General features: G+C 43.3%; 4 protein-coding genes and 1 pseudogene across 15 annotated transcripts in view; all 5 read left to right on the forward strand.

Moving 5' to 3' along the window:
* Positions 1 to 10723: 10723 nt before the first annotated feature.
* On the forward strand, positions 10724 to 17213 carry LOC102436783 (annotated as a pseudogene).
* Positions 17214 to 21643: 4430 nt separating this feature from the next.
* On the forward strand, positions 21644 to 28133 carry LOC102437100 (uncharacterized protein C2orf78-like). The gene is made up of 3 exons (XM_014459618.1): positions 21644 to 21650; positions 24830 to 25567; positions 26248 to 28133. The coding sequence occupies exons 1-3, from the start codon at positions 21644 to 21646 to the stop codon at positions 28131 to 28133; spliced, it is 2631 nt and encodes an 876-aa protein (XP_014315104.1).
* A 4431-nt stretch (positions 28134 to 32564) lies between these two features.
* On the forward strand, positions 32565 to 39052 carry LOC102437408 (uncharacterized protein C2orf78-like). The gene is made up of 3 exons (XM_014459619.1): positions 32565 to 32571; positions 35749 to 36486; positions 37167 to 39052. Exons 1-3 carry the CDS (start codon positions 32565 to 32567, stop codon positions 39050 to 39052), a joined length of 2631 nt encoding a protein of 876 aa, XP_014315105.1.
* Positions 39053 to 43464: 4412 nt separating this feature from the next.
* Positions 43465 to 49961, forward strand: LOC102437718 (uncharacterized protein C2orf78). The gene is made up of 3 exons (XM_006093255.2): positions 43465 to 43471; positions 46658 to 47395; positions 48076 to 49961. The coding sequence occupies exons 1-3, from the start codon at positions 43465 to 43467 to the stop codon at positions 49959 to 49961; spliced, it is 2631 nt and encodes an 876-aa protein (XP_006093317.2).
* A 13703-nt stretch (positions 49962 to 63664) lies between these two features.
* Positions 63665 to 72089, forward strand: part of TMEM14A (transmembrane protein 14A) — a 10549-nt gene continuing 2124 nt past the window's right edge. Inside the window, exons 1-5 of one of the 12 annotated variants that reach the window (XM_023757697.1) lie at positions 63665 to 63763; positions 66799 to 66852; positions 68200 to 68311; positions 71283 to 71384; positions 71954 to 72041. In XM_023757697.1, coding sequence (XP_023613465.1) covers positions 63668 to 63763; positions 66799 to 66852; positions 68200 to 68311; positions 71283 to 71384; positions 71954 to 72041 — 452 coding nt within the window. In that variant the 5' untranslated portion in view covers positions 63665 to 63667. Of the gene's footprint in view, positions 63811 to 64716; positions 64814 to 66656; positions 66876 to 68199; positions 68312 to 71282; positions 71385 to 71953; positions 72042 to 72089 lie in introns of those variants that run through there. The other 11 variants (XM_006093234.3, XM_023757705.1, XM_023757702.1 and 8 more) reach the window with 11 other exon arrangements.

Consider the following 72089-nt stretch of genomic DNA (forward strand, 5'->3'; position numbering starts at 1 on the left):
GACCTCAGAGGCCATGTGTTGAAGGGCCATGCAACAGGATGGAAGGGACCTGGATCACTGAGCCATCACTTGGAGAGAATAGATCTTAGGGTGAGCAATGCCAAGGAAGAGCCTGAGGCCAAGGCAGATTAACAGACTGTATCAGTTTTGCAAACTGAATTTTGATTATGGCATTAGTCGGTTTTAAAACACCGGAGGACAGGGAATGATAAGCACAATGGAAATGTTGCAATATCAACTGGATCTTACAAACAGATTGTATAATTGGTTCCGTGAAATGAGTGTCCTGGCCACTGTGGAGCTCTGAGGGGATTGATTCTCTAAGTGGGGCAGATTGTTTCCAAGTATTTTACTTACTGCTGAAGCTGGGGCTCTCTAACATAGAAATGTTTCCACCCTGTGAGAAAACATACAAATCATTACTGACACATATTTGTATCCTGGAGAAGGAGGCAATGAATGAAGTCAATTTTCCAGACCTCAAGAGGATGAAAGGCAGAGGAAAAAGCCCCATTAAATGCCCCACAGAAGTATGAATGGGCCTTCCAGGATTGTGCTTTGGGCAGGTTTGGCATTTTGGATATATCTGAGAAGTTATCTTTGGAGATGGTTTCCAGTAGTATTATTTTCCCCATAAAACCACTTTGTCAGTGTTCCAGTGAGTTAAGTCATATACACATTGTGATATATGATGTTGCATGCAATCAGGGAGAAGTGGTCGAACATTTGGACCCACCTGTAAGTTTCTTCTAGGGTCAAACTTACAGCCTGGTTCCAACCATTTTTTGCTAAATGCTATGCTTCCATAATGTTATCTTTTATTATTTAGTTGTGGGTGCTTGTTTTTTGTTGTCACTTGGGACACTTTTTCTCTCATTTTATTTAAAATCTTGTTTTTAGCTTGATGTAAAACAAACTTTTCCTGTATAACACAGGCCAGAAAAAAATTATATTGAGAGATACACACATTTTATGAAATTTCGGCATTATCACCAAGAGTATTTGCAACCTGGGAAAAGAGATAGTCTGCAGAATATACCTGCATTTTTCTTGTTTTTTCTTTTTCTGTTAGGGTCAATTTGCATATTACCCTTTTATTACATAGGATTTATTTTAGAGAGGAAGGGAGAGGGAGATAGAGATAGAAACATCAATGATGAGAGAGAATCATTAATTGTCTGCCTCCTGCATGCCCCACACTGGGGATCGAGCTTGCAACCCGGGCAGGTGCCTTGACTGGGAATCGAACCGTGACCTCCTGGTTCATACCACTGAGCCACGCCAGTCGGGCTCTTTTTTCTTCAAATACTTTAATTTTTCATTTACAGTTGACATACAATATTATATTAGTTTCAGGTGTACAATAATGATTAGATGTCTGTATAACTTACAAAGTGATCACCCAACGTAATGTTATCTTCTAAATCCCCAGTTGCTTTAGCTTGTAGCACAGATACTTCCATCAGGGGCTCAGACTGTTTTAATGCTGCTAACTTAGCAGTAGTATCGACCAAATGGTTAATTCTAATTTCCTCCATGTTTGCTATTGAATGTCCAGGGATTTTTAGGATTTCTAAAGACTTATGTAGCTGACTAGCCTTTAAGAGTTCTAAAGCATAAGAACTGTTTTTTATCTTTTGTCTGAAAGAAGTCAAGTATCCTCTGTTTCCAGAGTACACCAATATCATGGGCCACATCAAAGGTGTACCCACTGTCAGTAAAATGTAAGCTGTTTTACCTTTCGCCAAATTGCAAGTTTGAAGTAATACACAGAGCTCTGCATGTTGCCCAGGGCATTGGACTGGCCTCAATGGTTTCATTTAGAGAGGCAACTGCATAGCTTGTTTGATAGTGACCTGTTTCATATTTTAGGGAAAAAAACATCAGTAAACCAAACTAATTTAGCATTTTGAAGAGATGTTTCCTGTAAATCAATCTGAGGAGTTAGTAGTGTGCTCATGCCAGGCAGCTGTAAGGGGTTTCATGGGAAGGGCACAGGAAGGAGAGTAGTAGAGTCTAACAGTGAGCAATAGTCCCTTTAGATAACGATAATAAAACAACTTCATAGGAGGTCAGTCTGCTAACAGAGAGGTGCTGAGTGTGATGAGAGTTAAGAAAGGCTTCCATTTATGAGGCACAGAAAGAGTCAGTGGGAAGCCCATTATTAGCTCTTCTACTTGCTGTAGTAGATTGGCAGGGGCCACAATGGGAGGGGGACCTTTAGGCACCAGATCTAATTGTTGACTATAGTATCCAATGGGTCTGTGTTGGCTTTCATGTCTTTGCGTTGAGGCAGCTAAGGCATTTCCCTCTCTTTCATGTACACAAAGGAAAAACAGCAATTGATAATTAGGACGTTCTAAAGCAGGCAGATGATAAACACTGCCTTTTATTTCATTGAAGAGGAAGGACATGGGATTCCTCTGTCCATGTGAGGGGCTCTGTCTGGTCAGCCTTGAGAAGAAAATATAAATGTTGAGCCATAACAGAAAAAATAGAAAGACAGTTTCTACAATCTCTGACCAAATCTAAGCACCCCCTGAGTTGTCTTTTGGTCTTGGGAATAGGAGAGATCAAAATGCCCTGGATCCTATAAGAATTCAAGAAGAGACCTTTATCAGTAACTAAATGCCCCATATAGTTAACTTGAGTTTTACTGACTGAAGTTTCTCTAAATATTTTATGCCCCACCCTCCTTTTTTTGCTAGTTCTCAAAGGAGGTGGTGTTGTGACAGAATGCACGGGAGAACAATCAGCCAGCACGCTGAGGAAGGAAAGTTTAACCTTAATTTGAAGATCTGCTGGTCCAGCAGAATTCCAGATCCAAAGCCTGAATTGATCTCTTGGGGAGGCTCTGACCTATATATCTCCTCCTGTGGCGGGCTCCTGAGGGTCCCTGCAGCTCCGCCCAAGTCAGTTGTGGTAGGGCTCTGGGGTTAGGCTCTGCAGCTCCGCCCAAGTCAGTCAGTGGAGAAGTAAGACTACAGTTTTAACCAGATACTGAACTAGGTTGCAAGCTCCCCCACCACTACCCCCCCCCGTCCCCCCATTTTCCTTTTTTAGTGGAGGCTATCTCCTAGGGATGCTTACTCAGAAGATGAATGGAGGAGGAAATCGTCCACAAATTCTAAAAGAGTGGATAGGTATAGACTTCTCTGTTGGCAATATGTGCCTTCAAATTTTGGGAAAAGTAAGTTAGACTTCCAGTGTAGCTCTGAGGCATTACTGTCCAAGTATATTATTGTCCTTTCTGTGTGAAAGTGCATGATAATTGGCTTTCAGAATCAACAGGAACACTAAAGAATGTACTATAAAGATCTGTAACCGGAAAAAACTTACTTTTTAATGGTATGGCTAAGAATAAGGTTGAGGATTAGGTAGAACTGGGTGTTGAGGTATGACTATGTTATTTCTGGCTCTTGGATCTTGAACAAATCCCCATGCCCTCCCATAAGATTTTTTAACAGGAAGGTTAGGAGTGTTACAAGGGCTCATTCAAGGAATGATGAGGCCTGGTTTGAGATATTCCTTAATGATATGTCTGACTCCTTCAATGGCCTCTGCATTTAAAGGGTATTGACAAATGTTGGACAGAGATTTATTTCTGTCAATTTGAATTTTCATCCCTGGTACAAAATAAATGTGACTGATGTCAGTGGCATTTTTTGACCAATGTTTATTTGGAATGGAATCTAAAAGAGAACTTGGGTCAGTTAAGGTGACTAAAAAAACCCCCTAGAATAGCTATGACTGAGTCCATGAACAAGTCCTCTTGAGGGTCATAAGTTTAAATGTGGTAAAGGCCTTGGGGCAGCCAGGGTAGGGTGGAGGGAGTGAAGGGGCTGGGGGAAGGAGGACATCTGTAATGCATTTAACAATAAAGATAAATTTTTTTTAAAGTTCAAGATGTAAGAATATTTCTACCTTCTGAGAGAAGGAAATATAGGCTGTGTGAGCTTTCAAGAAAGTCTCATCCTAGGAGATGAGTAGGGGCAGAGGGAACCAAAAGAAACTGGTGGGTTCATTGAATAGGTCCAAGATGAAAGGGAACTGGAAGGGATTTGGAGACATTATGGGTTGCTTGAAAACCTCCACTGTTTGTATGGTTTCAGTACTCTGAGGAAGGGAAATGGTGAGGCTGATGGGGATAAGAACTGATAAGTGGCTCTGGTGTCTACCAGGGCCTTGATTACCTCGTTTCCAATAGTTAGAAATTTGAAATAATTTGTTAGAAACCTTGGGAAAATCTTTTGAACCTTGGAGCAACCTTACTGCTGAGAAAACATAGATTGGAATCCGTGAGGAGGATTCACACATTTTATTGGCCTTGTAAATAATCTTTTTTCCCCCAAAGTCCAGGCTTTCTGAAATAATTACAAACCCCTTTGAATGGTTGTTTGTGTTTGGAACCTAGATAGACAAATTTAGCCATCAATTGCAGTAATTTTAGACTCATTAATTGGGTTGCCTGAATTTGGGCATTTAGGGCTTATAAAGCTTTCTTTTTCGGATCTTTTGGACAGCTTGGGTGAGCTGCTCAGATAGTTGACTAAATCATGGGTTTTCATGGTGGCCCAATTAATTTATAGTTTTTTACCCATTGTTCAAGTTCATCTTGTAGACCCTCAGCAAAGGCTGAATTAAGAAACACTGAGGGCTCAGCCGGTGTGACTCAGTGGTTGAGCGTTGATCCATGAACCAGAAGGTCACAGTTTGAATGCCGGTCAGGGCTCATGCCTGGGTTGCCAGTTGGATCCCCAGTAGGGGGTGTACAGAAGGCAGCCAATTGATGCTACTCTCTCTCCCTCTCCCTTCCTCTCTCTGAATCAATAAAAACATATTTTTAAAAAAGGAAGCAGTAATGTATCATCATTGACTTCATTTATGCTGAAATACTGTTTAAAAATATTTTCAAATCTGTCATGCTAATCAAAAACAGTTTCATTTATTTTGTTTGTTTTTTTAACACATTTTTTAATTCTCTTCCAATCAATAACTTGAGGAAAAGCCTCAGATATCTTTTCATTAAGCTTTTTGGCCAGCTTTGAGGCTTTCTCCATGGCTTCTCAGCCTTGACAGAAAAAATCTCTCATAGGGTTGTTATATCCGGCAGTTTAATTTTAAGTGGAGCAGTATGAGAAGCCCAATTTAAAAATGGGAGTTCAGCAAGTGAAGAGTAAAGAGGAGTAGAAGGTGTAGATAAGGAGACATCAGAACTTTTAGAAGTCTCCTCAAGTTTAGTCAGTATCTGAGACAACTCTGAATTTGCTTTGGTTAATTTAGGATTTGTAATTTGGGAGGAAGCAATTTTTGATGTTTGAAGACCTCAAAATGCCAATTAATATATGCTTTCCATTCAGATTGCTTAGTTTTGTAGTCTTTTTCTAATTGACTGTGCAGATAGACTAACTCGGGGAGTTCTAAAGAGCCTGAGTTGAACAGTTTAACTATAAATTGTCACAGATAATGATGGACCAGTGAGATAGAAATTTGCAGGAGGAGGGCCTATAATTTTTATATATAAATTCATCAACAGTTCCAGGAAGTGGCTGTCTAGGAATTACAAAGTGAACTTACCATTTTTAAAAGAGTAACTACTCCCCATATAGGCATTTTAAGTCCCATAAGCAAAAATCTAGTAACAGAGAACACACAAATAGAGCCTAAAATTCAACTAAAATGGGAGATTAGGGTCCAGGAAGACTTACCCCAACAATTCAGGACCATTCAGGAGATGACAGAGTGCAATGGACTCTTGGAGGTACCTTACTCAAATCCATGAAGGCATTGGAGAAGGATGGAAATCACTCTGGATCCCACTTCTAACACCATATTATGTCAATCCATTTGGACCTAGAGCTGCAAAATAAATAGAAGCTTTATTTGGGGATCTTAGGGATTGCAATTCAGAACATACAGATATTGATGGAAATCAAAATTGTGTTCTAAAGACAAAAAGAAAAGAACTGAGTTTATAATGACAAAAAAAGGGGGGCTCCCAAGGGACTTATACAAGTTGTTTTGAAAGAGCTGTCATTGCTGCTCTCAAGCAGACTTACACTGTGCTGTACATGTTGATTGCTTTATGTCTATTGCGAGGTGAAAAGTTTATTTCTCTTTTTTATCTGAGACAATCATATTCTAATCAAGTTTATAGCCACATACATTTTCAATTCTGAAAGCTTCCACACAATTAAAAATGGGTTAATATTCGTATATGGATGTTTAAAAATTTTGTAAGTTAGCACAGCACAATTTGCAAATTTATAATTAGGCACATTCAAATTGGGTGCTAAAGCATAAAGCATTCCCATAGAATTTATGAAAAATATATAATAGACATGTAGTAGCTAAAATATTGGTACATATATCTATAGACTTGACAATATATAAACTATGGCATTAACCTATCAAAAACTACAAAAACAATACTGGCCTAGTACTTCCTATTTGCTAAATGACACAAGCTTGAGATGGCAACAAACTCAGTTATAGTTGACACAAGAAAATCTAGATCTAGGCACAACAGGATTTCCAGAAAGTATGGGAACTAGCAAAGATTAGGTCTTTGAATGGGAGTGGATCCAACATGAGGTAAAAGAATGTCTTACTAGGTATGTAGTACACTGGAATGGAAAATATAAGAGCAAAGGATATTTGGAGCACCAAGCAGTGTAGTAGTTGACTCTATAAAATCTAGCAGTATCTGGTAGGGCTCCAAGTACCATCCAAGGGTTTGAGGGAATTCAGTCTTTAGTTAAGTCAAAAGTGAGAGTAATAAGAGCTCAGTGGTAGGTGGACTAGGTATGTTTGATTAAGACAAGCTCTAATTATCCTAATGGGTACAAAATGCAAGAAGTGTGTTTATGGGACAAGACAATAGCCTAAGTATTTAAAAAAAGACTTTGGGTCAGGGTAGAGCTAGATGCTAAGTTTTAGAGTGTTGAACTAAACTTCCTTAGGTTCCTCCTCCTATATTTAAGATTTTTTAGAGGATAAGATGAAGCTGAGCTCACCAGCTAAAGTTAAATGGCTATAACTGTAGAGAGAAAATAGTTACAGAGGATGGGAACCAGGAATGGCATAATTTAGGCTTAGTTTAGGTAGAATTTTGAAAGTTAGAGCTCATTTAACATGCAAACATTTTACTGCTACCAGGATTTATCTTACAAAACTTCCCTCAATCTTATGCCACCCATCCTAACCTGTAATAGCTATGGATTCCCTTGATATCCAAGGGAACATACAAAAAGGAGAGACTGACCTGGTTTGCAGATTTTTAGCACATATTGTTAGTCTCATATCACATACTAGTATCAAAGAAGTTGGCAATGTGAGGTATGAAGCTTAGAGAAAAACACTGAAAAACATCCATCAGTTTAAGCCATATCTTTACGGTGTAATTTGTTCTTGGAAAACCTATATCTCACAAAAGGAAAAGTTGGCCTATAAATGAAATATGTCTCTTTGTAGATCCCATCCGTATGAGCTATCATATTGTGGGCTCTTGTATTACACACTTCCTACTCATTGACACTAAAAAAGCCCCAGATAGATTGGTTTAGGCATCCTAAAAGCTTACTATCAAGAAAAAATGACTAGATCCATAGACTTCCTTACCAAAACCAGCTTACTCCATAGACAGCATGGGGCAAAGTAGGTTTACAGTTGTGAGAATTGGAAACACAGACTTTATAGTTGTATGATGATTTATTCATTATTGTATTATTTTCCATACAAATAACTGTAAACCTACTTTTGTCCCACCCTGTAGAAGACTAGGTTAGCAACTCAGCCCTGTCTTCTCACAGTCACAATAGGGTTAGTGAGAAAAGCACTAACCAGGGGAAGAAACACAGAGGCAATCCAGGTCAAGTCGGGGTGAATATACCCATCTGTTCCTTATGCTTGTGTGCACAGCATAACTCACCACATTGTCCTTTTTCACAGACCCCTTTTTAAGTTTCTCCACAAAATCCATCCGATCAAGCCAGTTTATGATGCTTCAAAATAAATTCATCAAGAGAAAAACATGCAATATGTCTTATAATGGTAGAATCTTTAAAAATATGAGTAGGGTGCTCGTGGGAATGCACTGGTGCAGCCACTGTGGAAAACAGTATGGAATTTCCCCCAAAATTTAAAAATGAAAATCCCATATGACCTAGTGATCCCACTTCTAGGAATATATCCTAAGAAACCAGAAACACCAATAAGAAAGGATATATACACCCATATGCTCGCAGCAGTGTAATTTATAATAGCTAAGATTTGGGAACAGCCCAAGTGCCCATCAGCAGATGAGTAGATAAAAATGCTGTGGTACATTTACACAATGAAATACTACGTGGCTGAAAAAATGAAAGCACTTTTACCATTTGTAACAGCATGGATGGACCTGGAGCATATTATGCTAAGTGAAAGAATTCAGTCAGAGAAAGATAAGTACCACATGATCTCACTCATGTGGGATCTAATCAACAAAATAAACTGATGAACAAAATACATCCAGAGATATAGAAGCATGGAATAGACTGTGTAATTTCAGTAAAAAGCAGGACTAGGTGGGTTGTTGGGGGTTGATAAATGGGGGAACTTATATACATACTTAGATACCCTAGGCCTGGCCTGCAGGGATCAGGCTGACACCGGCTCTCCAACATCCCCCAAGGGGTCTTGGATTGCAAGAGGGCAGTTTTCCAGTGATACACTCCTGGAATCTGGCTCCTTCCTCTCTGGTTCCAGGTGTGACACCTGACACCTGAGAACCTCAGCTACCAAGTCACTGCAGATCAGAAGCTCCTGCGTTGAGCATCTGCCCTCTGGTGGTCAGTGCACGTCATAGCTACCAATGGGAGAATCTTGCCCCTGGTGGTCATTGCGCATCATAGCTACCAGTTAAATGGTCAGTCAGTCGCGTAAGCTTTTATATATAGATATAGATATACATAGCCATGGACACAGACAATGGATTGGTGAAGGCCTGGGACGGTTGGGCATGGGTGGAGGGTGTAGTTGAAAAAATAAAAACAAAAAAACAAAGGGGACATCTACAATACTTTCACAAGTAAAGATAAATTTAAAATGAAATATTTAAAAAATAGGACCAGGAAAAGGCATGTGGACAAAACCAGAGCATAAAAACAATCTGTGTTCTGCAAACACACCAATGATTTATGTAATTTAGCTAATATGATATGAAAGAAAATGAAAATGTATTTAAGATTATAATCTGTAGTGAGCAAAATTCCTTGCATCTGCTGCACTAGATAAGTTGTGTATACATGTAAATTGTCTGTTCTCTTAATACAAAATGAGACCAAAATGTGTCAACGTATTTTTCACAGAACCGAAAATATCCACATGAATGTCTTCTGTCCTGTACAATTACACTTTGGCTGTCCCCTAGTCTCCAAGAATGTCCTTGTCTTTCTCTAACAAGTCTCCTCGTCACTTTTGCCTGGCTTTGCACCCAAGCATGGCAGACAGAGAATCCTAGAGGCCCAAAGTTCTACAGCGGCTGTTTGCAAAGGGGGAGGAGACTGCAGTAACTGCCACAGTGGATAGGCTTTATGAGAGAAGGAAAAGGGAAAATATCGGGAAGGCCTCTCACATATGATAGGGCAGGATGGCAGGATGCCTACATGGCCCAAGGAACCTGAGGGAGCAAATTATGGGCAGAAGAAGTGCAACCAAAGGCTGGAAGAGGAAAGGTTTGCAGTCAGCTGACTCCTAGCTCTTTGGTCATTGCTTGTAATGGACAGAGTCCATTGGGGCAGCATCAGACACCACAAAGAAGACCCTGCTGCTGGAAGTGGACAGGAAGTAACATCCATGAGTGTCAGAATGCAAGATCAAAGCTTGTCTACAATCAACGCCTACAATGAAGAAGGAGAAAAAATGGGAGTCGTAGGAGATGCAAGTCAACCTAGCCTGGCCCAGCCCAACCCAGAGAAGGTAGGATTCAAAGAGAAGAAACTACAAGGGAAGAGCATTGGACCACATCCTTCTGCACAAAATACACTCAAGAAACCTCATTTTACTGTTCAACCAACTGACAGAAAGAGCTCCTTAATCCCTTCCTTTTCTCCTCAAAAGCCACATGAAATTCACTAATGAGATGGACTGGTATGATTTCAGAACAACTGTAAGTGTACAACCTAGATGCCCCTTTCCATTCTCTCTAAGGATATAAGCAAAATATATAATGATAAATATACGTTATACAATACAATATGGAGAATATAAGTAACTAGTAGTTAATTATATTCATGAATGTCTGTAACAAACTGAGATTACTTCCCTAACATAAGAGCCCGGGGAAAGTGAGACTATCACAGCTGTATTGTCATCTAGCCCATCTGTCCTGAGAGCTCAGCCATTTAGGTTGGTTCAGCTCCCCTACAGCTCCCGCTATCCAATCCTGTCTTCTTGGGAATCTGACCTTCTGATTGGCTCTCTCATCCCTTTAAACTGCCTACTTATGACATCATTCTCCCACCAAACCTACCACCACCTGGTAGAATCTTGGGGTGCCCATGGAGTTGTCTGTAAATAAATTTGGATCATCGCAACTGACCAGTGACCAGTAACTGGTGACCAGTGACCAGTGGCCAGTATGACCAGTGACTTTCGTACTGGACACATGTGCTCTTTGGCTTCAGCCACTGAGATATCTTCATTCCTTGCATCTACAGTTGTTATCTGCTCTTCTTCTCTGACCATGTCAGGTAAGGAAAGAACCTTTTTGAAGTTTTTCATTGGATTGTTATTTGTACCTAAATTGAGTTAGAGTGTCAAAAGAGCATAGAATAATTTGGGGGAAATATGATATAGAAGTCTGCAGACCTAATTTCAGATTTAGACACTTAATAGCTTTGTGACTTTGGACAAGTCATTGGATCTCTCACAAAAAAATGTTTTTTCCTCATCTGCTACATTCAGATGTTAGATTGGTTGTGGACTCTAATCCCTTCCTTTTCTAATATGGAGTTTTAAAGAACACTCCTGTTGACGATGAAATCAAGACTTCTTGACAGTGTTTCAACAGTAATAGAAAGAAAAGCTAAGTCATGTAGAAAACTAGCCATAGGTAAAGCATATATATATGATGTCTTGTGTGTAACGATCTCCAACCTCCAAGGTTTCAACTTTAGTATTTTAAATTGAGTGCTGTTCCAAAAGTAATATTTATGTGGTTTTGGAGTTTTCTATCCAAAGTAGGATAACAGAGGAAATAGGGAGAGAGGATGGAGAGTACTGGGCTATAGGAAGGCAAGTATCTCAATGTAAAAAATTAGAACTGTTTTCATCAGCACAGGCCAAGAGGAACCAAGAGGGAGGGAAATACACAAGCAGGAAGGAGGGGAAAGTATAAAAATGAACAAGGAGAACATGAAAGAGCTCATGAGGACAAAAAGAGTAGTTTGGACTGAATTATTGGAGGGAACCAAAGATTTTAAAGGAAAGCAGGAAGAGCATAGGGTGAAATCAGCTTGGACTAGAGCAAAATAATGTGGATCTCAGCAAATGCTTACATGGATAGAATAGGAAAGTAAGGCTGGTGTAGGGTACCACTAGCCAAAGGAGTGTATCAAAACAATCCTATTCAGTTGCCTGTGTTTTTTTTTATTGCCCCTCTGGACACAGATGGCATATGACAGTTTGCAATATAAACATTTAAAAATGTATTTCAGAAATGATGTTTCTTATATACAAGAAACTAAGAAAGGTGATTATCTAGGGCATTGGAAATAACAGAATTTTCAGTGTTTCAATTCATTCTGATTTTTAAACTATGACAATGTTTTGTCTAGTAAAAAAAAATTAAGACTTTAAAAGAAAGAGATGTCCTAAATGGAATCAGAAAGAATACACCCTTTGTGTGATTAGTGTGTTCAAAATCAAAGATGCTCTTCATCTTTAAAGTTATATTCTTCCCAACACAGAGAGCACACTGATACACAGCCATTGCTTCATTTCAGGTCATAGCAACTTAAGGAAAAAAAGAGAGCATCAAAACCCACATTTCTAATTTCACATTTTTCAAAAGAAATTTTTTTAGATTCTCTTGGGGATTCCATCATTAATGTTTTTTTTAATTGAAACCTATTGTTGATGGTTTTAAGACTTTGGGTACACCCCTTTCCTGGATGTTGAAGATGATGATAATCGAGGTTTTAAGATAAATATAAAAACCTTCATGATACATTTCAACTGTTCTTTTCTCTTTGTTATAAGGTTATATTAATTCAAATATATACATCTAATACACTAAGTATTTATTACTTACTGGGAAATAGTCAGAGAAACATGAATGAATACAATAATGGAATTCCTTTACATTTACTTTGTTCTCCGCTTTAAACTAGTATTTACTGAAATATTGGTCTGCATATATAGGAGGCACATATACATCAACAGTGATTGCAGTGTGCTGCTTGTTATGCAATTTTCACTGATATATCTCCTCTGTCCATACATACTCGCTAAGAACTTATGCAAAATAACCTATTGTGGGTTGTTTCTGGTTAACAGTATCCACTAAAATAGAATGGGCAATATTTACTTTTATGATATGGCATGTATGAAACAAAACTTCATTTTGTAGTAAATTTATTAGGGTCTGATGTTTGCTACGTGCCTCACTTCTTGAGAAACTCACTCTCAGATAGTCATTTTGTGGTAGGATCAGAAATCAGGCATAAAGACAGTAAGAAAGACCCTTTAAGTTTACCAACTGTTTTGAGCTTCTATGAGAACTATAGGAAGAGCATGTGTAGGGCACAGGCAAAATGAGACGCTGAAGATTGTCATGACAACAGATGTACTGTCTTCTCCTGGACAAACAAACATCTGCATCAGAAGCTCTATTGCTCTTACATGTTGGCAGTGTAATGCGCAGAGCTCTGGCAAGGAAGTCGGGATGCTTAGGTTATGGAAGCAGGTACTAAAACTAACATCGGGAGAGAACTGAGCCATAGTTTCTTCACTCATGAAATGAGAATGTTAGAACAGGGATTCTTGAAGGACTCCTGGCTCTAAAATGCTTTAATTCTAGGAAAGAGCATACAAATCAATACTTGCGCAGGTTCAAGGGCGAGATAGGTCAGGGAGTGGTTGCTTCTAGCCTAGAGAACAATGTATGAAGCACACCACTTGGGTCTTGTGTACATTTTTACTCAAGATTTTATATTCTATATAAAAGCCTAAGCGACTGAATGACCAAATGACAGAATGACCAGTTGAACCGGAGCTATGACACACACTGACACCAGGGACAAACACTCAACGCAGGAGCTACCACCCTGATGGTCAGTGTGCTCCCACAGTGGGAGCATCGCTCAGCTGACCGATGGTCACCAGACACCTGGGCTCATGACTGGAGATAGCAGCTGCAGCGGAAGGAGCCTCTCCCACCTCTGCGGCAGTGCTACCACTACCAAGCTGGAGCTGCTCAGCGCCTGGCCCTGGCTCAGGCTCCTCCCCCCGTCCACCTGCTGCTTCCCGCAATACTACATCCCTCAGGCCAAAACCAGCAGTCCCATATCCCCCCAGGAGTCCCGGATTGGGAGAGGGCACAGGCAGGCTGAGGGACCACACCAGTACATGATATATATTTTTTATTGATTTCAGAGAGGAAGGGGGAGGGAGAGAGAGAGATGGACACATTAACGATGAGAGACAATCATTGATTGGCTGCCTTCTGCAGGCCCCTTACTGGGGAATTGAGACCCCAACGTAGGTTTGTGCCCTTGACTGGAATTGAACCCACACTCGCAAGCCAATGCTCTATCCACTGAACCTAAACAGCTAGGGCTGAAAGCAACAATCTTAAAATAATGATGATTTTCACACACGTTGCTTATCAATCGCTTTGACTTTTTTCATCACCCTCTTGTTCCCTACAGAGAATTCCAAAAATCCACCTTTCCTTGGAATTTCAACCTCCCTGCAATGCTCTCTTCCTGTGGAGAGCAATGCAGGAAGTGTCTGCAACCTCTACAGTGTCTCTGCTCCAGCCAACAGTTCACCATGGCTCCTGCCATCACCTCTGGCACCTCTTTCCAACCTCTCATGGGTGGTGCCTACTTTTACCAACATTCTAGCACAACCATGTTGTCTGGAGTTCCTGGCCAGAGCCCAATCTCCATTCCAGCTGCTTCCAATCCTAAAGTTTTTGAGTGGGCTCTTACAGGAGACACTGAAAAGAAGTCATCACCACTCAGAAAATTCACTGGGACTGTCACTGACCAGGACACAACTGTCTCCTCTATGTCTCTGGCGTCCCAGTGTGATAAAACCTCAGATGCCTATAATATGGCCCCTCAGTATCCATCACTTTCTGTCAACCTTGTTCAGGGGGCACCAATTCAGGGACAGGGCCTGTCACATCCCTACCAGGTGGGAAATCATGTGTGTGACTACAATCAAGGCACAATGGACCCTCTGCTCTGTGGAGAGGGTGGACCCTACCTGCAGTCCTATGGCTCTGTGTCTTACACAGAGAGCAGGGCCTCTGCCCCTGACCCAGGGATGGTCATGGTGCTAAAGGAGACTCAGTCCACAAACATGATACCACCAGCCTCCACTTCTGGAATCTGCTACTCTGTGCCTCCTCAACCCATCACAAAGACAGGTTTTCAAGGTGAGTACAAACAGAAACAAGGAAGGGGAATAAGGTCAGCATTCAAAACTGGGGTCAGTCTGCAGCTGGGAAGTGGTGAGTCCTCAGACCGGTAGAATGTAAGTCCTGTGACTTTAACCACTACCACCCTCAGTCAATGCCCTCCATTGTCAGACTCCTTATGAGGACACCTGACAGAGGTGGGAAGGTGGGAAACTAACAGCCATGGATACTACATGTAGGAGAACTCCAAGAGCATACCAAGGGACACCACACTTTCCACTGTCCTACCTGATGAGTCCTCCTCTACTACAATACTGCAATAAACTCCCTTGATTTATTGTTTTAGTCTCCTTCTAAGGCCTTTCAGGACATTATTGTGATAGTGCCCATTTAACTTTCCATCACTTCCTTAGTTGACACCTGGATTTAGGATCATGTGTTCCAACATCTTGTCCAAAGCAAACAGGCTATTATCTCCCCTTGCTTATAGGCTTCATCAGGAAGAGCTCCATTCCCTGTCTTAGTCCTTGGTGTGAAGTGTTTTTATTCACTCAGGAAAGTAGAGAGAATTACAAGGGTTCCATATGAGAATGGGAAACATTTTTAAAAAATCACTTTTTTTTATGTGACCTATAACAACCCTGTGAAATGCAAAGAAAATCCAGGGACTGACCGACTTCCCCTTGATTCCATTGTAGTGATGGAGACTTTCCTGGGGATGGAGACTTCCTTGGCATTGCAACTTCCAGGCCAAATATTTTATTTACCACCTACTCCAGAATTCCCCGAGGCCTGCAGTAACAGACATACCCAGGTACTTGAGAGTTATCCACCACCTCAGAGTGGGGACATTTCAATGGCACCCATAGTCCAGAATCCCATTGACCTCCTGGCACTGCCTCCAGCTCCAAGCCAGGAACAGAAAGAGAATAAGAATGTGGAGAATATTAAAACCAAGCTTTCCAAGCACGGGAATGGGTACCAGATCCCAACAGAAAACGAAGCTTCTCCACTGCTCCCTTTAGAAGTGCCTGACATTCCACAGGTGCTGGCCTGCATTGGTCCCCTCGGCCAAGAGGAGCAGCCTGGTTGTGACAACTCTGGTTTGGGAAAGAATAGCCTGAGTCTTAAGGACCAAGGGACACTTGAAAATGGGACTGAATCTAATGACAGTTTTGCAGACATCGACACACTGGTGAAGGGTATTCACCTTCCACGGGTCTTAAGTTCCTTGGATGACCTTGATCAGGCCCAAGGACCCAAGGTGATCAAAACCAAAGACACCAGGGGCCTCAAGTTGCACGAAGTGCAGAAAAAGTCAAGTGTCAGAAAGACTCGCTCTGATCAAGGCAGCAAGATCAAACATAAAGCCTCTGAGCCTATCAGTGATGCTCCCAAGACCAAGATCAAGCCCGAGAGCCCAGATTGTGTGTTTGTGGAAGAAGTGGTTCCTTGCAATGCTGCAGCTGGTGGCAGGGCTCCTTCGAACATGGCCAAGCATTCTAACAGCAAACCTCAGAAAGCTGCAGCCAGCAGGACCAGCAATACTAAGAGCCATGGGCAGGAAAACACCAAAAGAAACCAAGAAAATTACTCCAAGAGAGCTGAGGAGAGGAAGCAGTCAGGGAACAGAGTCAAGGCAGAGGAGAAGCCAGCCATTCCCAAGATGAAGAGGAAGAAAAGTCATCCTGAGCTGCCACAAGAGGCTATCAAAAAGGCTCGCAGCGGCCTCGGTGTGCACCTGCTGGAGTCTGTGCAGGTTTTCCATGCGCTGGGCAAGAAGAGGGATGAGAAAGCTGACCTGTTTTCCTCGCGGGCCCTGGGAAACTCAAGCAACCCTAAAGGCCCCCAGCCACGCCCAGCTACCAAACCATGGCTGGTTATGCCCCGTGAGGGCAAAGGTCCTGTGAAAACTCAAGTCAAACCACCAAAACCACACGGAAGTGCTGACAAAGGGTCTCCACCTCCATCCCAGGACAAGCTGCCTTCTCCCGGGAAGGTCAAGTTGGTGCCATTGGTTTTTCCAACCATGGACAAGCCTCAAGTTCGACCTGTTCCTCGCAGGCCACAGTCTCTGGCATCACGTCGGCCTGCTGTGACCAACCCTGCCAAGCCTGCTGCAGTCACTGCATCCCTGCCAACTCCTGTATCTCTGACAGGGCATGTCAAATCAGCTCAGCCAATACCGTCCAACTCAGCTGGACCAGGTTTGACCAACCGCGACTGCCCTAGTGTCCCGCAGCCTCCTGCTTCTAGGCCTGGGCCCTACAAAACATCATCTTGTGCTTCTTTCCAGCGGGAGCCTGTTCACTCGGCTGTGAGCCAGCCCCGGACCCCGCTCAAGCCTCACAACCACTATCTACTCCAGGATTTCGCCCTCCAACCAATTCCATGGAGGAAATCTGAGGTTCTGGGGCCAGTAATGTCAACACCCATCACAAAGGAGCAGAGGCCAGATCGAGAGGCCATGAAGAGGAAGGCTCAACTAGAGCGTGAGAATGCTGCCAAATTGGGGACAAGGCAGCATTTCCTTGAGAGGGAAAAGGAAATGGACATTTCTCTGTACTATGGCTATGTGATGTAGGAGATGCTGGGAGTGCTGGTGCCATTTGGATACCTGCTGTTTTTCGATAGATAGATAGATCATAAATAGATAGATAGATCATAGGTAGGTAGGTAGATAGATAGATAGATAGATAGGAATGTCTCAATCTTGGTATATTCTGTAACTTAAAAAAACTGAATAAATATTGTAAATTAGCATTTAATAATAAAGAAGTATTTTGAGTTTTGAGATGCTGTTCACTGTGCTCTTTCTTTGGTGGGTATGAGGATCAAAAGCTGCATGATAAGGAAAGAATTGGAAGTTGGATCGGTGAATGAGGGTCAAGGGGTAAGCACTGTGGGAAGAAAGGAACTTGGGCCATGGCCAGAAAGGCCAAAAACGGGGAGAGGTTATGGATTTATAAAGAGAAGCAGGAGCTGGGTGTATGGCAGAAGTGAGAAGCAGGATCTGAGATTAGTGTTAAAAGAGGAAAATTTGAATAGACTTGAGAGGGCAGAAGCTGAGTCTAGGTTGACCAGGAGAAATGTAAAAAGTTTCTTGGGAAGTGGGCCTTATGTCTCATGACCACTAGATAAGTATTTCAGAAAACAGATTCAGGACACATTTCCTATGGGATTGGGTTGCCTTACGCATATATGAATGTAGTTGGGGAAAGTGAGAACAAATGAGGGGAATCTACCAGATGAGTGGCAAGGGCTTACAGTTATCCTGGGGCAGATGATAACAGGGGCCTACAGAAGTGATTGTGTGCAGTAGGAGGCCCCCCTAGGACAGGACGTGGGAAATAAATGATCATTGACTCCACACCTATCCCCAGGCCCATGAATACACTACTTCAGTTAACCTTCACAACATGCAAGGCCAGTATACCTGTGTCACTTTACCCGAGAGGTTCAGTAATGGGATGAGTTCACACTGCATGCAGTAGAGGAAAGCCTCTATTTGAGGCCTATCTCTGAAGGCTTCAGTGGCCATAGGTCGCCAACCTGGCTTTCAGAACACAGCATCCAGAGGTTACTGGTGCATGAGATCAAACATCAGGTGAAGCCTAAATATTAACTTGAAGGGCAAGCTAGGGCCCCTGCATGATCCCAGGCTGCACATGCCGCCTTGTCTAAACACCACCATCAACTGAGCAAAGCCCAAGAGAAAAATCCTGGGAAGCATCCACGCCCACTGGCAAGAGCAATAGGCACACTGGGTCGCAGGTGACGAGCCCCCTACCTGCAGTAGCTAAGGATTCCCATGGGGACACAGAAAAAGGAGAGACTGGTCTGGATTGCAGATATTTAGCTCATAGTGTTCGTCTCATATTACATAATAGTATCAGGAATTTGGCAATGCAATGCAGGATTCCAAGAGGGAAAGACTTGAAAAAATTTATAACTTTAGCCATATCTCTACACTGCAACACTTCTCACAATTTCTTCTCAGGTAAGAATGCACCATCTTTGAAAAAACTCATCTCATAAGAGGAAATGTTGGCCTATACATGAAACACGTGTCTTTGGAGATTGCAACTATAGGAGCGATCTTCTTGTGGCCTCTCGGCCTCTTGGATCACATACTTCATACACAATGGAAGTCAAAAGCCCAAGGTAGATTGATACAGGCGCCCCTAAAAGCTTACCATCAAGAGAAACTACTAGATACACAGACTTCCTCCCCCAAGCCAGCTTAAGCCATTGATAGCATGGGGTAAAGTAGGTTTACAGTTGTGAGTATGGGAAACACAGACTTTATGGTTGTATGGTTATTTATACATGATTGTACTATTTTCCACACACACAACTGTAAACCTACTTTTGCCCCACCCTGTAGAAGACTGGGTTAGCAACTCAGCACTGTCTTCTCACAGTAACAAGAGGCTTAGTGAGAAAGCACTAACCCGGGGAAGAACAACAGAGGCAACCCAGGCCACATTGGGCTGACTGTACACATCTGTTCCTTCAGCTTGTGTGCACAGCATAACTCACCACAACGTCCTTTTTCACAGACCCCTTTTTAAGTTTCTCCACAAAATCCATCAGATCAAGCTAGTTCATGATGCTTCAAGAGAAACTCGTCAAGGGCAAAATATGCAATATGTCTTACCATGGTGGAATCTTTGAAAATAAGACTAGGGTGCTGCTGGGAATGCAGACTGGTACAGCCACTCTGAAAAACTTTCAAGAGTTTCCGCAAAAAATAAAAAGATAGAACTTTCATTTGACCTAGTGATCCCAATCTAGGAATATATCCGAAGAAATCAGAAACACCAATCAGAAAGAATATATGCGCCCCTATGTTCAAAGCAGCACAAATTAAAGTAGCTAAGATTTGGAAAACAGCCCAAGTCCCCATGAGCAGATGAGTGGATAAAACAGCAGTGGTACATTTACACAATGAAATAGTATGCGGCTGTAAAAAAAGAAAGAACTCTTACCATTTGCAAAGTATGGATAGACCTGGAGAGTATTATGCTAAGCGAAATAAGCCAGAGAAAGACAAGTATTACATAATCTCACTCATATGTGGAATCTAATGAACAAAATAAACTGATGAGCAAAGTACACTTAAAGATATAGAAGCATGGAAGAGACTGACAAATTTCAGAGGGAAGGTGTGGGTGTGGCTGTGGGTGTGGGTGTGATGAACTTGTATGCATGTTTGCATAACCCATGGACCCAGAAAATGGAGTGGTGAAGGTAGAAGGGGGGATGGCAGGGGTGGGGTGGGTGGAGGGGTTCAATGGGTGGGGAAACAAAATAGAAAATAAAGGAGACATCTCTAATAAAATAATACATATGAATAAATAAATAAAAAGTACAACTAGGAAAAAAACAAATGAACAAAACCAGAGCATTGACACAAAGCTAAAGACAATCTCTGTTCTGCAAACACACTAATGATTTATATAATTGAGCTAATATGACAAGAAAGAAAATGAAAATGTATTTAAGATTATAATCTGTAGTGAGCAAAATTCCTGGCATCTGCTGCACTAGATAAGTTGTGTATACATGTAAATTGTCTGTTCTCTTAATACAAAATGAGACCAAAATGTGTCAACATATTATTCACAGAACCTAAAATATCCACATGAATGTCTTCTGTCCTGTACAATTACACTTTGCCTGTCCCCTAGTCTCCAATAATGTCCTTGTCTTTCTCTAACAAGTCTCCTCGTCACTTTTGCCTGGCTTTGCACCCAAGCATGGCAGACAGAGAATCCTAGAGGCCCAAAGTGCTACAGTGGCTGTTTGCAAAGGGGGAGGAGACTGCAGTAACTGCCACAGTGGATAGGCTTTATGAGAGAAGGAAAAGGGAAAATATCGGGAAGGCCTCTCACATATGATAGGGCAGGATGGCAGGATGCCTACATGGCCCAAGGAACCTGAGGGAGCAAATTATGGGCAGAAGAAGTGCAACCAAAGGCTGGAAGAGGAAAGGTTTGCAGTCAGCTGACTCCTAGCTCTTTGGTCATTGCTTGTAATGGACAGAGTCCATTGGGGCAGCATCAGACACCACAAAGAAGACCCTGCTGCTGGAAGTGGACAGGAAGTAACATCCATGAGTATCAGCATGCATCATCAAAGCTCATCTACAAACAATGCCTACAATGAAGATGAAGAGAAAATGAGAGTGGTAGGAGATGCAAGTACAAAATGGCCTGGCCCAGCCCAACCCAGACAAGGTAGGATTCAAGGAGAAGAAACTACAAGGGAAGAGCCTTGGACTACATCATTCAGCACAAATTGCCTTCAAGAAACTTCATTTTACTGTTCAACCAACTGACAAAAAGGTCTGCTTAATCCCTCTGTTTGCACCTCAAAAGCCACAGTGAATTTACTAATGAGATGGACTGGTATGATTTCAGAACAACTGTAATTGTGCAACCTGGATGTCCCTTTCCATTCTCTCTAAGGATATTAACAATATATACAATGATAAATATGTTATACAATATAACATGGGGAATATAAGTTAACGACTAGCTAATTATATTCATGAATATCTATAACAAACTCTGAGATTATTTTCCTAACATCATAATCTAGGAAAGTGAGTCTAGAACAACTAACTGTCTTGTCCACTGGCACATCTGTCCTGAGAGCTCAGCCATTTAGGTGTTGGTTTAGCTCCCCTACCGCTCCCTCTATCCAATCCTGTCTTCTTGGGAATCTGACCTTCTGATTGGCTCTCTCATCCCTTTAAACTGCCTACTTATGACATCATTCTCCCACCAAACCTACCACCACCTGGTAGAATCTTGGGGTGCCCATGGAGTTGTCTGTAAATAAATTTGGATCATCGCAACTGACCAGTGACCAGTAACTGGTGACCAGTGACCAGTGGCCAGTATGACCAGTGACTTTCGTACTGGACACATGTGCTCTTTGGCTTCAGCCACTGAGATATCTTCATTCCTTGCATCTACAGTTGTTATCTGCTCTTCTTCTCTGACCATGTCAGGTAAGGAAAGAACCTTTTTGAAGTTTTTCATTGGATTGTTATTTGTACCTAAATTGAGTTAGAGTGTCAAAAGAGCATAGAATAATTTGGGGGAAATATGATATAGAAGTCTGCAGACCTAATTTCAGATTTTGACACTTAATAGCTTTGTGACTTTGGACAAGTCATTGGATCTCTCACAAAAAAATGTTTTTTCCTCATCTGCTACATTCAGATGTTAGATTGGTTGTGGACTCTAATCCCTTCCTTTTCTAATATGGAGTTTTAAAGAACACTCCTGTTGACAATGAAATCAAGACTTCTTGACAGTGTTTCAACAGTAATAGAAAGAAAAGCTAAGTCATGTAGAAAACTAGCCATATGTAAAGCATATATATATGATGTCTTGTGTGTAACGATCTCCAACCTCCAAGGTTTCAACTTTAGTATTTTAAATTGAGTGCTGTTCCAAAAGTAATATTTATGTGGTTTTGGAGTTTTCTATCCAAAGTAGGATAACAGAGGAAATAGGGAGAGAGGATGGAGAGTACTGGGCTATAGGAAGGCAAGTATCTCAATGTAAAAAATTAGAACTGTTTTCATCAGCACAGGCCAAGAGGAACCAAGAGGGAGGGAAATACACAAGCAGGAAGGAGGGGAAAGTATAAAAATGAACAAGGAGAACATGAAAGAGCTCATGAGAACAAAAAGAGTAGTTTGGACTGGATTATTGGAGGGAACCAAAGATTTTAAATGAAAGCAGGAAGAGCATAGGGTGAAATCAGCTTGGACTAGGGCAAAATAATGTGGATCTCAGCAAATGCTTACATGGATAGAATAGGAAAGTAAGGCTGGTGTAGGGTACCACTAGCCAAAGGAGTGTATCAAAACAATCCTATTCAGTTGCCTGTGTTTTTTTTTTATTGGCCCTCTGAACACAGATGGCATATGACAGTTTGCAATATAAACATTTAAAAATGTATTTCAGAAATGATGTTTCTTATATACAAGAAACTAAGAAAGGTGATTATCTAGGGCATTGGAAATAACAGAATTTTCAGTGTTTCAATTCATTCTGATTTTTAAACTATGACAATGTTTTGTCTAGTAAAAAAAAAATTAAGACTTTAAAAGAAAGATATGTCCTAAATGGAATCAGAAAGAATACACCCTTTGTGTGATTAGTGTGTTCAAAATCAAAGATGCTCTTCATCTTTAAAGTTATATTCTTCCCAACACAGAGAGCACACTGATACACAGCCATTGCTTCATTTCAGGTCATAGCTACTTAAGAAAAAAAAGAGAGCATCAAAACCCACATTTCTAATTTCACATTTTTCAAAAAAAATTTTTTTAGATTCTCTTGGGGATTCCATCATTAATGTTTTTTTAAATTGAAACCTATTGTTGATGGTTTTAAGACTTTGGGTACGACCCCTTCCTGGATGTTGAAGATGATGATAATCGAGGTTTTAAGATAAATATAAAAACCTTCATGATACATTTCAACTGTTCTTTTCTCTTTGTTATAAGGTTATATTAATTGAAATATATACATCTAATACACTAAGTATTTATTACTTACTGGGAAATAGTCAGAGAAACATGAATGAATACAATAATGGAATTCCTTTACATTTACTTTGTTCTCCGCTTTAAACTAGTATTTACTGAAATATTGGTCTGCATATATAGGAGGCACATATACATCAACAGTGATTGCAGTGTGCTGCTTGTTATGCAATTTTCACTGATATATCTCCTCTGTCCATACATACTCGCTAAGAACTTACGCAAAATAACCTATTGTGGGTTGTTTCTGGTTAACAGTATCCACTAAAATAGAATGGGCAATATTTACTTTTATGATACGGCATGTATGAAACAAAACTTCATTTTGTAGTAAATTTATTAGGGTCTGATGTTTGCTACGTGCCTCACTTCTTGAGAAACTCACTCTCAGATAGTCATTTTGTGGTAGGATCAGAAATCAGGCATAAAGACAGTAAGAAAGACCCTTTAAGTTTACCAACTGCTTTGAGCTTCTATGAGAACTATAGGAAGAGCATGTGTAGGGCACAGGCAAAATGAGACGCTGAAGATTGTCATGACAACAGATGTACTGTCTTCTCCTGGACAAACAAACATCTGCATCAGAAGCTCTTGCTCTTACATGTTGGCAGTGTAATGCGCAGAGCTCTGGCAAGGAAGTCGGGATGCTTAGGTTATGGAAGCAGGTACTAAAACTAACATCGGGAGAGAACTGAGCCATAGTTTCTTCACTCATGAAATGAGAATTTAGAACAGGGATTCTTGAAGGACTCCTGGCTCTAAAATGCTTTAATTCTAGGAAAGAGCATACAAATCAATACTTCTGCAGGTTCAAGGGCGAGATAGGTCAGGGAGTGGTTGCTTCTAGCCTAGAGAACAATGTATGAAGCACACCACTTGGGTCTTGTGTACATTTTTACTCAAGATTTTATATTCTATATAAAAGCCTAAGCGACTGAATGACCAAATGACTGAATGACCAGTTGAACCGGAGCTATGACACACACTGACACCAGGGACAAACGCTCAACGCAGGAGCTACCACCCTGATGGTCAGTGTGCTCCCACAGTGGGAGCATCGCTCAGCTGACCGATGGTCACCAGACACCTGGGCTCATGACTGGAGATAGCAGCTGCAGCGGAAGGAGCCTCTCCCACCTCTGCGGCAGTGCTACCACTACCAAGCTGGAGCTGCTCAGCGCCTGGCCCTGGCTCAGGCTCCTCCCCCCGTCCACCTGCTGCTTCCCGCAATACTACATCCCTCAGGCCAAAACCAGCAGTCCCATATCCCCCCAGGAGTCCCGGATTGGGAGAGGGCACAGGCAGGCTGAGGGACCACACCAGTACATGATATATATTTTTTATTGATTTCAGAGAGGAAGGGGGAGGGAGAGAGAGAGATGGACACATTAACGATGAGAGACAATCATTGATTGGCTGCCTTCTGCAGGCCCCTTACTGGGGAATTGAGACCCCAACGTAGGTTTGTGCCCTTGACTGGAATTGAACCCACACTCGCAAGCCAATGCTCTATCCACTGAACCTAAACAGCTAGGGCTGAAAGCAACAATCTTAAAATAATGATGATTTTCACACACGTTGCTTATCAATCGCTTTGACTTTTTTCATCACCCTCTTGTTCCCTACAGAGAATTCCAAAAATCCACCTTTCCTTGGAATTTCAACCTCCCTGCAACACTCTCTTCCTGTGGAGAGCAATGCAGCAAGTGTCTGCAACTTCTACAGTGTCTCTGCTCCAGCCACCAGTTCACCATGGCTCCTGCCATCAGCCTCTGGCACCTCTTTCCAACCTCTCATGGGTGGTGCCTACTTTTACCAACATTCTAGCACAACCATGTTGTCTGGAGTTCCTGGCCAGAGCCCAATCTCCATTCCAGCTGCTTCCAATCCTAAAGTTTTTGAGTGGGCTCTTACAGGAGACACTGAAAAGAAGTCATCACCACTCAGAAAATTCACTGTGACTGTCATTGACCAGGACACAACTGTCTCCTCTATGTCTCTGGTGTCCCAGTGTGATGAAACCTCAGATGCCTATAATATGGCCCCTCAGTATCCATCACTTTCTGTCAACCTTGTTCAGGGGGCACCAATTCAGGGACAGGGCCTGTCACATCCCTACCAGGTGGGAAATCATGTGTGTGACTACAATCAAGGCACAATGGACCCTCTGCTCTGTGGAGAGGGTGGTCCCTACCTGCAGTCCTATGGCTCTGTGTCTTACACAGAGAGCAGGGCCTCTGCCCCTGACCCAGGGATGGTCATGGTGCTAAAGGAGACTCAGTCCACAAACATGATACCACCAGCCTCCACTTCTGGAATCTGCTACTCTGTGCCTCCTCAACCCATCACAAAGACAGGTTTTCAAGGTGAGTACAAACAGAAACAAGGAAGGGGAATAAGGTCAGCATTCAAAACTGGGGTCAGTCTGCAGCTGGGAAGTGGTGAGTCCTCAGACAGGTAGAATGTAAGTCCTGTGACTTTAACCACTACCACCCTCAGTCAATGCCCTCCATTGTCAGACTCCTTATGAGGACACCTGACAGAGGTGGGAAGGTGGGAAACTAACAGCCATGGATGCTACATGTAGGAGAACTCCAAGAGCATACCAAGGGACACCACACTTTCCACTGTCCTACCTGATGAGTCCTCCTCTACTACAATACTGCAATAAACTCCCTTGATTTACTGTTTTAGTCTCCTTCTAAGGCCTTTCAGGACATTATTGTGATAGTGCCCATTTAACTTTCCATCACTTCCTCAGTTGACACCTGGATTTAGGATCATGTGTTCCAACATCTTGTCCAAAGCAAACAGGTTATTATCTCCCCTTGCTTATAGGCTTCACCAGGAAGAGCTCCATTCCCTGTCTTAGTCCTTGGTGTGAAGTGTTTTTATTCACTCAGGAAAGTAGAGAGAATTACAAGGGTTCCAGATGAGAATGGGAAACATTTTTTAAAACTCACTTTTTTTTATGTGACCTATAACAACCTTGTGAAATGCAAAGAAAATCCAGGGACTGACCAACTTCCCCTTGATTCCATTGTAGTGATGGAGACTTCCCTGGGGATGGAGACTTCCTTGGCATTGCAACTTCCAGGCCAAATACTTTATTTACCACCTACTCCAGAATTCCCCGAGGCCTGCAGTAACAGACATTCACAGGTACTTGAGAGTTATCCACCACCTCAGAGTGGGGACATTTCAATGGCACCCATAGTCCAGAATCCCATTGACCTCCTGGCACTGCCTCCAGCTCCAAGCCAGGAACAGAAAGAGAATAAGAATGTGGAGAATATTAAAACCAAGCTTTCCAAGCACGGGAATGGGTACCAGATCCCAACAGAAAACGAAGCTTCTCCACTGCTCCCTTTAGAAGTGCCTGACATTCCACAGGTGCTGGCCTGCATTGGTCCCCTCGGCCAAGAGGAGCAGCCTGGTTGTGACAACTCTGGTTTGGGAAAGAATAGCCTGAGTCTTAAGGACCAAGGGACACTTGAAAATGGGACTGAATCTAATGACAGTTTTGCAGACATCGACACACTGGTGAAGGGTATTCACCTTCCACGGGTCTTAAGTTCCTTGGATGACCTTGATCAGGCCCAAGGACCCAAGGTGATCAAAACCAAAGACACCAGGGGCCTCAAGTTGCACGAAGTGCAGAAAAAGTCAAGTGTCAGAAAGACTCGCTCTGATCAAGGCAGCAAGATCAAACATAAAGCCTCTGAGCCTATCAGTGATGCTCCCAAGACCAAGATCAAGCCCGAGAGCCCAGATTGTGGGTTTGTGGAAGAAGTGGTTCCTTGCAATGCTGCAGCTGGTGGCAGGGCTCCTTCGAACATGGCCAAGCATTCTAACAGCAAACCTCAGAAAGCTGCAGCCAGCAGGACCAGCAATACTAAGAGCCATGGGCAGGAAAACACCAAAAGAAACCAAGAAAATTACTCCAAGAGAGCTGAGGAGAGGAAGCAGTCAGGGAACAGAGTCAAGGCAGAGGAGAAGCCAGCCATTCCCAAGATGAAGAGGAAGAAAAGTCATCCTGAGCTGCCACAAGAGGCCATCAAAAAGCCTCGCAGCGGCCTCGCTGTGCACCTGCTGGAGTCTGTGCAGGTTTTCCATGCGCTGGGCAAGAAGAGGGATGAGAAAGCTGACCTGTTTTCCTCGCGGGCCCTGGAAAACTCAAGCAACCCTAAAGGCCCCCAGCCACGCCCAGCTACCAAACCATGGCTGGTTATGCCCCGTGAGGGCAAAGGTCCTGTGAAAACTCAAGTCAAACCACCAAAACCACACGGAAGTGCTGACAAAGGGTCTCCACCTCCATCCCAGGACAAGCTGCCTTCTCCCGGGAAGGTCAAGTTGGTGCCATTGGTTTTTCCAACCATGGACAAGCCTCAAGTTCGACCTGTTCCTCGCAGGCCACAGTCTCTGGCATCAGGTCGGCCTGCTGTGACCAACCCTGCCAAGCCTGCTGCAGTCGCTGCATCCCTGCCAACTCCTGTATCTCTGACAGGGCATGTCAAATCAGCTCAGCCAATACCGTCCAACTCAGCTGGACCAGGTTTGACCAACCGCGACTGCCCTAGTGTCCCGCAGCCTCCTGCTTCTAGGCCTGGGCCCTACAAAACATCATCTTGTGCTTCTTTCCAGCGGGAGCCTGTTCACTCGGCTGTGAGCCAGCCCCAGACCCCGCTCAAGCCTCACAACCACTATCAACTCCAGGATTTCGCCCTCCAACCAATTCCATGGAGGAAACCTGAGGTTCTGGGGCCAGTAATGTCAACACCCATCACAAAGGAGCAGAGGCCAGATCGAGAGGCCATGAAGAGGAAGGCTCAACTAGAGCGTGAGAATGCTGCCAAATTGGGGACAAGGCAGCATTTCCTTGAGAGGGAAAAGGAAATGGACATTTCTCTGTACTATGGCTATGTGATGTAGGAGATGCTGGGAGTGCTGGTGCCATTTGGATACCTGCTGTTTTTCGATAGATAGATCATAAATAGATAGATAGATCATAGGTAGGTAGGTAGATAGATAGATAGATAGATAGGAATGTCTCAATCTTGGTATATTCTGTAACTTAAAAAAACTGAATAAATATTGTAAATTAGCATTTAATAATAAAGAAGTATTTTGAGTTTTGAGATGCTGTTCACTGTGCTCTTTCTTTGGTGGGTATGAGGATCAAAAGCTGCATGATAAGGAAAGAATTGGAAGTTGGATCGGTGAATGAGGGTCAAGGGGTAAGCACTGTGGGAAGAAAGGAACTTGGGCCATGGCCAGAAAGGCCAAAAACGGGGAGAGGTTATGGATTTATAAAGAGAAGCAGGAGCTGGGTGTATGGCAGAAGTGAGAAGCAGGATCTGAGATTAGTGTTAAAAGAGGAAAATTTGAATAGACTTGAGAGGGCAGAAGCTGAGTCTAGGTTGACCAGGAGAAATGTAAAAAGTTTCTTGGGAAGTGGGCCTTATGTCTCATGACCACTAGATAAGTATTTCAGAAAACAGATTCAGGACACATTTCCTATGGGATTGGGTTGCCTTACGCATATATGAATGTAGTTGGGGAAAGTGAGAACAAATGAGGGGAATCTACCAGATGAGTGGCAAGGGCTTACAGTTATCCTGGGGCAGATGATAACAGGGGCCTACAGAAGTGATTGTGTGCAGTAGGAGGCACCCCTAGGACAGGACGTGGGAAATAAATGATCATTGACTCCACACCTATCCCCAGGCCCATGAATACACTACTTCAGTTAACCTTCAAAACATGCAAGGCCAGTATACCTGTGTCACTTTACCCGAGAGGTTCAGTAATGGGATGAGTTCACACTGCATGCAGTAGAGGAAAGCCTCTATTTGAGGCCTATCTCTGAAGGCTTCAGTGGCCATAGGTCGCCAACCTGGCTTTCAGAACACAGCATCCAGAGGTTACTGGTGCATGAGATCAAACATCAGGTGAAGCCTAAACATTAACTTGAAGGGCAAGCTAGGGCCCCTGCATGATCCCAGGCTGCACATGCCGCCTTGTCTAAACATCACCATCAACTGAGCAAAGCCCAAGAGAAAAATCCTGGGAAGCATCCACGCCCACTGGCAAGAGCAATAGGCACACTGGGTCGCAGGTGACGAGCCCCCTACCTGCAGTAGCTAAGGATTCCCATGGGGACACAGAAAAAGGAGAGACTGGTCTGGATTGCAGATATTTAGCTCATAGTGTTCGTCTCATATTACATAATAGTATCAGGAATTTGGCAATGCAATGCAGGATTCCAAGAGGGAAAGACTTGAAAAAATTTATAATTTTAAGCCATATCTCTACACTGAAACACTTCTCACAATTTCTTCTCAGGTAAGAATGCACCATCTTTGAAAAAACTCATCTCATAAGAGGAAATGTTGGCCTATACATGAAACACGTGTCTTTGGAGATTCCAACTATAGGAGCGATCTTCTTGTGGCCTCTCGGCCTCTTGGATCACATACTTCATACACAATGGAAGTCAAAGCCCAAGGTAGATTGATACAGGCACCCCTAAAAGCTTACCATCAAGAGAAACTACTAGATCCATAGACTTCCTCCCCCAAGCCAGCTTAAGCCATTGATAGCATGGGGTAAAGTAGGTTTACAGTTGTGAGTATGGGGAACACAGACTTTATGGTTGTATGGTTATTTATACATGATTGTACTATTTTCCACACACACAACTGTAAACCTACTTTTGCCCCACCCTGTGGAAGACTGGGTTAGCAACTCAGCACTGTCTTCTCACAGTAACAAGAGGCTTAGTGAGAAAGCACTAACCCGGGGAAGAACAACAGAGGCAACCCAGGCCACATTGGGCTGACTGTACACATCTGTTCCTTAAGCTTGTGTGCACAGCATAACTCACCACAACGTCCTTTTTCACAGACCCCTTTTTAAGTTTCTCCACAAAATCCATCAGATCAAGCTAGTTCATGATGCTTCAAGAGAAACTCGTCAAGGGCAAAATATGCAATATGTCTTACCATGGTGGAATCTTTGAAAATAAGACTAGGGTGCTGCTGGGAATGCAGACTGGTACAGCCATTCTGAAAAACTCTCAAGAGTTTCCGCAAAAAATAAAAAGAACTTTCATTAGACCAAGTGATCCCAATCTAGGAATATATCCGAAGAAATCAGAAACACCAATCAGAAAGAATATATGCGCCCCTATGTTCAAAGCAGCACAAATTAAAGTAGCTAAGATTTGGAAAACAGCCTAAGTCCCCACGAGCAGATGAGTGGATAAAACAGCAGTGGTACATTTACACAATGCAATGCTATGCAGCTGTAAAAAAAGAAAGAACTCCTACCATTAGCAAAGTATGGATAGACCTGGAGAGTATTATGCTAAGCGAAATAAGCCAGAGAAAGAAAAGTATTACATAATCTCACTCATATGTGGAATCTAAGGAACAAAATAAACTGATGAGCAAAGTACACTTAAAGACACTTAAAGATATAGAAGCATGGAACAGATTGACAAATTTCAGAGGGAAGGTGGGGGTGTGGGTGTGATGAACTGGGGACTTGTATGCATGCTTGCATAGCCCATGGACCCAGAAAATGGAGTGGTGAAGGTAGAAGGGGGGATGGCAGGGGTGGGGTGTGTGGAGGGGTTCAATGGGGGTGGGGGGAACAAAATGGAAAATAAAGGGGACATCTCTAATACAATAATACATATGAATAAATAAATAAAAGGTACGACTAGGAAAAAAACAAATGAACAAAACCAGGGGATTGACACACAGCACAAAGACAATCTCTGTTCGGCAAACACACCAATGATTTATGTAATTGAGCTAATATGACATGAAAGAAAATGAAAATGTATTTAAGATTATAATCTGTAGTGAGCAAAATTCCTTGCATCTGCTGCACTAGATAAGTTGTGTATACATGTAAATTGTCTGTTCTCTTAATACAAAATGAGACCAAAATGTGTCAACGTATTTTTCACAGAACCGAAAATATCCACATGAATGTCTTCTGTCCTGTACAATTACACTTTGGCTGTCCCCTAGTCTCCAAGAATGTCCTTGTCTTTCTCTAACAAGTCTCCTCGTCACTTTTGCCTGGCTTTGCACCCAAGCATGGCAGACAGAGAATCCTAGAGGCCCAAAGTTCTACAGCGGCTGTTTGCAAAGGGGGAGGAGACTGCAGTAACTGCCACAGTGGATACGCTTTATGAGAGAAGGAAAAGGGAAAATATCGGGAAGGCCTCTCACATATGATACGGCAGGATGGCAGGACGCCTACATGGCCCAAGGAACCTGAGGGAGCAAATTATGGGCAGAAGAAGTGCAACCAAAGGCTGGAAGAGGAAAGGTTTGCAGTCAGCTGACTCCTAGCTCTTTGGTCATTGCTTGTAATGGACAGAGTCCATTGGGGCAGCATCAGACACCACAAAGAAGACCCTGCTGCTGGAAGTGGACAGGAAGTAACATCCATGAGTATCAGCATGCAACATCAAAGCTCATCTACAAACAATGCCTACAATGAAGATGAAGAGAAAATGAGAGTGGTAGGAGATGCAAGTACAAAATGGCCTGGCCCAGCCCAACCCAGACAAGGTAGGACTCAAGGAGAAGAAACTACAAGGGAAGAGCCTTGGACTACATCATTCAGCACAAATTGCCCTCAAGAAACTTCATTTTACTGTTCAACCAACTGACAAAAAGGTCTGCTTAATCCCTCTGTTTGCACCTCAAAAGCCACAGTGAATTTACTAATGAGATGGACTGGTATGATTTCAGAACAACTGTAATTGTGCAACCTGGATGTCCCTTTCCATTCTCTCTAAGGATATTAACAATATATACCATGATAAATATGTTATACAATATAATATGGGGAATATAAGTTAACGACTAGCTAATTATATTCATGAATATCTATAACAAACTTTGAGATTATTTTCCTAACATCATAATCTAGGAAAGTGAGTCTAGAACAACTAACTGTCTTGTCCACTGGCACATCTGTCCTGAGAGCTCAGCCATTTAGGTGTTGGTTTAGCTCCCCTACCGCTCCCTCTATCCAATCCTGTCTTCTTGGGAATCTGACCTTCTGATTGGCTCTCTCATCCCTTTAAACTGCCTACTTATGACATCATTCTCCCACCAAACCTACCACCACCTGGTAGAATCTTGGGGTGCCCATGGAGTTGTCTGTAAATAAATTTGGATCATCGCAACTGACCAGTGACCAGTAACTGGTGACCAGTGACCAGTGGCCAGTATGACCAGTGACTTTCGTACTGGACACATGTGCTCTTTGGCTTCAGCCACTGAGATATCTTCATTCCTTGCATCTACAGTTGTTATCTGCTCTTCTTCTCTGACCATGTCAGGTAAGGAAAGAACCTTTTTGAAGTTTTTCATTGGATTGTTATTTGTACCTAAATTGAGTTAGAGTGTCAAAAGAGCATAGAATAATTTGGGGGAAATATGATATAGAAGTCTGCAGACCTAATTTCAGATTTAGACACTTAATAGCTTTGTGACTTTGGACAAGTCATTGGATCTCTCACAAAAAAATGTTTTTTCCTCATCTGCTACATTCAGATGTTAGATTGGTTGTGGACTCTAATCCCTTCCTTTTCTAATATGGAGTTTTAAAGAACACTCCTGTTGACGATGAAATCAAGACTTCTTGACAGTGTTTCAACAGTAATAGAAAGAAAAGCTAAGTCATGTAGAAAACTAGCCATAGGTAAAGCATATATATATGATGTCTTGTGTGTAACGATCTCCAACCACCAAGGTTTCAACTTTAGTATTTTAAATTGAGTGCTGTTCCAAAAGTAATATTTATGTGGTTTTGGAGTTTTCTATCCAAAGTAGGATAACAGAGGAAATAGGGAGAGAGGATGGAGAGTACTGGGCTATAGGAAGGCAAGTATCTCAATGTAAAAAATTAGAACTGTTTTCATCAGCACAGGCCAAGAGGAACCAAGAGGGAGGGAAATACACAAGCAGGAAGGAGGGGAAAGTATAAAAATGAACAAGGAGAACATGAAAGAGCTCATGAGAACAAAAAGAGTAGTTTGGACTGGATTATTGGAGGAAACCAAAGATTTTAAAGGAAAGCAGCAAGAGCATAGGGTGAAATCAGCTTGGACTAGAGCAAAATAATGTGGATCTCAGCAAATGCTTACATGGATAGAATAGGAAAGTAAGGCTGGTGTAGGGTACCACTAGCCAAAGGAGTGTATCAAAACAATCCTATTCAGTTGCCTGTGTTTTTTTTTATTGGCCCTCTGAACACAGATGGCATATGACAGTTTGCAATATAAACATTTAAAAATGTATTTCAGAAATGATGTTACTTATATACAAGAAACTAAGAAAGGTGATTATCTAGGGCATTGGAAATAACAGAATTTTCAGTGTTTCAATTCATTCTGATTTTTAAACTATGACAATGTTTTGTCTAGTAAAAAAAAATTAAGACTTTAAAAGAAAGAGATGTCCTAAATGGAATCAGAAAGAATACACCCTTTGTGTGATTAGTGTGTTCAAAATCAAAGATGCTCTTCATCTTTAAAGTTATATTCTTCCCAACACAGAGAGCACACTGATACACAGCCATTGCTTCATTTCAGGTCATAGCTACTTAAGGAAAAAAAGAGAGCATCAAAACCCACATTTCTAATTTCACATTTTTCAAAAAAAAATTTTTTAGATTCTCTTGGGGATTCCATCATTAATGTTTTTTTAAATTGAAACCTATTGTTGATGGTTTTAAGACTTTGGGTACGACCCCTTCCTGGATGTTGAAGATGATGATAATCGAGGTTTTAAGATAAATATAAAAACCTTCATGATACATTTCAACTGTTCTTTTCTCTTTGTTATAAGGTTATATTAATTGAAATATATACATCTAATACACTAAGTATTTATTACTTACTGGGGAGTAGTCAGAGAAACATGAATGAATACAATAATGGAATTCCTTTACATTTACTTTGTTCTCCGCTTTAAACTAGTATTTACTGAAATATTGGTCTGCATATATAGGAGGCACATATACATCAACAGTGATTGCAGTGTGCTGCTTGTTATGCAATTTTCACTGATATATCTCCTCTGTCCATACATACTCGCTAAGAACTTACGCAAAATAACCTATTGTGGGTTGTTTCTGGTTAACAGTATCCACTAAAATAGAATGGGCAATATTTACTTTTATGATACTGCATGTATGAAACAAAACTTCATTTTGTAGTAAATTTATTAGGGTCTGATGTTTGCTACGTGCCTCACTTCTTGAGAAACTCACTCTCAGATAGTCATTTTGTGGTAGGATCAGAAATCAGGCATAAAGACAGTAAGAAAGACCCTTTAAGTTTACCAACTGCTTTGAGCTTCTATGAGAACTATAGGAAGAGCATGTGTAGGGCACAGGCAAAATGAGACGCTGAAGATTGTCATGACAACAGATGTACTGTCTTCTCCTGGACAAACAAACATCTGCATCAGAAGCTCTTGCTCTTACATGTTGGCAGTGTAATGCGCAGAGCTCTGGCAAGGAAGTTGGGATGCTTAGGTTATGGAAGCAGGTACTGAAACTAACATCGGGAGAGAACTGAGCCATAGTTTCTTCACTCATGAAATGAGAATGTTAGAACAGGGATTCTTGAAGGACTCCTGGCTCTAAAATGCTTTAATTCTAGGAAAGAGCATACAAATCAATACTACCGCAGGTTCAAGGGCGAGATAGGTCAGGGAGTGGTTGCTTCTAGCCTAGAGAACAATGTATGAAGCACACCACTTGGGTCTTGTGTACATTTTTACTCAAGATTTTATATTCTATATAAAAGCCTAAGCGACTGAATGACCAAATGACTGAATGACCAGTTGAACCGGAGCTATGACACACACTGACACCAGGGACAAACACTCAACGCAGGAGCTACCACCCTGATGGTCAGTGTGCTCCCACAGTGGGAGCATCGCTCAGCTGACCGATGGTCACCAGACACCTGGGCTCATGACTGGAGATAGCAGCTGCAGCGGAAGGAGCCTCTCCCACCTCTGCGGCAGTGCTACCACTACCAAGCTGGAGCTGCTCAGCGCCTGGCCCTGGCTCAGGCTCCTCCCCCCGTCCACCTGCTGCTTCCTGCAATACTACATCCCTCAGGCCAAAACCAGCAGTCCCATATCCCCCCAGGAGTCCCGGATTGGGAGAGGGCACAGGCAGGCTGAGGGACCACACCAGTACATGATATATATTTTTTATTGATTTCAGAGAGGAAGGGGGAGGGAGAGAGAGAGATGGACACATTAACGATGAGAGACACCATTGATTGGCTGCCTTCTGCAGGCCCCTTACTGGGGAATTGAGACCCCAACGTAGGGTTGTGCCCTTGACTGGAATTGAACCCACACTCGCAAGCCAATGCTCTATCCACTGAACCTAAACAGCTAGGGCTGAAAGCAACAATCTTAAAATAATGATGATTTTCACACACGTTGCTTATCAATCTCTTTGACTTTTTTCATCACCCTCTTGTTCCCTACAGAGAATTCCAAAAATCCACCTTTCCTTGGAATTTCAACCTCCCTGCAACACTCTCTTCCTGTGGAGAGCAATGCAGCAAGTGTCTGCAACTTCTACAGTGTCTCTGCTCCAGCCAACAGTTCACCATGGCTCCTGCCATCAGCCTCTGGCACCTCTTTCCAACCTCTCATGGGTGGTGCCTACTTTTACCAACATTCTAGCACAACCATGTTGTCTGGAGTTCCTGGCCAGAGCCCAATCTCCATTCCAGCTGCTTCCAATCCTAAAGATTTTGAGTGGGCTCTTACAGGAGACACTGAAAAGAAGTCATCACCACTCAGAAAATTCACTGGGACTGTCACTGACCAGGACACAACTGTCTCCTCTATGTCTCTGGCGTCCCAGTGTGATAAAACCTCAGATGCCTATAATATGGCCCCTCAGTATCCATCACTTTCTGTCAACCTTGTTCAGGGGGCACCAATTCAGGGACAGGGCCTGTCACATCCCTACCAGGTGGGAAATCATGTGTGTGACTACAATCAAGGCACAATGGACCCTCTGCTCTGTGGAGAGGGTGGTCCCTACCTGCAGTCCTATGGCTCTGTGTCTTACACAGAGAGCAGGGCCTCTGCCCCTGACCCAGGGATGGTCATGGTGCTAAAGGAGACTCAGTCCACAAACATGATACCACCAGCCTCCACTTCTGGAATCTGCTACTCTGTGCCTCCTCAACCCATCACAAAGACAGGTTTTCAAGGTGAGTACAAACAGAAACAAGGAAGGGGAATAAGGTCAGCATTCAAAACTGGGGTCAGTCTGCAGCTGGGAAGTGGTGAGTCCTCAGACAGGTAGAATGTAAGTCCTGTGACTTTAACCACTACCACGCTCAGTCAATGCCCTCCATTGTCAGACTCCTTATGAGGACACCTGACAGAGGTGGGAAGGTGGGAAACTAACAGCCATGGATGCTACATGTAGGAGAACTCCAAGAGCATACCAAGGGACACCACACTTTCCACTGTCCTACCTGATGAGTCCTCCTCTACTACAATACTGCAATAAACTCCCTTGATTTATTGTTTTAGTCTCCTTCTAAGGCCTTTCAGGACATTATTGTGATAGTGCCCATTTAACTTTCCATCACTTCCTCAGTTGACACCTGGATTTAGGATCATGTGTTCCAACATCTTGTCCAAAGCAAACAGGCTATTATCTCCCCTTGCTTATAGGCTTCATCAGGAAGAGCTCCATTCCCTGTCTTAGTCCTTGGTGTGAAGTGTTTTTATTCACTCAGGAAAGTAGAGAGAATTACAAGGGTTCCATATGAGAATGGGAAACATTTTTAAAAAATCACTTTTTTTTATGTGACCTATAACAACCCTGTGAAATGCAAAGAAAATCCAGGGACTGACCGACTTCCCCTTGATTCCATTGTAGTGATGGAGACTTCCCTGGGGATGGAGACTTCCTTGGCATTGCAACTTCCAGGCCAAATATTTTATTTACCACCTACTCCAGAATTCCCCGAGGCCTGCAGTAACAGACATACCCAGGTACTTGAGAGTTATCCACCACCTCAGAGTGGGGACATTTCAATGGCACCCATAGTCCAGAATCCCATTGACCTCCTGGCACTGCCTCCAGCTCCAAGCCAGGAACAGAAAGAGAATAAGAATGTGGAGAATATTAAAACCAAGCTTTCCAAGCACGGGAATGGGTACCAGATCCCAACAGAAAACGAAGATTCTCCACTGCTCCCTTTAGAAGTGCCTGACATTCCACAGGTGCTGGCCTGCATTGGTCCCCTCGGCCAAGAGGAGCAGCCTGGTTGTGACAACTCTGGTTTGGGAAAGAATAGCCTGAGTCTTAAGGACCAAGGGACACTTGAAAATGGGACTGAATCTAATGACAGTTTTGCAGACATCGACACACTGGTGAAGGGTATTCACCTTCCACGGGTCTTAAGTTCCTTGGATGACCTTGATCAGGCCCAAGGACCCAAGGTGATCAAAACCAAAGACACCAGGGGCCTCAAGTTGCACGAAGTGCAGAAAAAGTCAAGTGTCAGAAAGACTCGCTCTGATCAAGGCAGCAAGATCAAACATAAAGCCTCTGAGCCTATCAGTGATGCTCCCAAGACCAAGATCAAGCCCGAGAGCCCAGATTGTGTGTTTGTGGAAGAAGTGGTTCCTTGCAATGCTGCAGCTGGTGGCAGGGCTCCTTCGAACATGGCCAAGCATTCTAACAGCAAACCTCAGAAAGCTGCAGCCAGCAGGACCAGCAATACTAAGAGCCATGGGCAGGAAAACACCAAAAGAAACCAAGAAAATTACTCCAAGAGAGCTGAGGAGAGGAAGCAGTCAGGGAACAGAGTCAAGGCAGAGGAGAAGCCAGCCATTCCCAAGATGAAGAGGAAGAAAAATCATCCTGAGCTGCCACAAGAGGCCATCAAAAAGCCTCGCAGCGGCCTCGCTGTGCACCTGCTGGAGTCTGTGCAGGTTTTCCATGCGCTGGGCAAGAAGAGGGATGAGAAAGCTGACCTGTTTTCCTCGCGGGCCCTGGGAAACTCAAGCAACCCTAAAGGCCCCCAGCCACGCCCAGCTACCAAACCATGGCTGGTTATGCCCCGTGAGGGCAAAGGTCCTGTGAAAACTCAAGTCAAACCACCAAAACCACACGGAAGTGCTGACAAAGGGTCTCCACCTCCATCCCAGGACAAGCTGCCTTCTCCCGGGAAGGTCAAGTTGGTGCCATTGGTTTTTCCAACCATGGACAAGCCTCAAGTTCGACCTGTTCCTCGCAGGCCACAGTCTCTGGCATCAGGTCGGCCTGCTGTGACCAACCCTGCCAAGCCTGCTGCAGTCGCTGCATCCCTGCCAACTCCTGTATCTCTGACAGGGCCTGTCAAATCAGCTCAGCCAATACCGTCCAACTCAGCTGGACCAGGTTTGACCAACCGCGACTGCCCTAGTGTCCCGCAGCCTCCTGCTTCTAGGCCTGGGCCCTACAAAACATCATCTTGTGCTTCTTTCCAGCGGGAGCCTGTTCACTCGGCTGTGAGCCAGCCCCGGACCCCGCTCAAGCCTCACAACCACTATCTACTCCAGGATTTCGCCCTCCAACCAATTCCATGGAGGAAATCTGAGGTTCTGGGGCCAGTAATGTCAACACCCATCACAAAGGAGCAGAGGCCAGATCGAGAGGCCATGAAGAGGAAGGCTCAACTAGAGCGGGAGAATGCTGCCAAATTGGGGACAAGGCAGCATTTCCTTGAGAGGGAAAAAGAAATGGACATTTCTCTGTACTATGGCTATGTGATGTAGGAGATGCTGGGAGTGCTGGTGCCATTTGGATACCTGCTGTTTTTCGATAGATAGATAGATCATAAATAGATAGATAGATCATAGGTAGGTAGATAGATAGATAGATAGATAGGAATGTCTCAATCTTGGTATATTCTGTAACTTAAAAAAACTGAATAAATAGCATTTAATAATAAAGAAGTATTTTGAGTTTTGAGATGCTGTTCACTGTGCTCTTTCTTTGGTGGGTATGAGGATCAAAAGCTGCATGATAAGGAAAGGAAGTTGGATCGGTGAATGAGGGTCAAGGGGTAAGCACTGTGGGAAGAAAGGAACTTGGGCCATGGCCAGAAAGGCCAAAAACGGGGAGAGGTTATGGATTTATAAAGAGAAGCAGGAGCTGGGTGTATGGCAGAAGTGAGAAGCAGGATCTGAGATTAGTGTTAAAAGAGGAAAATTTGAATAGACTTGAGAGGGCAGAAGCCTAGTCTAGGTTGACCAGGAGAAATGTAAAAAGTTTCTTGGGAAGTGGGCCTTATGTCTCATGACCACTAGATAAGTATTTCAGAAAACAGATTCAGGACAATTTCCTATGGGATTGGGTGGCCTTTCGCATATATGAATGTAGTTGGGGAAAGTGAGAACAAATGAGGGGAATCTACCAGATGAGTGGCAAGGGCTTACAGTTATCCTGGGGCAGATGATAACAGGGGCCTACAGAAGTGATTGTGTGCAGTAGGAGGCCCCCCTAGGACAGGACGTGGGAAATAAATGATCATTGACTCCACACCTATCCCCAGGCCCATGAATACACTACTTCAGTTAACCTTCACAACATGCAAGGCCAGTATACCTGTGTCACTTTACCCGAGAGTTCAGTAATGGGATGAGTTCACACTGCATGCAGTAGAGGAAAGCCTCTATTTGAGGCCTATCTCTGAAGGCTTCAGTGGCCATAGGTCGCCAACCTGGCTTTCAGAACACAGCATCCAGAGGTTACTGGTGCATGAGATCAAACATCAGGTGAAGCCTAAACATTAACTTGAAGGGCAAGCTAGGGCCCCTGCATGATCCCTGGCTGCACATGCCGCCTTGTCTAAACATCACCATCAACTGAGCAAAGCCCAAGAGAAAAATCCTGGGAAGCATCCACGCCCACTGGCAAGAGCAATAGGCACACTGGGTCGCAGGTGACGAGCCCCCTACCTGCAGTAGCTAAGGATTCCCATGGGGACACAGAAAAAGGAGAGACTGGTCTGGATTGCAGATATTTAGCTCATAGTGTTCGTCTCATATTACATAATAGTATCAGGAATTTGGCAATGCAATGCAGGATTCCAAGAGGGAAAGACTTGAAAAAATTTACAATTTTAAGCCATATCTCTACACTGCAACACTTCTCACAATTTCTTCTCAGGTAAGAATGCACCATCTTTGAAAAAACTCATCTCATAAGAGGAAATGTTGGCCTATACATGAAACACGTGTCTTTGGAGATTCCAACTATAGGAGCGATCTTCTTGTGGCCTCTCGGCCTCTTGGATCACATACTTCATACACAATGGAAGTCCAAAGCCCAAGGTAGATTGATACAGGCACCCCTAAAAGCTTACCATCAAGAGAAACTACTAGATACACAGACTTCCTCCCCCAAGCCAGCTTAAGCCATTGATAGCATGGGGTAAAGTAGGTTTACAGTTGTGAGTATGGGAAACACAGACTTTATGGTTGTATGGTTATTTATACATGATTGTACTATTTTCCACACACACAACTGTAAACCTACTTTTGCCCCACCCTGTAGAAGACTGGGTTAGCAACTCAGCACTGTCTTCTCACAGTAACAAGAGGCTTAGTGAGAAAGCACTAACCCGGGGAAGAACAACAGAGGCAACCCAGGCCACATTGGGCTGACTGTACACATCTGTTCCTTAAGCTTGTGTGCACAGCATAACTCACCACAACGTCCTTTTTCACAGACCCCTTTTTAAGTTTCTCCACAAAATCCATCAGATCAAGCTAGTTCATGATGCTTCAAGAGAAACTCGTCAAGGGCAAAATATGCAATATGTCTTACCATGGTGGAATCTTTGAAAATAAGACTAGGGTGCTGCTGGGAATGCAGACTGGTACAGCCACTCTGAAAAACTCTCAAGAGTTTCCGCAAAAAATAAAAAGAACTTTCATTAGACCTAGTGATCCCAATCTAGGAATATATCCGAAGAAATCAGAAACACCAATCAGAAAGAATATATGCGCCCCTATGTTCAAAGCAGCACAAATTAAAGTAGCTAAGATTTGGAAAACAGCCTAAGTCCCCACGAGCAGATGAGTGGATAAAACAGCAGTGGTACATTTACACAATGCAATGCTATGCAGCTGTAAAAAAGAAAGAACTCCTACCATTAGCAAAGTATGGATAGACCTGGAGAGTATTATGCTAAGCGAAATAAGCCAGAGAAGGACAATTATTACATAATCTCACTCATATGTGGAATCTAATGAACAAAATAAACTGATGAGCAGAGTACACTTAAAGATATAGAAGCATGGAACAGATTGACAAATTTCAGAGGGAAGGTGGGGGTGTGGGTGTGGGTGTGGGTGTGATGAACTGGGGACTTGTATGCATGTTTGCATAGCCCATGGAACCAGAAAATGGAGTGGTGAAGGTAGAAGGAGGGATGGCAGGGGTAGGGTGGGTGGAGGGGTTAAATAGGGGGGGGGAACAAAATAGAAAATAAAGGGGACATCTCTAATACAATAATACATATGAATAAATAAATAAAAGGTACGACTAGGAAAAAAACAAATGAACAAAACCAGAGCATTGACACACAGCACAAAGACAATCTCTGTTCTGCAAACACACCAATGATTTATGTAATTGAGCTAATATGACATGAAAGAAAATGAAAATGTATTTAAGATTATAATCTGTAGTGAGCAAAATTCCTTGCATCTGCTGCACTAGATAAGTTGTGTATACATGTAAATTGTCTGTTCTCTTAATACAAAATGAGACCAAAATGTGTCAACGTATTTTTCACAGAACCGAAAATATCCACATGAATGTCTTCTGTCCTGTACAATTACACTTTGCCTGTCCCCTAGTCTCCAAGAATGTCCTTGTCTTTCTCTAACAAGTCTCCTCGTCACTTTTGCCTGGCTTTGCAACCAAGCATGGCAGACAGAGAATCCTAGAGGCCCAAAGTTCTACAGCGGCTGTTTGCAAAGGGGGAGGAGACTGCAGTAACTGCCACAGTGGATACGCTTTATGAGAGAAGGAAAAGGGAAAATATCGGGAAGGCCTCTCACATATGATAGGGCAGGATGGCAGGACGCCTACATGGCCCAAGGAACCTGAGGGAGCAAATTATGGGCAGAAGAAGTGCAACCAAAGGCTGGAAGAGGAAAGGTTTGCAGTCAGCTGACTCCTAGCTCTTTGGTCATTGCTTGTAATGGACAGAGTCCATTGGGGCAGCATCAGACACCACAAAGAAGACCCTGCTGCTGGAAGTGGACAGGAAGTAACATCCATGAGTATCAGCATGCAACATCAAAGCTCATCTACAAACAATGCCTACAATGAAGATGAAGAGAAAATGAGAGTGGTAGGAGATGCAAGTCAACCTAGCCTGGCCCAGCCCAACCCAGAGAAGGTAGGATTCAAAGAGAAGAAACTACAAGGGAAGAGCATTGGACTACATCATTCAGCACAAATTGCCTTCAAGAAACTTCATTTTACTGTTCAACCAACTGACAAAAAGGTCTGCTTAATCCCTCTGTTTGCACCTCAAAAGCCACAGTGAATTTACTAATGAGATGGACTGGTATGATTTCAGAACAACTGTAATTGTGCAACCTGGATGTCCCTTTCCATTCTCTCTAAGAATATAACAATATATACAATGATAAATATGTTATACAATATAATATGGGGAATATAAGTTAACGACTAGCTAATTATATTCATGAATATCTATAACAAACTCTGAGATTATTTTCCTAACATCATAATCTAGGAAAGTGAGTCTAGAACAACTAACTGTCTTGTCCACTGGCACATCTGTCCTGAGAGCTCAGCCATTTAGGTGTTGGTTTAGCTCCCCTACTGCTCCCTCTATCCAATCCTGTCTTCTTGGGAATCTGACCTTCTGATTGGCTCTCTAATCCCTTTAAACTGCCTACTTATGACATCATTCTCCCACCAAACCTACCACCACCTGGTAGAATCTTGGGGTGCCCATGGAGTTGTCTGTAAATAAATTTGGATCATCGCAACTGACCAGTGACCAGTAACTGGTGACCAGTGACCAGTGGCCAGTATGACCAGTGACTTTCGTACTGGACACATGTGCTCTTTGGCTTCAGCCACTGAGATATCTTCATTCCTTGCATCTACAGTTGTTATCTGCTCTTCTTCTCTGACCATGTCAGGTAAGGAAAGAACCTTTTTGAAGTTTTTCATTGGATTGTTATTTGTACCTAAATTGAGTTAGAGTGTCAAAAGAGCATAGAATAATTTGGGGGAAATATGATATAGAAGTCTGCAGACCTAATTTCAGATTTAGACACTTAATAGCTTTGTGACTTTGGACAAGTCATTGGATCTCTCACAAAAAAATGTTTTTTCCTCATCTGCTACATTCAGATGTTAGATTGGTTGTGGACTCTAATCCCTTCCTTTTCTAATATGGAGTTTTAAAGAACACTCCTGTTGACGATGAAATCAAGACTTCTTGACAGTGTTTCAACAGTAATAGAAAGAAAAGCTAAGTCATGTAGAAAACTAGCCATAGGTAAAGCATATATATATGATGTCTTGTGTGTAACGATCTCCAACCACCAAGGTTTCAACTTTAGTATTTTAAATTGAGTGCTGTTCCAAAAGTAATATTTATGTGGTTTTGGAGTTTTCTATCCAAAGTAGGATAACAGAGGAAATAGGGAGAGAGGATGGAGAGTACTGGGCTATAGGAAGGCAAGTATCTCAATGTAAAAAATTAGAACTGTTTTCATCAGCACAGGCCAAGAGGAACCAAGAGGGAGGGAAATACACAAGCAGGAAGGAGGGGAAAGTATAAAAATGAACAAGGAGAACATGAAAGAGCTCATGAGAACAAAAAGAGTAGTTTGGACTGGATTATTGGAGGAAACCAAAGATTTTAAAGGAAAGCAGCAAGAGCATAGGGTGAAATCAGCTTGGACTAGAGCAAAATAATGTGGATCTCAGCAAATGCTTACATGGATAGAATAGGAAAGTAAGGCTGGTGTAGGGTACCACTAGCCAAAGGAGTGTATCAAAACAATCCTATTCAGTTGCCTGTGTTTTTTTTTATTGCCCCTCTGGACACAGATGGCATATGACAGTTTGCAATAGAAACATTTACAAATGTATTTCAGAAATGATGTTACTTATATACAAGAAACTAAGAAAGGTGATTATCTAGGGCATTGGAAATAACAGAATTTTCAGTGTTTCAATTCATTCTGATTTTTAAACTATGACAATGTTTTGTCTAGTAAAAAAAAATTAAGACTTTAAAAGAAAGAGATGTCCTAAATGGAATCAGAAAGAATACACCCTTTGTGTGATTAGTGTGTTCAAAATCAAAGATGCTCTTCATCTTTAAAGTTATATTCTTCCCAACACAGAGAGCACACTGATACACAGCCATTGCTTCATTTCAGGTCATAGCTACTTAAGGAAAAAAAGAGAGCATCAAAACCCACATTTCTAATTTCACATTTTTCAAAAGAAATTTTTTTAGATTCTCTTGGGGATTCCATCATTAATGTTTTTTTTAATTGAAACCTATTGTTGATGGTTTTAAGACTTTGGGTACGACCCCTTTCCTGGATGTTGAAGATGATGATAATCTAGGTTTTAAGATAAATATAAAAACCTTCATGATACATTTCAACTGTTCTTTTCTCTTTGTTATAAGGTTATATTAATTGAAATATATACATCTAATACACTAAGTATTTATTACTTACTGGGGAATAGTCAGAGAAACATGAATGAATACAATAATGGAATTCCTTTACATTTACTTTGTTCTCCGCTTTAAACTAGTATTTACTGAAATATTGGTCTGCATATATAGGAGGCACATATACATCAACAGTGATTGCAGTGTGCTGCTTGTTATGCAATTTTCACTGATATATCTCCTCTGTCGATACATACTCGCTAAGAACTTACGCAAAATAACCTATTGTGGGTTGTTTCTGGTTAACAGTATCCACTAAAATAGAATGGGCAATATTTACTTTTATGATACTGCATGTATGAAACAAAACTTCATTTTGCAGTAAATTTATTAGGGTCTGATGTTTGCTACGTGCCTCACTTCTTGAGAAACTCACTCTCAGATAGTCATTTTGTGGTAGGATCAGAAATCAGGCATAAAGACAGTAAGAAAGACCCTTTAAGTTTACCAACTGCTTTGAGCTTCTATGAGAACTATAGGAAGAGCATGTGTAGGGCACAGGCAAAATGAGACGCTGAAGATTGTCATGACAACAGATGTACTGTCTTCTCCTGGACAAACAAACATCTGCATCAGAAGCTCTATTGCTCTTACATGTTGGCAGTGTAATGCGCAGAGCTCTGGCAAGGAAGTCGGGATGCTTAGGTTATGGAAGCAGGTACTGAAACTAACATCGGGAGAGAACTGAGCCATAGTTTCTTCACTCATGAAATGAGAATGTTAGAACAGGGATTCTTGAAGGACTCCTGGCTCTAAAATGCTTTAATTCTAGGAAAGAGCATACAAATCAATACTTGCGCAGGTTCAAGGGCGAGATAGGTCAGGGAGTGGTTGCTTCTAGCCTAGAGAACAATGTATGAAGCACACCACTTGGGTCTTGTGTAAGTTTTTACTCAAGATTTTATATTCTATATAAAAGCCTAAGCGACTGAATGACCAAATGACAGAATGACCAGTTGAACTGGAGCTATGACACACACTGACACCAGGGACAAACGCTCAACGCAGGAGCTACCACCCTGATGGTCAGTGTGCTCCCACAGTGGGAGCATCGCTCAGCTGACCGATGGTCACCAGACACCTGGGCTCACGACTGGAGATAGCAGCTGCAGCGGAAGGAGCCTCTCCCACCTCTGCGGCAGTGCTACCACTACCAAGCTGGAGCTGCTCAGCGCCTGGCCCTGGCTCAGGCTCCTCCCCCCGTCCACCTGCTGCTTCCCGCAATACTACATCCCTCAGGCCAAAACCAGCAGTCCCATATCCCCCCAGGGGTCCCGGATTGGGAGAGGGCACAGGCAGGCTGAGGGACCACACCAGTACATGATATATATTTTTTATTGAGTTCAGAGAAGTGGGAGGGAGAGAGAGAGAGATGGATACATTAATGATGAGAGACAATCATTGATTGGCTGCCTTCTGCAGGCCCCTTACTGGGGAATTGAGACCCCAACGTAGGTTTGTGCCCTTGACTGGAATTGAACCCACACTCGCAAGCCAATGCTCTAGCCACTGAACCTAAACAGCTAGGGCTGAAAGCAACAATCTTAAAATAATGATGATTTTCACACATGTTGCTTAAAATCATCAATCTCTTTGACTTTTTTCATCACCCTCTTGTTCCCTACAGAGAATTCCAAAAATCCACCTTTCCTTGGAATTTCAACCTCCCTGCAACGCTCTCTTCCTGTGGAGAGCAATGCAGCAAGTGTCTGCAACTTCTACAGTGTCTCTGCTCCAGCCAACAGTTCACCATGGCTCCTGCCATCAGCCTCTTGCACCTCTTTCCAACCTCTCATGGGTGGTGCCTACTTGTACCAACATTCTAGCACAACCATGTTGTCTGGAGTTCCTGGCCAGAGCCCAATCTCCATTCCAGCTGCTTCCAATCCTAAAGTTTTTGAGTGGGCTCTTACAGGAGACACTGAAAAGAAGTCATCACCACTCAGAAAATTCACTGGGACTGTCACTGACCAGGACACAACTGTCTCCTCTATGTCTCTGGCGTCCCAGTGTGATAAAACCTCAGATGCCTATAATATGGCCCCTCAGTATCCATCACTTTCTGTCAACCTTGTTCAGGGGGCACCAATTCAGGGACAGGGCCTGTCACATCCCTACCAGGTGGGAAATCATGTGTGTGACTACAATCAAGGCACAATGGACCCTCTGCTCTGTGGAGAGGGTGGTCCCTACCTGCAGTCCTATGGCTCTGTGTCTTACACAGAGAGCAGGGCCTCTGCCCCTGACCCAGGGATGGTCATGGTGCTAAAGGAGACTCAGTCCACAAACATGATACCACTAGCCTCCACTTCTGGAATCTGCTACTCTGTGCCTCCTCAACCCATCACAAAGACAGGTTTTCAAGGTGAGTACAAACAGAAACAAGGAAGGGGAATAAGGTCAGCATTCAAAACTGGGGTCAGTCTGCAGCTGGGAAGTGGTGAGTCCTCAGACAGGTAGAATGTAAGTCCTGTGACTTTAACCACTACCACCCTCAGTCAATGCCCTCCATTGTCAGACTCCTTATGAGGATACCTGACAGAGGTGGGAAGGTGGGAAACTAACAGCCATGGATGCTACATGTAGGAGAACTCCAAGAGCATACCAAGGGACACCACACTTTCCACTGTCCTACCTGATGAGTCCTCCTGTACCACAATACTGCAATAAACTCCCTTGATTTATTGTTTTAGTCTCCTTCTAAGGCCTTTCAGGACATTATTGTGATAGTGCCCATTTAACTTTCCATCACTTCCTTAGTTGACACCTGGATTTAGGATCATGTGTTCCAACATCTTGTCCAAAGCAAACAGGCTATTATCTCCCCTTGCTTATAGGCTTCATCAGGAAGAGCTCTATTCCCTGTCTTAGTCCTTGGTGTGAAGTGTTTTTATTCACTCAGGAAAGTAGAGAGAATTACAAGGGTTCCATATGAGAATGGGAAACATTTTTAAAAAATCACTTTTTTTTATGTGACTTATAACAACCCTGTGAAATGCAAAGAAAATCCAGGGACTGACCGACTTCCCCTTGATTCCATTGTAGTGATGGAGACTTCCCTGGGGATGGAGACTTTCCTGGCATTGCAACTTCCAGGCCAAATATTTTATTTACCACCTACTCCAGAATTCCCCGAGGCCTGCAGTAACAGACATTCCCAGGTACTTGAGAGTTATCCACCACCTCAGAGTGGGGACATTTCAATGGCACCCATAGTCCAGAATCCCATTGACCTCCTGGCACTGCCTCCAGCTCCAAGCCAGGAACAGAAAGAGAATAAGAATGTGGAGAATATTAAAACCAAGCTTTCCAAGCACGGGAATGGGTACCAGATCCCAACAGAAAACGAAGCTTCTCCACTGCTCCCTTTAGAAGTGCCTGACATTCCACAGGTGCTGGCCTGCATTGGTCCCCTTGGCCAAGAGGAGCAGCCTGGTTGTGACAACTCTGGTTTGGGAAAGAATAGCCTGAGTCTTAAGGACCAAGGGACACTTGAAAATGGGACTGAATCTAATGACAGTTTTGCAGACATCGACACACTGGTGAAGGGTATTCACCTTCCACGGGTCTTAAGTTCCTTGGATGACCTTGATCAGGCCCAAGGACCCAAGGTGATCAAAACCAAAGACACCAGGGGCCTCAAGTTGCACGAAGTGCAGAAAAAGTCAAGTGTCAGAAAGACTCGCTCTGATCAAGGCAGCAAGATCAAACATAAAGCCTCTGAGCCTATCAGTGATGCTCCCAAGACCAAGATCAAGCCCGAGAGCCCAGATTGTGTGTTTGTGGAAGAAGTGGTTCCTTGCAATGCTGCAGCTGGTGGCAGGGCTCCTTCGAACATGGCCAAGCATTCTAACAGCAAACCTCAGAAAGCTGCAGCCAGCAGGACCAGCAATACTAAGAGCCATGGGCAGGAAAACACCAAAAGAAACCAAGAAAATTACTCCAAGAGAGCTGAGGAGAGGAAGCAGTCAGGGAACAGAGTCAAGGCAGAGGAGAAGCCAGCCATTCCCAAGATGAAGAGGAAGAAAAGTCATCCTGAGCTGCCACAAGAGGCCATCAAAAAGCCTCGCAGCGGCCTCGCTGTGCACCTGCTGGAGTCTGTGCAGGTTTTCCATGCGCTGGGCAAGAAGAGGGATGAGAAAGCTGACCTGTTTTCCTCGCGGGCCCTGGGAAACTCAAGCAACCCTAAAGGCCCCCAGCCACGCCCAGCTACCAAACCATGGCTGGTTATGCCCCGTGAGGGCAAAGGTCCTGTGAAAACTCAAGTCAAACCACCAAAACCACACGGAAGTGCTGACAAAGGGTCTCCACCTCCATCCCAGGACAAGCTGCCTTCTCCCGGGAAGGTCAAGTTGGTGCCATTGGTTTTTCCAACCATGGACAAGCCTCAAGTTCGACCTGTTCCTCGCAGGCCACAGTCTCTGGCATCAGGTCGGCCTGCTGTGACCAACCCTGCCAAGCCTGCTGCAGTCGCTGCATCCCTGCCAACTCCTGTATCTCTGACAGGGCCTGTCAAATCAGCTCAGCCAATACCGTCCAACTCAGCTGGACCAGGTTTGACCAACCGCGACTGCCCTAGTGTCCCGCAGCCTCCTGCTTCTAGGCCTGGGCCCTACAAAACATCATCTTGTGCTTCTTTCCAGCGGGAGCCTGTTCACTCGGCTGTGAGCCAGCCCCGGACCCCGCTCAAGCCTCACAACCACTATCAACTCCAGGATTTCGCCCTCCAACCAATTCCATGGAGGAAACCTGAGGTTCTGGGGCCAATAATGTCAACACCCATCACAAAGGAGCAGAGGCCAGATCGAGAGGCCCTGAAGAGGAAGGCTCAACTAGAGCGGGAGAATGCTGCCAAATTGGGGACAAGGCAGCATTTCATTGAGAAGGAAAAAGAAATAGACATTTCTCTGTACTATGGCTATGTGATGTAGGATATGCTCGGAGTGCAGGTGCCACTTTTGGTACCAGCTGTTTTCCATAAATAGAAAGATATATGATAGAATGATAGACAGATAGATAAATATTTCTCAATTTTAACATATTTTAAAACTTAATAAAATTGAATAAATAAATATAATAGTATTAGTAGATGATTAATAAAGATTCCTATTGAGTTTTGAGATGCTGTTAACTGTGGTCTTTCTTTTGTGGGGGTGGGATCAAAGGCTGCATAAAAAGGAAAGAATTGGAAGTTGGATGGCGAATGAGGAGTAGGAAGGAACTTAGGCCATGCCCATTAAGGCCAAAAGGGGAGAGAAGTTATGTGCTTATAAAATGGAGCAGGAGGTTGGGGATGGCAGAAGCAAAAAGCAGGATGTGCAGTTACAGTTAAAAGAGGAAACTTTGAATAGAGTTGAAGAGGGCAGAAGCTGAGTCTAGGTTGATCAAGAGAAATGTCAAAAGTCTCTTGTGGAAGTTGGACTTTTGTCTCATGATAAGTATTTTAGAAAAAGGATTCAGGACACATTTTGTAAAGGTTTGAGTGCCTTATCTACAATAATAAAAGGGTAATTTGCTAATTAGGCTGGACATCTTCTGGACATCATTCCGGGACGTCCTTCCTGAAGATGCCGGGGTTGGAGGGAAGCCAGCCTGGGTCTCAGATGCCTGTGGGCGGCCCAAGGGAAGCCAGGCCGGTCCCGGGTGCCTGCTGGTGACTGGAGGGAAACCTGGGTCCTGGGTGCTAGAGGAAAGCTGGTGCCAGCAGCTGGGGGAAGGAAGGCCTATTCTTGCACGAATTTCATGCATTGGCCTCTAGTACATATATAATTGTAGCTGGGGAAAGTGAGTACAAGTCAGGGGAATCTACCTGGTGAGTGGCAAGGGCTTAGAGTAATCCTGGGGGCAGCTGATAATAGGGGCCTAGCCCAGTGAACCTATGCAGTAAGAGGCCCACTCAGGATAGGGTGTGGGATATAAATTATCATTTATTCAACCCCTATGCCCAGGCCCACTAATACACCACTTCAGTTAATCTCCACAACATCCAAGGCCAGTATCCCTGTGTCACTTTACTCGTGAGGTTCAGCAATGGGCTGAGGTCACATTGCATGTGGTGGAGTAAAGCCTCAATTTGAGGCCTGTCTCAGTTCTGTCTTCATTATTTGTAGGTGCCCAACCTGGCTTTCAGAGCACAGCATCCAGAGGTTAGTGTTGCACGAGATCAAACATCTGGAGAAGCCTAAATATTAACTTGAAGGGCTAGCCAGGGCCTCCTGCATGATCCCCATTTGCTGCTATGTCTAAACACTGCCATCAACTGAAGCCAAAGGAAAAATCTGTTAGATGTCTCCATTCACACTGGCCAGAGCAATAGACACACATGTGCGGGAGGCATTGAACAACCTTAGGACCTAGGTGCCAGTTCAAAGGGGCTTTCGAGGAGGCCTCTCAGTGTAGAGGTTTGCAATAGCGATAAGTATATGTTAATTCAGTAATCAGTCCAAGTTCTTCATTCTGTTCTTGGATTTTGATGAAAATATCTAAAGGGGCAAAAACTTTCTCCAGGACCACGTCTGTCTTCAAAACTCTTTTTCAAAGCAACTTTGGAAGCAATGAAACATGCCCCAGGAATCCTCTGTCCAACTGGGAGAGTCTTTCCACCTTTTGGGGATGTGGTTTCCACCCTTCCTCTTGGACAATGAACCAGAAAAGATGTGTCTCTGGCCCCAGCTTCCATGGTGCCATTGGCCCATGTGGGCTCCTGATATTGCTCACCCAATGCCAAGAATCTCCACCAGAAACTCCTTCACAGCAACCTATGCAGCTCCACCCCACCCTGCCTCTGAAAATTAAATTTCTTAATAGAGAGGACAGTGATTCAGAGCCGGTTCCAGAAGCTGTATCTGAGGTATCTGTTTGTGGTTTAGCCCAATTAAGAGTGGGCTCCGTTTTAGATTGCTCTCTTGACAATATCAACTCCATTTTGCTTTTACTTTCACAAGCCACTCTGAAGAATCGTTCAGCATTTTTATTAACTAAACATGCACCTACCATACAACCCAATAATTCTACTCCTGGCTGTTTATTCCAGACAAATAACAAGGTATATTCACACATACCTAATAGCAAAAACCTGAATACAATAGAGATGGTTAAACAAACTGTGGCATAGCCATACTATTACTTAATAATAAAAAGGAAGTTCTATTGACAGATGCAACAACCTGAGTGAATCTCCAAAGCATTATGCTGAGTGAAAAAAGCTGATCCCTAAAAGTTACATACTTGATGGCTCCATTTTTATAATATTCTTGAAATGACAAAAATATAAAAATGAGAACACATGAGTGGTTGCCAGAAGTTATTGAGGGTGTTGGAGTGGGTGGGAAAGTGATTATAAAATGGCAACATGAGGGAGGGATCCTTGTGGTGATGAAAATGTTCTTGATCTTGACTGTATCAGTGTCAATATCTTGGTTGTGATATTATATTAGAGTTTTGGGAAATGTTACCATAAGTGGAAGCTAGCTCAAGGGTATAAGGCATATCTCTGTATTATTTCTTTTTTTTAAAATATATTTTATTGATTTTTTACAGAGAGGAAGGGAGAGAGATAGAGAGTTAGAAACATCAATGAGAGAGAAACATTGATCAGCTGCCTCCTGCACATCTCCCACGGGGGATGTGCCCACAACCCAGGTACATGCCCTGGACCGGAATCGAACCTGGGACCCTTCAGTCCGCAGGCCGACGCTCTATCCACTGAGCCAAACCGGTTTCGGCATGTATTATTTCTTATATCAGCATGAGAATCCATAATCATTTCAATATAAAAATATTATTATTAAGAACACTCCCTATGTCTGGGTTGCAGCCCATACCAACTAAATTACATGATCTGCAGGTGGGAATCAACCAGGCATCAGTAGTTTTTAAAGATGCTCAAATGATTCCAATGGGCAGCAAGTATGGGAACCACTGAATAAGGCATCTCAGAAGCCTCCAAGGAGATATTTAAGAAAATGAAGGGGAAAAAAAATTTCCTAAACTTCTTGTAAAGACAGACTTCTTTGCAAAAGGGATTACATTTTTCCACAGCACCGGTCATTGTGAAGGAGAGAAATTAGCCATTTCTGACTCATCTGGCCTTGGAGCGTCACTGATTGAACTTAAGCCTATAAGCCAATCACTTGGTTAACTGGAATAATTTATCAAAATTTTAAAGTAATTTCATAAATAATCCAATTTCTTTCTCTCCATCTTCATCCCAATAATCTTTATAAATCTAGCCTGAGAAGGTAGGTTATACAAGTGCTGCTAGGTTTTCCAAAGCCTGCCCAAGGTATTACAGGTGTGCTGTTGTTTTAAAAGTAAGTAAGTATGTGCTGGGGGGGTGGGGAGGCCAGGGCAAGGTCAATGGGGGGGAAAAGGAGACACATGTGTTACTATTTGTAATACTTTAAACAATAAAATAAAATTAAGAAAATAAAAATAAATAAATTGCACAAAAATAAATTTAAAAAAGTAACATTCTACCCCGACCTGACTTAAATTTCAGCTCCTTGCATATTCACTGCCTTCTTTCCAAGAAATGTGTTGGAGATACCACTTAACTTCCTAAACAATTGGTCTCCTAAATCAAACTGAAAAAAGAAAGGACTGAATCTTGCCTCTCATTACACTTGGACCCAATTTCCCCTTTACAGTGAATCTTACTGCACTGTGGAGAGGATTTTTTAAATGTCCCTCAATTGCATGTTTTCAAGTAGTACCATGACCTATTTTTCAGCCTACATCTTCTCTTGGGACTTTCTCTTTTAAATTAAAAACACTGCTTAAAATGTGTTATCAGAGCAACATTAATGTATTGAGTAAAGGCAGCCTTATCAGACAAGATAAACTGCTTTTCCTCAAAGATGCCATTTTTATTGCATTAAGGGTTGTTTGCTCAAAGCGATCTGAAGAAGTCACATGGGTTGACCCTGTACATCAAGTCCTCTTTCTCACCAAGCCAATTTCCTGCTTGATTTTTACACTCCAAGTAACATAAGTACAGTAGTGGCTCCACGGAGACTAATAGAATAGGAAAGATTGAGCCATCTTTCTTTTTAATCCTTACCGGAGGATAATTTTCCGTTGATTTTTAGAGAGAGTAAAAGGGAGTGAGGGTGGGGAGAGAGAAACATCAATGTGAGAGAGACACATCGATTGGTTGCCTCTAACATGTGCACTGACCAGGGCAAGGGATCCAGCCTGCAACCCAGGTATGTGCTCTTGACTGACAATAAAACCCTTTGGTCTGGGGGCGGGGGTGGGGGGTGGAGTGGGGGGAGTGGGGGTGGGGGAGGAGAGTGACATTTAACCACGGGCCCTAACCAGCTAGGGCAAATGGAGCTGTCTTTAATATTTGTTTTTTTATTTCCAAGAAATCTATTTGGGTAAGATGAATATTAGACATATATGCTAGTAAAGGTAAGTAAATCCACCTTATGACAGAAAAGAACTTAATTCCTTCACTGCTAAGCAAAAAAAAAAAAAAAAAAAGAGTGGTGAGTCATTTGTTCAAGACAGAGGCTCTTCTGGATGTAAGTGTACACAGATATCCAGCATTAAACTCTGTTAAGGACAACCAGTGAAAAAAAAGCTGAGCAGAAAGATTACCTCCCACCCCATGATGTAAAGTTTCCACACGGCAACATCTGGAGGCTGCACAGGCCAGATGACTTTAATAGAAGGCTCAGAGGTGAGAAAACATGCTTAGCCTTGGCTCTCTGTGAGCACAGCTTGTTGCTGAACCAATTCACTCTGCTTCTATTTCACAGTTCCATCATCCCAACCAAGTGCCCTCATTTGGTTCTCCCAAGGCATGAAGCCCTTTCCCACCAACGACCTTTTCTCAGGCCAGTCCTGCTGCCTTCACTGTGGGTCCCCAGACTCCTTGTCTGCTGGCTCCCTCTCATTAAAATAATCTCCCTTCCCAGCCTCCTCATTCCAGAGGAAGTCTCTGACTCGGCACCATGTTTATTTCTGAGTCCGACTCCAGGGCTTGACATCTAACAGATATCGATTTGTGAAATTAATAAATGCTTCCTCCAAAAATTAATAAATGTTCCCTCCAGCTATAAAAGTACATACCAAACCATTTCTTAAGAGAATCTGGGTGACCAATAAAAATTAATTATAGGTTTAGTTAGGCACACATACAGCCACGTTATAGTAAAACACCAAGAATATAATGATTAGTCAAGCCATTCAGGATCAAAGGCTAATTAATCTCAGTTGCTCAGGTAGCATTTTAAGCAGGTGCCACACTGAACAACCTGTGACCCAGACCTGTTTCACAGGTATTCCCTACTCTGACACTGGCCTGTAACTATTATCTGTACCATTCATCCATTCAATAGGTACCTCTACTGCTTTATGAATCAAGCAACCTCTTGAAATATTTTTATTTATTTATTTGCTAATCCTCACCCGAGGATATTTTTCCATTATTTTTTTAGAGAGAATGGAAGTGAGGGAGAGAGAGAGAAACATGGATGTGAAAGAGGCACATCGATAGGTTGCCTTCCAGAAGCATCCGGACTGGGGGGCTGGGGACAGATCCTGCAACCAAGGTATGTGCCCTTTGTTGGAATTGAACCTGGGACTCTTCAGACTGCAGGCCATGCTCTAACCACTGAGAAAACTGGCTAGGACCTTTTGTAATAGATTTTAAGCTCTTGGAAAGCAAGGACCACTCTTTTAATAATAATAGCAAACACTATTATATTTTCTATGTGCTCAGCATAATGTTATATGCTTTTTTGTATTAATAATATATGCAATGAAGCCATTATTGGAACCCAAGCTGAATGACCTATGGGCTTGGCACACCCTTTCCTTAAACCTGGATTTGACACTTCTCAACTGTTAGCATGGCCTTGACTATGTTGCCTCAGTTTCTTCCTCTGTAAAATAGGCATGACATAGTACCTATCTCAGAGGGTTGTTGTGAAGATCAAAGAAATCTGCCCTGACTGGTTTGGCTCAGTGGATAGAGCGTTGGCCTGAGGACTGAAGGGTCCCAGGTTCGGTTCTGGTCAAGGGCATGTACCTTGGTTGCAGGCACATCCCCAGTAGGGTGTGTGCAGGAGGCAGCTGATCAATGTTTCTCTCTCATCGATGTTTCTAACTCTCTATCCCTCTCCCTTCCTCTCTGTAAAAAACCAATAAAACATTTTTTTTTAAAAAGAAAAAGATCAAAGAAATCTGATGCCTGTAAAATGCTTAGAAGACGGCTGGCACATAACTGGTACTCATTAAATATTAGATGTTGTTGTTGTTGTTGTTTATAGGAAAGTCCCCAGTCCTGGGTCCCAGTGTTTCATGGAAAGTCCCATGTCCTTGGCAAACGTTCACAATAGGTCCAGGGGGCAGGCCGAGGACAGGGGGTCGGCTGCTGTCCTGTGGTCACCCTTCACTGCCTGCCTCTCTCAGAGCCCAGCTCAAAATTTCCCTGCAGGCCCTCTAATTGCCCATGCCCCCACCACACACAGTATTTCTACTCCTTAGTCAACAGGTTGTGATGCAGAAATTGTTACCTTTTGTCACATAAACATTCTTCTATGTAGACCATCTCCCTGTTTTCCCACGTAGGGGATAGTTTTTTAACCATCCCCTAGCAGTGGTTCTCAACCTTCCTAATGCCGCGACCCCTCTTTTTTCTTTTTTTTTTTTAAAAATATATTTTATTGATTTTTTACAGAGAGGAAGGGAGAGGGGATAGTTAGAAACATCGATGAGAGAGAAACATCGGATCAGCTGCCTCTTGCACACCTCCTACTGGGGATGTGCCTGCAACCAAGGTACATGCCCTTGGCCAGAATCAAACCTGTGACCCTTCAGTCCGCAGGCCGACGCTCTACCCACTGAGCCAAACCGGTTAGGGTGCCGCCACGCTTTAATACAGTTCCTCATGTTGTGGTGACCCCCGATTTCATTGTTACAAAATGAATATAATTAAAGCATAGTGATTAATCACAAAAACAATATGTAATTATATATGTATTTTCCGATGGTCTTAGGCGACCCCTGTAAAAGGGTCGTTGGACCCCCAAAGGGGTCGCGACCCACAGGTTGAGAACCGCTGCCGAAGAGCAAACTATGTGATGTGTGAAAATAACTGACAAGGCTAAACCGCCTCGCCTGCCTGAAGGAAACCACAGCATCTAGTGCCCCCTGCCGCCTTTTCAGAGGAAAGGCCATCAGTACGAAGAGTTCGATTTACTGACCGTGAAGTTTTGCTTATCGAGGTCTAAGTAGAAATCGGTATCAATACCCTAAATTTGAAGTTAGATTCGGGTTTTACCTTTTCTTAAATTCACCCCCTTGGATTTCAGTTATTTGCTTTGCCTTTGCGAAACGGACTTTTGCTTAATTATGCTTTTCTCATGTGCAGTTGTTTTCCTCGAACTTGCTGTTTGACTGTGGGGATTTGAACTGGTTTTGTCTTACTTTTGGCTCTTTTTCTCTTCCGTGAAGCCCTGAGACCGGCGAGAGGGGGCTGCGGCGTCAGCGGACGGAGGGCGGCACCCTGGCCTTCCGCGGGGCGGGACAGGAAGTCTCCCGCCGGTTCCCCGGGCCCCTCCGCACCCGCCCCCCTGCGCTCGGGAAAGACGGATCCCCCAGGATTTAGAGCGCGCGCCCTGAGGCCAATGGGACGCCGGCGCGTGGCTGAGTGTCAGGCAGGCTCAGCCAATGAACATGAGCTTTGGCGAGGGGACTCCGCCCCCTACTTGGGTCGCATAAATTCGTCCCCCTGCAGCCCCGGAAGCCAGGAGGTGCGGCCGAGGCATCCTAGTAACGGAGCGGGCTCAGTGGCATCCACCGGGTCCACAACGGAGAGCGGAGCGGCCAGGTCTGCCCAGCATGTCGGAAGCTGGTGAGGGAGAGAGGAGCATGGAGACCACGGACACCCCCAAAATGGACACAAGGCCGCTCCCATAGACGGATCGCCTGCCCGGACCCGGGAGTCCTCAACCTGGAGCCAGAAGGCCACGAAGGCAGACCAGATGACCTGCGACGGGAGCCCGGAGGACGCGGGGCAGGTGCTGCGTGGGTGGGGGGAGTCTTGGTTCAGCGTCGTCGGGGAGCTGCCTGGAGGAGAGCGCAAGTGGCCGAGAGGAAGGTATGCCCTTGGCCCTGGAAGTTGAAGAGGGTTGGGTTTATCCTCTTTAAAAATGCAGAAAGTAATATTCCATCAAGGGCCCTTGTGTAGAGAATTTGATTTCTAAAAGAACAGCATGATCAGGATGAGTTTGTGTGGGCTGCATGTGGCCAAGTGTCCTGGGGGATAGTGGAGTTTAGGGACTTATGATGTAAGGCGGGAGTGAGAAGTATATGGGTTGAGGTCCAGGTAGAGGACAGTAGATATTTCTTTTCTATTTGGGGCACTGCACCAAACACTTCACAGGTGAGGATTAGAGAAATATCCAAGGATGCAATGAGATAAGTATTATGTAAGTGTCATTTCACAAAGAAACTAAGGCCCAGAGAAGATTCAGTAACTACAGTAAATCACACAGTGAGTAGGGGGTGGAACAGTGAGGATTCCCTGCTGCTTATTCTGGAGGAAACAAGTCTTACACTGGGACTGCCAGGACAGGGAGTGAGGACTGATTTATGTGTGTGTAGCTAAACCAGCTTGACTTCAGGTGTAGATAAAGAAAATGAGAATTATAATACCAACGCAAGCATGATCCCATCACCAAAAAAGAAGGCTGAATGGCTGTTATTTTAATGACAGATGGATTAAGGAAGTAAATAACCCAAACAGAGCATAGTGCACCATATGGAGAAAAGAACTTGCAATTGGATACAGTGGAGAAGGGGATGTAAAAGCTTGTATTTCACAAGTCCAGGATGAGGCAGGCAAGTACCTCTAAACCAATCAAAAGTGTTTTCAGCCCAGCCAGCATGGTCACAGTTCCATTCCCGGTCAAGGACACATGCCCGGGTTGCAGGCTCAATCCCCAGTGAGTAGTGTGCAGGAGGCAGCTGATCAATGACTCTCTCTCATCATTGATGTTCCTATCTCTCTCTCCCTCTCTCTCTCTCTGAAATCAATAGAAATATTTTTTAAAGTGTTTTCATGTCTCCAAAAGACACCAGTGTTCAGTCAAAAATAGCAGCTGCTGAATGAATTAGCTTGGGCATACCACACAAACATGTATTATCATATGTTCCCTTGATCTATGAAACTGAGTAAATTTACATTTTCTGATTCAGAGGTTGCAAGTAAAATATCCTGTGGGAAAACAAAAGAAGAAATTTGGATAACAGATGTGTTGGCCCCTTAGAGCGTAGAGCTGATTTTGCCATATATCACCAACAATGATGTTTTCTACAGCATATCAACCTCAAGGGATGAGCCAAATCATGGATCAAGAAAATGTTCCCTCTAGCTCTTAGGTACTTTGACTTGAAAATGGAGTTTCAAGTAGTGGGCTTGATACCTATGAGGATTTAACGAAACTGCTGAAATCATAAAACAAAAGATTGTTGATATTTTTTCCAAATGCAAACTCATCTATCTGCATATTTATCAGACAGTACAAATGTAAATTTTGGCAAATTCCATACAGTCTATAAACTTCTTAACAGGGATAATGAAAAGATCTTACCTATTCAATGACCTGCACATTTTATATACAACATCGCTAAAAAGGGTTGTGATTGCTTAAATGTGATATTGAGATTTTCATAATGAAAGTTTGTGGTCATTTTTATCAAATGCAAAGAAGCACTTAATGAGTTTTTTTTAAAATATATTTTATTGATTTTTTACAGAGAGGAAGGGAGAGGGATAGAGAGTTAGAAACATCGATGAGAGAGAAACATCGATCAGCTGCCTCCTGCACATCTCCTACTGGGGATGTGCCCGCAACCCAGGTACATGCCCTTGACCGGAATCGAACCTGGGATCCTTGAGTCCGCAGGCCGGTGCTCTATCCACTGAGCCAAACCGGTTTCGGCATTAATGAGTTTTTTTACTCAATAGAAATGGAAGGAGATAACCTCTGTAGACATGTGCCTACAAGATGGGCATCATTGCTCCCAGCCATAGAAACCATGCTAAAATGTTGGCCTACCATAAAATCATATTTTCAAAGTGTGGGACAAGAATAATATCCTTTTTGATTTGGAAATATATCGAGGATGAGAATGGAGAAAAGGACTACAGTAAGATAGAAGTTTATATGCTGTTTCCCAGCACTGTTTGATGGTCTTTGAAGAGGCCATAAAGAGCCTGTAAAAAGAATAACCTGGCTGCACCTGAGCTGTTTGATATAAGATTGTTCCCGAATTAAAAAAAAAAATGTCAACAGAAAAGGGAAGCCAAGTGAAAGAGTACCTTCTTAATTTCTTTACTAGAACTGTAACTTATTTGGAATTCAACTTCAATTTCACCAGTTCTGAGCTTTAAAACCATTTTCCCTGAGAAGAAGATGTTTAACTTACGATGACATCCAGTGTGCTTCAGAGCATTTAAAAATGACATATTTTATTCCCTAGCCAGTTTGGCTCAGTGGATAAAGCATCAGCCCGAAGACTGAAGAGTTCCGGTTCAATTCCTGTCAAGTACACGGACTTGATTGTAGGCTCAATCCCCATCCCTGGTCGGGGTACATGTGGGAGGCAACTAATCGATGTGTCACATTGATGTTTCTCTCTCTCTCTCTCTCTCTCTCTCTCTCTACCTCTCCCCCTCTCTTCCACTCTCTAAAAATAAGTGGGAAAATATCCTTGGATGAGGATTAACAAACAACATAAATACATACATACATACATACATACATATGACATATTTTAGACATGGATAGCCTGTATGATGAATTTATAGATGCAAAGGACCTGATAGACAAACAGCTGGCCTATCAATACAAACCTGTGGATTCAAAGTGGGTGGACATTTTTTTGAGAAATGGAAACAAATGCCTATGATCTAAACACCTGCTGTTGCTGGTAAGTAAAATCCTAAATATTTCATGCTCAAACATTCTTATTGAGAAGATAGAGTTTAATGCCATCACATTGGACTGACACTAGGAGTCAGTGTCATGTGGGCCTGAGAAGAGCAGAGCTGCAAGTCAGAGTGCATTTTACATTTGACTGTGTTCAGTGTTACCGCTGCATAAGAGAAAGGAAGGGTGTCCCGAAGGCTGCAGGCAGTTCAGAAAAGTATTTGTTGGAAAAGGAGACAGAAAGAATAAAAAGATTCTAGTATGTGGGACAGAAAGAAATGTGTTATTTTTATTAAACATAGGAAATATCTAATTCGTCCTCATATTTTTATTCCCCCTTTAAAGTCTTGTGTATCTTATTTTGTTTTGTATTTAAAATACCCCTAGCATTTTAGCACAGCAGTATGTGTCTAATTTAGAAATAATTATACACATATTGGGATGCTTGTTCAAAATTTCCTTTACTGATGAGCACAGGCCTAAATGATAAGTAACCATGTGGGTTCTGGAAGAAGAGAAGAGTCAAGGACCTGAAGCAGACTCTTTTGTTTCTTTAAAAATCAGTAAGTCTCCTGTGACTTTGGTTTTTATGAATCCATCTCCCAAAGCCAGGGCGCCCCTGGGAGAACCGATACAAACTGAGTTTCTGCACATTTGGAAACGAGGACCAGGCTCAGGACACTCACTGAGGTATACACATCCAGGAAGAATCTGCCTGAGCAGCCAGTCTGCCAGTTGGGCCCTCAACCTTGCTCTCCCCTTCTCCAATTCCATGTATATACAACTTCTGAAAACTCACATTTCCATAAATTGGGAGTTCCAAATCCTGAGGGGCCTGGGAATGGAAATCAAAAGATCTGAGAACTTGGATAGGAAAAAGAAAGCTCTATTTCCATTAGTCTCGAATTAAAATTTAGCATTTCTTTTCATTGGGAAAATAGGCTGCAAACTACAGCAATATTAGTACCTGTGACTCTGTCATCACTAGGTATTCACATGTTAATGATACCTCAAACTGTTGTTTATGTGTACCACTATTGGAAATTATGGTAATTATTAAACCCACTCCTAGATTGTGTGATTTTATAAAGAAGCACATCTATTATATCACAGGTGTGTTTAATAATTTGATAACTGTATATCAATAAAATTGGCTTCCTTGGCAATCCTATCTATTTTGTGCATTTCTCCAGACTGCCAAAGGGGTTGGTGGCACACTGGAAGTTAGTGTCTCTGCTGTGGATCATGAATAGAAAGCTTTACAAATAGGTAGAGGTCAGTAAGCTTTGATGTACCCCTGCCTGGCGCTCTAACCTTACCATTAGCTGGAGTAGGTGGCAGCTGGTGGCATATGAGTTGAAAGGACAATGGCCCCTTTGCCCAAGACCTTCCTGTTTCCACATGTCCAAGGGTATGGCATTTCTGTAACATGCAACGAGTTGTTTTTCGACATTTAGGTGAAAATGCCTTGAGTAGGAATATCCTGAGGCTGTTTTTACCTTTGAATACCTCTGTGACAGGGAATCTCAGGGGGCATCCAATCTGAGCAGCATCTTAAATCCAGGCATGGAAGGTCAGGGGAAGTTATTTACCAGGGTTTACATCAGGTAAATGATGCATTCCCAGAGGGTTTTAGTTTTATTCTGAATAGAGAAAGTGTGCTGGTAGTCTGAGTGGGTGGCGGTAGGGGGAAAGAGAGAGGATGGGAAGAGCAGGGGATGGAAAGGAGCTCTGGGAGAACTCAGAGCCATTCTTCAGGGCACCACTTCCTCCAACCCACATTCCAGTGCCTGGCATCCACTCTCCTATGCATCTTGAGGAGTCGTAACTCCCTAGGACCAACTTAGATTTCTCATAGGTTAGTCACATTACTTCTCAGAAGTCCTTTTAAGCACATGGAATAGATTCAGCAAAGTTCACAAGATTCAATGTATATTTTAGCTTTTTTTAAAAAAAGAGAAATCTATTATTCACAGTCCCACAGCACCCCTAATGCCGCTTGGTGACTACTAGATGACAGCCTTTGACAAATATATCATGGGCTATTATGTAAGGAAATGGCCTAGCCCTAGAAGGCAATACCAGGGTGAGATGAGAAGTTATGAGAAGGTATAATTCCAAAGTCAAGTTAAGTTTCTTTCTGGAAATGGCTTATCCAATTCTGGCACTCTATACCTTTCCCCTCAGATACTTAAGCCCACCTAATCCTGGGCTTGGATGATAAAACTAGGATCCTGACCGCCCTGTCACATCTAGATGACCCCTTAGATGGTGGGTAATGAAGGGTGCTTGGGCTTTGAAACCTGACAAGCCTGAGCCCTCACCTTTGCACCCCACGGAGACTTCAGCTCCCTCCACTGAAAACGGAAACGATCTTCTGGAGAGTAAGTAACAGGCGTGGGGTGCTGGACACAAAAGCCCCTAGAATGATGAATGAACTTCAGGGTTAAAATCTCCTTCTGGGATTCCTGCTACAGCACCCAGACCCACCGTCTGCGAATGCTTGTAGGTTCCGCTCCGTCCGTCCGGCAGGAGGCAGCAGACCCCAGCCTCAGGCTCAGGGCCAGAGCAAAAGCAGGGCAGATGGAACGAGCGGCCGGACGGGATGCTGAAGGCCTACCTGACTGGCCCTCTGCCCTCCGCGGGGCGGGGCGGAGACGCACTTGACCGTGGACGGAGGGACGCTGCGCATGCGCGCCTGGGGAAGGCACCGCCCAGAACCCGCCGCCGCCGTCGAGATCCCGCAAAGTGGGGCGCAGGCCACTAGGACCACTTCCGGACTTCAGGTACGAAGTTCGCTCCTGCTGGCTCCTGGGAGGACTTGGGGCTGTAGGTGAGTTGTACACCTTGCCGTGGAGCACTTGCTGCCCTGAATTTTCTCGCAAAGGCGCAGAAATCAGCAGCCAAGCAGCCATGCAGAGGACCTTGGCAGGTTTCTTCAGGAGATGGGGGTTCCAGGGATCGCTTCTCTAACCGTCCTGGGAACTCCCCACATTTCTTCCTCCTCAAGGTCCGGAATCTCCCACCTGGCCTCCCTCCCACCTTCCTGGAGCCAGGGAGAGGTGGGTGTAGGGGTGGGGCTCGTGGATCTTTGCAAAAATGCGAGGCAGGGTTTTACTTTCCTAGTATCACCCAGGTTTCACTGGAAAATGTGTCTTTCGAGCCCCAAGGAGTGCGGAGTTAGGTAATTGTTGTTATTCAACATGTGAAAATGCTTTTTATATGGTAGCTTACAGAAAACCTCTAATTGGGGTCCCCAAATTTTGGAGGGTTAGGGGCAAGGCAGAACTCTGTCACCTGGATTGTACCCGGTGCACAAAGTCATTTTGCTGCATTGCACCCAAGATGCTTTCTGGCCCTTCTAAGTGCTGAGCATCTCCTTTGCGATGTGTCCCACATCTTCTCTCCCCACCCCCCCCACCCCCATCCCTTCATGTTGATGAAGCTTTTCATGTGTGCTTCTGCGTTGCTCAAATGGTCGTGCCATGGAACAGGAGAAAGAAGGGTGATTGCTTTTTGTTGGGATTTTCTCTGTGAGTACAGAAACTTCTTGCAAAGATTGGAAATAGATATTTTTCCCCTCCTTAAAACAATGCTCAGTTCACTAGGAGATTAAGGGGCTGGCTGTTTCCTTGCATTAGAGCTATACTGAGGGTAGGTCAGTGACACCACGTCTTCAGACAGTTTGTTACCTAGGCTCACTCACCACTCATTCATTCAGCAGGTATTTACTAAAACCTGTCTATGCACGACAATGAGCTTGATCCTGTGAGAAAGACAAAAATGAATGTAACCTGAGCTTTATATTCAAGGATCTGGGCTAGCTGAGAGGAGAGGTAAGTCCAACATAACTAACTCTATGCCAGGAAGAAGAGGGCATCAGAAGAAGAAGTGGGGGCTCAGAGGAGGGAGTCGAATCAGCCTTTCACATCAGGTGGTTGGCTTACTAGGAAAATTAAATCCCAGATTATTATCTGGTGATGAGCGATCTCTCATAAGCGTCAGGTCTATATAGGTGTTTTCCCGACTGTGTGTCAGGCATCTCAGACTGAACATGTTTCAAACAGATCTCATCATTCCTGGTCACCTCCCTCCTTCCCCCACCACACGCCTACTGCTGTTCCAGTGTCCCCTGTTTCAGGGACTAGCATCAAGGCTCCCCTACCCCTTCGGCTCCTAATGGTCTGAGCCAGAGACCCAGGGTGAATCATCTCTGACTCACCCTTCTCCCTCACCTCTACATCCAGGCATATTGGTGCTACCTCCTGAACCTTTCTCATATCTGTCCACCTCTCTCCACCCTCATTGCCATTTCTCCAGGCCAGGCTACCATCATCTCATGCTTTGTTTACTGCAACAGCCTCTGAGCTTATTCCCCTGCCTCGCTTCAACACATCTCTCGCTACCAGGAAGTGCTTGCTGGCATTAAATCTGTTCGTGGGGCTCCCTTCATTCATTCTTTGCTGTCTTTGAGACAGAAACCAGACTCCCTCACATAGCTGGTCTGGCCCTGTCGTTCTCACCAGCCCCATCTCTTTTCACAACCCCCTTGCCATTCTTTCCACTTAAAAACATGCTATGGTTTCTCATGCCACGAGGCCTTTGCCTACAACAAGCCCTTCCTTGCTACCCTCTTCACTTCGATTACTCCTATTCTCCCCAAGGTCCCAGCTGGGACTCTGCCTCCTCTAGGAACCCTTCCTTAAGCTCTCAGGCCTCTCTTCTTAGGGCTCATTCATGTCTCTGCCTCCTCCTCTGTGCTGTATTACAAGTCCTGGAAGACCAGGGCCATGTCTGAGGGCTTTGCTTCCTACCACCTTGCGCAAAGAAGATGCTCAATAAATAGTTGCTAAATGGAATTCAGTATAAATATAAGTTGCAATATTATCGTTTCATTATTGAATGCCTGAATCATAAATTCACCCAACCTCAGTTGTTTTCTCAGATCAAGCTTAAAATGGGTGTGAGGGTGAACAAGAAGAATAACCATTATTAGAGTAGCTAATATTCGTTGAGTGCTCAGTATGTTCTAAGTGCTTTATGGTATTAACTCATTTAATGATCACGGCTCTATGAGGTAGATATTTTTTATTATCCCTGTTTCACAGATGGAGAAACTGAGATACACAGAGATTAATGAATGCGTCTTATGTCACCCAGCTAGTAAGTGGTGACATCAGGTTTGAAGCCAACCATATACTGTGGAATATGGTTAGTTCTCTCAGAAAGATAGTAAGTAGGACTGAACATGAGGTGCTCATTGGGCTGAAGATGGTAAGTCCCCAGATGGAAGACAGTGCCATGCGCTCACAACTTTTAAGCTATGAGGCCAAGTGGAGTGATTAATCCAGAATTTAAAACTCTAAAGAACATTTGTTTCAGTTGTATATTCACTTTTTTTTCGGCCAGTAAAGCTCAGTTACGAAAGGCATTATAGTGTCTAGGGATGAGACTTCTCTGAGTCTGAAATCTTGCTTCTGCTGTGAGACCTCAGAGGTGTTGCTTGCCTTCTCTGTGCCTCTCCTCATCTGGAAAATGGGGATAGTAATGGTGGTACTTACTGCAGAGGGTTGTGGTGATAATTAAATGGGTTGATAACATGTAAGGCCTTAGAATGGTGCCTAGCACATGGTACTTGCTCGTAACATTATCCTCATTGTTTGTTTTTCCATCACTTAGTCAACAATGGTTTTTGAACTCAGGTCCTTCCTACACATTCAGTCTTACTGCACTGCTTCTTGGGCACAGATGAGCTCCCCTGTTTTATTTCATTCTTCTTCCCACAGATACTGAGGATTTTTCAGTGTTGCCTCCTTTTCAGGGCCATCGTCTCCTCCTGTGCCCCGGATTTCCTCCCCAAAGACCCTTCCGCACAGTAAGTTCTAGCTTACCCTCGAGGTAAGCTTACAGCCTGTTTTCCATCCTTCTGAGTCAATTTGTTACCAAGTGCTTCAGGAAATAAAAGACCGGGTTAACCTAAATGACAAGCGGTGAGAAAACTGAGAATGCAGTGAAATATCATACATCATTCCTCGTACATACAAGGATAATTATTCCCCCTCCTCCTCCCGTGGAGGAAATATCGATGTAAAAAAGTTAAGGTATAAAGCACTATAGGGACTCTCAGAGGAGTTGTAAGGATGGGGTGTGATGCCAGAACCAAGAGCCAGCTAGTGACCAGTGTCATGTCTCCAGCCTGCAGCCCGTATACTTTCCCCTGCATCTTAGAGACCTGTGGGCAGGACTTCTGTGGAGCCTCTCACCCCTGGATGTACGCTTCACCTGCTGCTGTGAAGCACAATAGGATATCGTTGTCATTCAGTTAACTTTGTGCCAGGGCTTCGTTATATTCTTTGGTGACTTACCATTGATTAAGCGTGGATGTCTCTGCCGCCCCCAGACAAGCTGTCTCATAACAAAGCCCGAGACAAAGCATGTGTTTAAAGTGAAGCTGTGGTTCAGTCAACAAACAAGCATCCATATTACCCCTTTTTCATTCTTCGGTGTGAGGAGGATGGAGGGACAAATACCTGTTCAAAGATGAAAGGATTATAAGGTGGAGTTGCTGACGTCAAGGAATTTAGAAAAAGGAGCAGATGGCTCCAGACCAGGCTAGAGTGACTAAGGAGGTTGGGAGATAGTCAAGAGGGGGTGGGCTGTCGGGGGTGGTGGGGATTTGTAGGTGAGAAAGAGGCGGACATTCCAGGCATTAAGCCAGTGGTTCTCAACCTTCTGGCCCTTTAAATACAGTTCCTCATGTTGTGACCCAACCATAAAATTATTTTCGTTGCTACTTCATAACTGTAATGTTGCTACTGTTATGAATCGTAATGTAAATATCTGATATGCAGGATGGTCTTAGGCGACCCCTGTGAAAGGGTCGTTCGACCGCCAAAGGGGTCGCGACCCACAGGTTGAGAACCACTGCATTAAGCGAAGATTTCGGTGTTGTCTCCAGGGAGGAGACCTGGCTAACCAGCAGAAGTGGAAGGGAAGTAAACAGCTGAAGGAACAGCAGGTTTGGAAGACCAGGAAAGGAGACTCAACCTGGGTGTCTCCCGGGTGGGCTTGAGGGGGATGAGCGTGGTACACAGAGGCTGAGTGTTGGATGAGTGAAGATCTAGCTTCCCCTTTTTAGTAGAGAAATCAATGTCTATAATTCTGAGTAATGTATATCACTTTTATATACATTTGCTTTCCCAAACTCTTTTTTATTTTGTAGAAGTTGTCCTTTCTCCCTTGCTCTACGACTGCAGCCTTGCCAATGGACCTTGTTGGTTTTGGTTATGCAGCCTTTGTGACATTTGGAAGTATTGTGGGGTATAAGCGGAGAGGTAAGCCCTTTTCATCAGCATGCCTTGGTGGGGGCTGCTGATTGTACAAGGAGCAGCGGGGGGCCTGGAAGTAGGACAAGAAGCTAAAGATGTCCTAGAGGTGGCTGGGGACCAGCAGTGGAAGGGATTCCTGGATGGAAGGGGGTTATAGGGGACTGGGCATATAGAGCATTCAACCTGGGGGTTCTGGGTCCCTCTTCATTACAAAATTTTCATTTTACCTGTCATTATCAGTCGCATAACTAATTGATTTAACCTCCTCAGGACTGCTCACTTATTAGCAATTGAGGACATTTTTTGTTTACATAGTCATAGTGTCAGAAACTGAATTATGTTGATATCATGTGTTGCAAAGGAAAATTCATTGACTTCTTAAATATCATATCTCAAGTTATCTCTCCATCTCTGTCCAAAAGAAGAAAAAAAACCTAGTTGATAAATTAAAGGGTTTTCATGGAGAACAATGAAAGGTCAGGTTTTATATTTTACTTTGTTTTAAGGTAGAAGCATTTATAGTCATGGTGTCTCATATTTTCCTTATGTTTTTGTGAAACTGTTTTTAATGAAGCATATTTTAAAGATGCTGTATTTCTGGCATTGGTGGACTTGAGTTTGGGTGAAAAAGCCAGGCCTATGCAGTTATCAGGTTACTTCCTTCCTTAGAGATCAATGAGAAGTCCAAGGCCAGAGCACAGTTCCCCGGGGGACTGAGGGCCTGGCAGGTGCGAACAGGTCTCTGCTGGGATTCCTGAGAGCCTGAAGTTCACCTGAGGTTTTTGTTGTTCGTATTTTCTCTCCCAATATGTACAGCGCTGTGGATATGCATTTGATGGGAGAATAATGATGGCACCAAATTAAGACCTGCGAACAACTACATAAAAGTTGATGTTTCATAATCTACTTTAAAGAGCACTCAGTGTAAAATCCTAATAGGATTGTTATTGAAAAAATGTTTTCATTGTCAAAGACATGTTTAAATAACCTCGACTACAGAATAGGAAAGATCATCTGGACATTTTTGCCTGACTTTAAGAGGGGTGGGATGAAGGAAGAGTGTGTGTGTGTGTGTGTGTGTGTGTGTATGCCGGGGTCGGGGAGGAGAGAAAGGGAGGGGATTACTTTACTATTCTAGCCCAAATCTCATCAGGAACATATGCAATCACATTAGCTGTAAGGTTTCTGATTTCAGGGGGTTCTTTGGCCTCCTGTAAGAGCCCCCACTAAGTGATCCTGGAAGCCCCTGAGGGTATTATATGTTCACAAGGAAGCCCACTCTTATAGCATAATGTGTGTTAAGAGAATAACCACAGAATCATGCATTCCTGAGTTCTGCTCTTGACACTGCCACTTACTAGCTTTCATACTCTTATACGTTGTTTTAACTTCTGGGCTTCAATTCTTCATTTTAAGTGAATCTGTTAGGATTAAATAAAATATTCTCCCTAACCATATTCTTATCCGACTTCCGCTTGACCCAATGACAGGGAGCACCCAGGCATGCATTTCATCCGTATTTAGCTAATGCTGCCTGGTACTGTTTGGGGCACTAGGAAGACAGCAGTGAGCAAAAAAGACATGGCGCTCACAAGTGAGTGGGGGAGACTGACATTAAATATCCGATGACGATTAATGGGAGACTCTAAAGGGGGCCCTCATTCGGAAGGATGGGTCAGAGAAGGCATCTCTGAGGAACTAACGCTTCAGATGACATCCGAAGGTTAGCTGTAGTTGATCAGGTGAACAGTGCAGGGAAGGGCAGTCCAGGCAAGGAACAGCATGTGTGAAAGCCATGAGGAACAGAGTTTGGCATATTCAGCGAACTGAAAGAAGGCCAGAGCTCCAATAATAGAGAAAACTTGGGGTTTTCCTAAGTGTAGTGGGAAACCAGAGGGTCTTTAATTAGAGGAGTGATCTGTCCAGTGTATGTTTTTAAAAGGTCATGTTACTGTGTTTAGAGGATAGCTTTGGGGGGAGGGGTGCAATGAAAAATTTAATACTATATGTAACTGTAACATTCTAAGCCTTTATGTATGTGACATAGATGATATTATTAACCCTGTTTTGCAATTGACAAAACTCAGAGAGGCCAAGTGACTTAGCCAAAGTCCTTCAGGCAATAAGTAAAAGAGAACCTAGGGCATTTGGCTTCTCATTCAGGATGCTGTTGCAACTGAGGTGTGTCTGTGTGTGTGTGTGTGTGTGTGTGTGTGTGTGTGAGAGAGAGAGAGAGAGAGAGATTGATTGATTCTTAATCTGAATTGCAATCTGAATTCCTATGGATATTTAAAAAGTAGAGCTACCGTGACCCTACTCCTAGGGATTCCAATTCAGCAGATTCTCAATAGAGTGAATTCCATGAAGCAGGGCAATGTGTGTCTTGTTTAGTGTCACCGGCACGGAGCCCAGCGCACAGAAAGTGCTCAGTGTTGGTGCCGTGGAGGGACAGGTTGGGGGCTGGCAGGCTGCGTCAGTGCCCTGGTTCTTCGAGTTTCTCAGTGTAGTCACCATTCATCCCTGAGTCCTGGCATCTTGAGGCTGGAAGGTTTCTTAATTCAGGATAGAGCCAGCACTTGGTTTGCATAGCACTTCTCTCTCTACCCCTATAAGCTAAAAATACCTCTGCATCTTATTTTTATCATCACAACCTCACAGTAAAGAGATGGAGACAAGGAGAATAGGGATAAAAAAGAGAGGGACAAAAGTCAACCGGTTGCCCCAGGTCATGCAGTCAATGTCAAAACCACTACTACAAGGCAGACTTTCTTATTCCCTCAAATGAGTTGGGATTCGGCATGAAACAGTCATTTCTTACAGACTATCCACAAATAAGCCTGTATTCAGTTTGGCTACGTCCAGTTGCAATGCCCAAGTAGAAATACACTGGAAGGTGAATGTATCATACTTGACATAATTCACTTTCTGATTCTCTTTCTGTGCCCATACATCCCCGCCCCCCCCATCCCCCACCCAGGTAGTATTCCGTCTTTGATTGCTGGTCTCTTTGTTGGACTTTTGGCTGGCTATGGAGCTTACCGTGTCTCCAATGACAAGCGAGATGTGAAAGTGTCTCTGTGTAAGTAAGACATTTTCCAGGTATGGAGCATCGAACCTGGGGGGTAGCTGATATGATGCTTCTAAATGTAATATTATTGCTTAGTTTGTTGGAATGGTACAAAACAAAAAATTCCGCCTTCTTCTAAATACTAAAATAGTATTATTTTATTAATCAGGTCTTACTTTAAAAAATATATAATTATTTTCCTTACATTCGGTTACCTAAACATTTGTTGGGTGTCTCCAGTGGGTGGCAGTATTCTGCCCAGAGTTCCTGAGGAAAGTTGAATAAGCCAGCAGTCCTAGTCCTCAAGGAGTATTCTGTAAATAGAAATTTAAGTTAGAAAAAGACTTCCTTTTAAAGGTGTTTCAAGAATGGATTTTAACATGCTTGTTTACTCAAACCTTTTTAATGAGCTAGTTAAGTGTTTTAATAGAGCTTTTCATCTTTTGAAGAAAATAGCAACTCAATACCTATGCATAATAGTTGTTATATTAGGAAGCTTAAATGATATCCCTTTTTTTTTTCACAAGCAGGCATTGGTGAGGTGTTTGCAACTCTGATTCATGTATTGGTTTGTTTTTTAGTTGCAGCTTTCTTTCTGGCCACCATAATGGGTGTGCGGTTTAAGAGATCCAAGAAAATAATCCCAGCTGGGCTGGTGGCAGGCTTAAGGTAAGAAAAACTATTTTAATGTACATTTTCCTCTGCACCTCATTTTGA

This window comes from Myotis lucifugus, unplaced genomic scaffold, assembly GCF_000147115.1.
Source record: "Myotis lucifugus unplaced genomic scaffold, Myoluc2.0 scaffold_111, whole genome shotgun sequence".
NCBI lineage: Eukaryota > Metazoa > Chordata > Mammalia > Chiroptera > Vespertilionidae > Myotis > Myotis lucifugus.

Coding starts and splice junctions, on each gene's coding strand:
- LOC102437100 (XM_014459618.1), top strand. Junction 25,568..26,247: donor CACAAAGACAGGTTTTCAAG/GTGAGTACAAAC, acceptor ATTCCATTGTAG/TGATGGAGACTTCCCTGGGG.
- LOC102437408 (XM_014459619.1), top strand. Junction 36,487..37,166: donor CACAAAGACAGGTTTTCAAG/GTGAGTACAAAC, acceptor ATTCCATTGTAG/TGATGGAGACTTCCCTGGGG.
- LOC102437718 (XM_006093255.2), top strand. Junction 47,396..48,075: donor CACAAAGACAGGTTTTCAAG/GTGAGTACAAAC, acceptor ATTCCATTGTAG/TGATGGAGACTTCCCTGGGG.